Genomic DNA, 67,944 nt, shown 5'->3' with positions numbered 1-67,944 from the left:
ACGATGATGTGGCATCTCAAACTTGGCCACATGTCAGAACAAGGCTTGAAGATTCGCTCTGAGCGAAAATTGCTTCTGGGGCTCAAATCGATAAGTTTACCATTTTGCGAGCATTGTGTTACAAGTAAACAGCATAGATTAAAATTCAGTAGATCTATTGCTAGAAGTAAATGCATTCTAGACTTGATTCATTCTGATGTTTGGGAATCACCGGATATATCCATGGGAGGTGCAAAGTACATGGTGACTTTTATTGATGATTATTCCAGAAGATGTTGGGTGTATCCAATTAAGAAAAAATCAGATGTATTTCCTATGTTTAAAGAATACAAAGCGTGGGTGGAACTTGAATCTGGTAAAAACAAGTGCTTGAGGACAGATAATAGTGGAGAGTATACAGACGGCGAGTTTCTTGCTTTCTGTAAGCAAGAGGGTATTTAGAGGCAGTTCACGGTGGCATACACTCCTCAACAAAACGAAGTGGCAGAGCGGATGAACAGAACTCTTACAGAAAGAATAAGAGTTATGTTGAGGACTGCTGGTCTACCCAATTCATTCTGGGTAGAAGCAGCCAAAACTGCCTGTTATATAGTAAATCGATCACCATCTACAGCGATTAGGTTGAAGACGGCGATGGAGATGTGGACTGGAAAGCCAGCTGATTATTCCTACCTACATGCATTTGGATGTCCTGTGTACGTAATGTACAATGCCCAAGAAAGAACAAAGCTGGATGCAAAATCTAGAAGATGTATCTTCTTGGGGTATGCTGATGGAGTAAAGGGGTATCGTCTGTGGGACCCCACTGCCCACAAGATCGTCATCAGTAGAGATGTTATTTTTGTAGAAGATCAACTGCAAAGAAAAGATGGAGATGATGACACTGGAAAAGAAAAGTCAGAGACTGTGCCGGTATATGTCAAAAATAATCCAGAAGATTCAGATTCTTCTGAAGCAGCACCAGAGCACGAGGAACAAGAACCAGTTGAGTCCGAGGCTCCAGAAGTTCGTCGGTCAACTCGTGAGAGACGACCGCCGGCGTGGCACTCGGAGTATGTCACAGAGATCAACGTTGCATACTGTCTTCTAACAAAGGATGGAGAGCCTTCAACTTTCCATGAAGCTTTAGAAAGCTCAGATATTGCTTTGTGGATGACAGTAATGCAGGAAGAAATTAAAGCTCTACACAAGAACAAGACATGGGAACTTGTACCACTACCACGTGGAAGAAAAGCCATTGGAAACAAATGGGTCTACAAGATCAAGCGTGATGGCAATGACCAAGTGGAACGGTATCGTGCAAGATTGGTGGTGAAAGGATATGCTCAGAAAGAAGGTATTGACTTCAACGAGATATTTTCTCCAGTGGTTCGACTCACAACAGTCAGAATAGTCTTGGCGATGTGTGCTACATTTGATCTACATCTAGAGCAGTTGATGTGAAAACTGCATTTCTTCATGGAGAACTTGAAGAAGAAATATATATGCTCCAACCAGAAGGTTTTGCAGAAACAGGAAAGGAGAACTTGGTTTGCAGGTTGAACAAATCTCTTTACGGTCTCAAACACGCGCCGAGGTGTTGGTATAAGAGATTTGATTCCTTCATAATGAGCCTTGGATACAACAGACTCAGTTCAGACCATTGTGCATATTACAAGAGGTTTGAAGATAATGATTTCATTATTTTGCTGTTGTATGTGGATGACATGTTGGTAGCAGGTCCCAACAAAGATCGAATCCAAGAATTGAAGGCACAGTTGGCTAGGGAGTTTGAAATGAAGGACTTGGGATCAGCAAACAAGATTCTAGGGATGCAAATTCACCGAGACAGAAATAACAGGAAAATTTGGCTTTCACAGAAGAATTACTTGAAGAAAATCTTGCGGCGCTTCAACATGCAAGATTGTAAGTCAATTTCTACCCCACTTCCTGTTAATTTTAAATTATCCTCAAGTATGTGTCCTAGCAATGAAGCAGAGAGGAAGGAGATGTCTCGAGTACCGTATGCATCAGTAGTGGGAAGTTTAATGTTCGCTATGATATGTACAAGACCAGACATTGCACAAGCAGTGGGAGCAGTCAGTCGATACATGGCGAATCCTGGTGGAGAGCATTGGATAGTTGTGAAGAGGATTCTGAGATACATCAGAGGAACCTCAGATGTTGCATTATGTTATGGAGGATTAGAATTTACTGTCAGGGGCTATGTGGATTCAGATTTTGCAGGAGACCTTGATAAAAGGAAATCCATTACTGGTTATGTGTTTGCACTTGCGGGAGCAGCTGTAAGCTGGGTTTCGAAACTGCAGACTGTCGTGGCATTATCTACAACAGAAGCAGAATACATGGCAGCTACACAAGCTTGCAAGGAAGCTATTTGGATACAAAGATTATTGGAGGAGCTCGGGCACAAACAACAGAAAATTCCTGTGTTTTGTGACAGTCAGAGTGCTTTGCACATTGGAAGGAATCCAACCTTTCATTCCAGGACAAAGCACATAGGAGTCCAGTATCACTTCGTTCGTGAAGTAGTGGAAGATGGAAGTGTGGATTTGCAGAAAATTCATACCAAAGAGAACCTAGCAGATGTTTTGACCAAGCCGATAAATACTGATAAGTTTGTCTGGAGTAGATCCTCTTGTGGCCTAACAGAAACGTAGGCAACATAATTATGGCGAAGCAGAAAAGATGGTGTGGAGATTGATTGATTTTCAATCTAATCTCCAAGAGGGAGAATGTGGAAAATAGCATCACCTTTTCTAGAAGGTGGTGCCCATCATTTTGAAGAAGAATGCGGTTGTTGCTGCATTCTTTGAATCAAAGAAAATGGAGGACATAGCCCACAAAATTCATAAAGCTAGATTGACAAATGGAAGCCATGCGGATTGACGAAATTGAAGCCATAATTGGTGGGCTAAAATTGTTGATTTTCTTGGCCACTAATTTGCTATAAATAGAAGTGCAGATGAAGAGCTTAGGCATTCCATTAAGAGAGATCAATTTAGTATTTTGAGAGAGTTCAGAGAGCTTGCAATTATAAGCTCTTGTTATTAGTGTTCTGAGAGTTTGGGTGTATTAGGGTTTTGGGAAGTGAGCTAAAATACTACAATACTTGTAACTCCTTTTCACTAGTAAAATAATTTTTCTTCTGTCTTCGCCCGTGGACGTAGGCTAAAAGCCGAACCACGTAATTTCTAGTGTCCTCTATTGTGCTTGTTCTTTATTTTATTTCCAATTTCATTATAGCTGTGGTCCTGCTTCATCCACCAATTTCCTAACATGTATGTATGTATGTATGTTTGTTTGTTTGTGTGTGTGTGTGTATATATATATATATATATATATTTCCATCAACCAATATCAATAAATTGGCTGAGTCATTGAATACTTGCTGATGAATGAGAGGAAAATAATGCACCAAGATATCAGCAAAGGTTATGTCCCACAAAGATCACATAATATATCAAAGGATAACAAAGAATATGCCTTAACTCTTTTAATTTAAGAATCTCCACTTCTGTTAGTAAATCTCATGTAGAAATTAATCTATACCTTGTACATTTTTAGAAATGGAGCACAAAATCTTCAATCTACAAGAAAAACACATCTTTGTATAAAATCGCAGTAATAGAACTCAAAACCATGACGTAACAGTGTTTGGATGGAGCAAAAATCATGGACCTATATCCATGAAAAGATATACCTTCATATATGAATTGGAAGGAAATAGAAAGATAAAATAAAAAAGGGGAACTGACAAAAAAATTTAACATTTTCACTTTTCAGCGTGCAGAAATAGTTGTGAAAATTGGTGGGTGCGCAGAAAAATATGCCAAAACAATTGGGTGTTCTTCAAAACTAACCCAAAAATCCATTAATTTGACGAAATCTCAATAATTGTGAGTGATAGCATTTGAGATCAGTTCACGAGAGCGCATTTAATGCTTTGGAGATGGAATTGAATAAATCGGCTTAACTTGTTCAGTTGTTTTGAGGGATGATAGGTTATGGTGATTTGAAATGTTTGTGATCGGAATGTTTATTGATAACTGAGTTTCAAAGTCATCAATTTTATTGACAAATGAGCTTCAGATTCGTCAATTTTATTGACAAATGAGCTTCAGATTCGTCAATTTTATTTATCTTTTACAAATATCCTTAGGGTACTCCATAATGTAATTTACAATTAAATAAAATTCATTCGTTGATCTACCTGACTTCATTACACTGTTATTTATTTTTACACTAAAAAACCCTAATTATAAGTTATAATAAATGTATCTTAAGAAAACCATATCTTTATCCCTCAGATTTTATGTTAAAAAAAAAACTATTGCAGAATAGACAAAGATTGAACGTCGACAATTAAAAAATTTAAAGTATTTTGTTATTAGAAAACAGTTTCCTCGTGTCTACCTAAATTATTTGTCCAAGGGAACGTGTATGAATCATGTTACACGTGTACATGAATTGGTTGTGCACAATAAAGAGGCCTGCTATTTAGAGTGAGGGAAGACAAAATGAAGACAGAAACGACTCCTCTCTCTCTTGTCCTCTCCGTGGGCCTAAGGAGAAGCAAATTCTAAGTAACTAAATGACAGCATGTTGCTGCCGTTTCTTTCTTCATTTTGTCGTCCTTTAGTTCAGTTATTATTTTTCATTATTGTGGCATACAGTTCTATTAATTACAATAAATAAATTGGCTAAGTCATTAAATGCTTATTGATAGAAAGAAAAATAATATATTGAGAGAAAATGTATAATACTGTAACTAAATATAAATTTTATAAATTACATATAAACTTAATAAATAAAAGATAAAACAATTAAATTTATACAATATATTTCAAATGCCTCTTTTACCCCTTCCAATCTCCCTGTGCCACTGATTGTCCTCCTAAAATAAATTAGCCACTGATTGTCCTAAAATAAATTATTTATTAAATATATTTTTTGGATAGGATTGGCTCAATAATATTGGGGCTTTAGGCAATTCATTTTTATAAGGCCTCCTTATATTCAGCAGCTCCAACGCTAAAATAAAAAAACTCAAAATTCAATTATTTTTTTTGACTATATCTTGAATGTTAACAATTAATAAGATAATAAGAAATTTTAAAAAGGAAAAGCAAATAAATGTAATAATTTTCTTTATAAAGTGTAGCGTACGAAATTTTATAATATTAAATAATTCATATCTTTTTTTGACAGATAAAGAATTTAATCTTTTTCATAGTAAAATTAATAATGAATTAATGGTTAGAGAATACTATCAATTATAGCTCTTTAAAATTAAGGTTATCAAATATCGAATTTGTATAAAAATTCTTAATTGTAAGATAATTATTAATTAAAGAGAGGCTTAAAAAAAATTTCCTATTATAAGTAACTTAAAAAATCTATTAATTTGAATATATCAAGAAAATACCAAAAAATAAAGAATTTTCTTAACATATAGAACCTAAATAACCACAATAGGTCTTCTTAACATGAAACACTAAGTGACTGTCTATTTCGCCTATCTTTAAAGCAGCGCCCATATTTTGAAAACCTTGGTGTTGATATTAATGAGGAAATAGTATTTTTCTTTTTAAAAGAGGTTTACTGTTACAAAATGTTTTACACGAGTGTCTTAATAGTCTCGGTCCGTGTCCATGATTCCATGTGTCTTGGTACTTGTGCACTATACACATGTGAAATAGGTAAATTTTACTTATTCTAATTTATTTTTTTATTCTTTGTTTAGCCTTTTAAATTTCTTGTCTTTATTTCCAACCGTTGAGGTTTGCCTAAAATAAAATAAAGAAAAACTTCTTGTCTTTATTTTTTTCATTTTGTGCTTTTAAGATTCTTGTATTCAGTAATAACTTATCAAAAGACTTGTTCGTCCTTACAAAAAATTACCCTTTCTATTTGGTTTGTAACTATAAGAGGTGATGAGTATTCCAAACACTTCAGGACTAAGTAGTATATAATAATTTCAATATAGAAAAAAGTGATAATCTCCCAACAAAACAATATGTAATGTAGCACTAAACAAAAAATAAAATGCATATACAAAAAATTTAACAAACCAAAGGCTCGAATAAATACACACAATATCCAAAGGATCTTGATCCCATTGAGACAAATAATAAAAAGGAAAATAAATTTCATTTTCTTTTATAACCAATCTTAAGTTTATACAAATCGATTGAAATTAGAAAAAATTAAAAATACAATAAATATGCATAATTTAGGAATAATGCAATTGATTGACATTGATTTGCTCAACCAATCATTTAGTTAACTAATTAACAAAGAGTTAGCAATGAATTTCAATTTTAGACAAGGAGTCAGTGCTAAACATTAAATCAATGACTATTAAGTAAAAGAAATAAATAAATAAATAAAAATTAAATTATGATCATTAATTTAGTGCTCAACGAAAATTCAGCTTACCATTTAATTATAATCCTTCAATTTTATAGCGATTAATCTTTCTTCATATCTTTGTTTTTGGTTCTTTTTGGCCCACCTAACAAGAAAGTTTGTAGAAGAACCCAAATTCACTAGAATTCTCTGCAAAATTATATGAATTGCGTCATTTTCATTTTCTATCTTTTAAATCACTATATAAATTGGGTCTTTTGGTATGAAGAACTCCTAGAGATGATTAAATGGGTCACAACATGATTGCACAACATAGATGTAATATGATTTTTGTTGTATTTGTATTGACAAATATTGGTATGATTAATAAATGAGTTGACATGATACGACATGATAAATAACTGTATTATATTTGTGTTGGACAATCTCAATACGATTACACATTCATGACACGAATATCAATTAATAAGTACAATATTATTAAAAACTTACTAATATATATGTTTAACAATAAATTTATTGCTTATATTTTATCCATATTCTATTATAAACTTGTTCACGTCATATTTGTGTCATATTAACTTATTTATAACCTATTTTTAAGATTATTGATATATCTTTTTTAATTAATTTTTAATTTTTTGTATTAAATATGTTAAATGGGTCAACAAAATTAATAGACGTGGTCGTGTTCATATTTTGATGTTTCAACATATTTAATAAATGGTGTAAATACTCAAGAAGTCGGATGGCTTTATCTTTTTTGTTGGGGCAATCTTTAGCATAATGACCTTTCTTCTTGCAAATGAAGCATCGGCTTGACTTTTTCCTTTTCTAGTCTCTGAAAGGACTAGATCTTTTCCTGAAAAACCGGTATGATTTTCGCCTGGATTTTGATCTAGGGAACAAGTCTGGATTTTTGAATTTTCGGAAATGCTTCTTCTTTTTGGTGCTGCGATCACAATCTTTCTTTTTCTTGCATTTGATCTGCAAATAAGGCTTTTTACATGCACTTCGGAAAGGCTCTTTGTCTTTTAAGAGTCCTTTGAAGAACTGTTTTTGTTCACATAGTTTTTCCAAGCATCCTTTGGTGATCTGAAAGATCTTTCCCAAGGAAATGGTGTCAATGGTGAGATTGAGACTCGTGAGCTGCCTCTGTATATCTGGTTGCAATTCTTCAGGTAAAGATGCCAGAAATACATGTTTGAGAGTTAGATCATTGAATCCATTAAGCTTATAAAACAGAATTGACATCCGTTTATAATGGAAATCAAGATCTTTAGAGTTGAGTGAGCAGCATTTCATGTTGAGGTACTCTCTTCTTGTAGCTTCAAAGACTGCTGCTGATTCTCCGATGAATTGTTCGTGAATGACAAGAAGAGCAGTTCAGACATTAGGTAGTTGCACAAACTGCAATTGTCTGTACTCTCCTAAAGTATCAAACCAGTCCCTTAAAGATCCCGTAAAACGGGTAGCAAGTTCTCTAAGGACGGATGTTGTAGTAGCATTTGCTCGTAACATTTAGAGATCTGTCCAAGCAGCCATTTCGGATAATCTGTCTCGCCATTTAGCAGCAAGGATATCATCAAAAGTGAACCATGGACCATGTGAAGGTTTATGATCATTTTGGGCAGGCCGGTTTGGAGCTAAGGTTGCTTCTGGGGGATCTTCCTCAATATCTGAGGGTATTTCAAAGAATGGGTCAATTCTTGAGGATTGAGCAGGTTCGGTTTCTTCGGGTTGGGCCATAAGGATTTTGGTGATGTCAACATAGGATTTTTCATAATCACTAAATGAGATGGAAGATTCAAGAAAAGAGTATGTTTTAGATTCAGATGAATCGACTGAAACAGCTAGATTTGAATCAGAAGTTTGGTCTGTATCGGATGGGTCTGGGATTATCTGTGCACTATATTATTGCATTGGTGATTTATCTTTGGCCTGAGTTTGTGTTGGTTGAGGAGGAAGTTGGGTATATATAGGTGGTGGTGGTTCTGTGATAGACAAAGGTAGATGGAACGACTGTTTATTAAAGAACCCCAAAATTTCTTTCACTTTATTTTTTGTTTTAGATCTTTATGGATTTTGGTGGAATAACTCTCTGCATTTATTCATCTTTATATTTTTCAATTTAATTAATCTTCTTACTTAGTTGTGGGTTTATAAAAAAATAAAATTGTATAAATTGAACATGTATGATTGTAAATCCATAACAATGAAATTTCATTTTTTAAATGCGAGAGTGACACTCCCCTAATAAAATTTTGACAATAAACTTAGTTGGGATAGAAACTTATTGACTAAATATGAAAGATACCGTTAACATTAACAATTGTATTATCTTTATTAAATCAAGATTATCTATTCCCTGATTTGGAAGCTCATCCCCTCAATTTTTGAGCAAGTTTAATTTTGAGTATTAGTTTAGTTTATGGGCTTTTATATAATATTAGAATTAAACTTATGTATGAGTAGGCTCACACGTATTCATTTACCATAAAAAAAGGGTTTGTACGTGACAAGAGGTGATAAGAAAAGTATTCTACGTTGATTGATAATATGTATTGATTAGCTAAATAATATAGGCTTAAAATAATTTTTTTAACTCATCTATCTCAACTAAAACGGCACTATTTCCTACCAATAAATTTTCTTCATGATCACATTAGTAATCTTTTCACCGACAACTTAAACTGTTCTTTTACTATAAAATACTTTTTGAGCTATTGAGTTATTAGGTGATAGCGTCTAAACTGTCATTATTAAAGAATCATATACAAACAAAAATAAATTTTAATTTTGAGGCTATAAATCAATGGGAATAAGATAATGTCACGTTTCGTCGTTTCCCTCATATGGGAATCAATGTCTTTGGACAGACACTTTGTCAAAAGAAAAAAATGAAAAAAAAAGTGACAGACAGACGGTTCGTAATGTTCATAATTACTGACTGTAGAATCAACATTGCAGAAAAAGTGATGGGTTGAAATTAAAAAAAGCTGTGGAGTGCGTATAGATCTAGCTAGTAGAGAAAATCAAGGATTTGATTGTGTAGATGAAAAGAAAATAATTAATTAGCAATTCAAATTTAAGGATTGTATCCTTAAATTTCTGACCTAGCCAGTAGATAAAAATCAAGGATTGGATAAGGAAAAGAACAAGATTAATTAAGAATTAAGATTTTCGACCACAAATGGATACCGACATACATTCAAAATGTTTTTGCAATCTAAATTAAAGACAAAATTGTCTTGCCTACTTACCCTATCCTAATTTGGCTTCATTTTTTGTGCGCCATCATGTCTTCAAATTTCTATATAAAGAATAGAATGGTCACTCAAGTCTCTCACTGGCAGCCAAGAAATAGAAAAACTTTTCTCTCAAGCACCTCCTTCTAGTCATTACTGCCAATGTTTAACCCAGTACTATTTCACCAGACTTGATCTATTAGAACCATATTGCCACTTTCGAAGCCATTTCTTCATGGAAATGGCAATGTTTTTCGCCAAATTCAGTCAAGTCCTTCATTAAAAAAGGGTCCCCAAATTCGACTTGGGTCTGTTCCCAGTAACAGTGTCAAAGCTATGGCAGATACAGCTGTATCAAACGGTGTTACGGCTGTTGTCACTGTGCGACCACCTATCAATCCGCTTACGGCTGGTGGTCAAGTCATTGATGACGTAGAAGATTTGTTCGGTAAATCACTACAATTGGAGCTTGTTAGTGCCAAGGATGAAATTAAGTACTGCGAATAGATATGATAATCTAACTTTTATTATCCTTTAATTTCTTCCTCAATTCAAGGATCCTAAATTACATAGTGAAACCAAGTTTACACTTCTAAACTTGGAAAACATGCTTACTAACATTTTTACTCCCCATGTTCTAGTAGGGGTTAGTTTTGATGATGATTTTATGAAAATGGATAGGCAGGTAAATTTTTAAATATATATACAGATTAATTGAGTAATTAATTCAAATATAAGGACTAAATAAATGTTTGCCAAATGTCTAGACAAATTTACGAAAGTTTATTACATGAAAATATGACAATTCATCATTCATTGTAATAAATAGTTAAACAAACCCTTATAATTTAATTGATCGAGCAGATAAAACTAAATCACACAAATTTGTGAGAATATATTTTAATAATTATAAATTGAATAAGAATTTTAGTATTAAGTTGAGTTTTTATTGAGCAATAAATTAATTATTACTAGACAAGAGAAATGAAAAAAATCATACATTTAATTCAATACTTAATAAAAACTCAGCTCAACATTAAATTTTTACTCCTTAATTACCTTCTACCATCAAACTTTATTCTACTAATTAAACTAATGCAATGAGTAGTACTTCTACAATCTCTGAGAGACTTCGAAAATATTAAATCGACAATTTAAGTCACTTATAAACACTTTATATTCATGAAGATTTATGGTAGATCAAGCATCAGTGTCAATGTTGGTCGAAGCTACAAAAATGCTACATTTTACTATGAGAGCTGCTAAACATCGGAACCCTGAGAGAACGGTGAGAGAAATTTCTTTCTCTCACCCCCCCCCCCCCCCCCCCCCCCCCCCCCCCACCCATGACCCACCCACGACCCACCCACGTGAGTAACATATATTTGTCCCCATGTGAAAAAGAAAAAGTACTCCCTTTCAACACAATTTAAATAAAAATAATTTTATGTTCAAACAAAATCTAAATTAAAAAATTCTAAATCAAACATATCATTTAAATAAAAAGATTTCTAAAAAATTTTAAATTAAACACATTATCATTTAATCAGTAAATACATGTACATTTCTATTATTATGATATAATAAAAAATAATAAATAAATAAATAATTATTCTTTCAACTGAGGTAATTATCAACTGGGTGTTGCTTCAAGATCTAAATCAAAAAATAAACAAGCTGAAGTAATAGCTATTGATTCACTGATTGGATGAGCTGAAGTAATAGTTTATGACGAGTAAATAAGTGAACTAAGAAACGAAGTTGTGTTAAGGAGTAAGGAGAGAACTCAAACGCTTGGTCACGAGAAAGGAGATAACCCAAACTTACTCAAACTATCACGTGGGGGCATAATTCACTTGTCAAAAGTGATTGAGTGTGGGGCCAAAAACAGCTTTTGGCAAAAGTAATTTAACTGAAGTAGTGGGGAGCTAGAAAACATGTGGGGACTCGCTTTTTTAGTGGGGAGTTGAGAGAACACGAAACGGCAGCTTGTTCTGTCGTTTCTCTCAATATTCTCTCAGCATCCCCGACCTTTACCATTTCTCTTTTACTATTAGGCCCAAAGTCAAAAAGCATACCGTGCAACATATACTTTTTCAATCAGCCAAAAGCAGACCATATTTGATTAGACAAGTCTACCGAAAAATAAATGAACCAACAAAATTAAACACACAAGTAAAGCATTCCATGTGCTCAAGATTGAGAACTAAATATAGCTTCATTGGTGCAATATTGGATTGTAACTACGGAGCAATGAAGCAATGATCGCTAAAAAAATAAAAATAAAATGTAATAATATGAGTCACTCAAACTATAAATTTATTTTAAGATTATTTGAATTAGATAAAAATTGTAATTTTGAATTTGTTTGTTTTTAACATGGAATGACTTTATTTTAATTGTTAATTAGTCATTTTACAATATTCGTACGTTAATAAGAATAAAATAAAAAAATTCTTTTATCCCAATAATATGACCTATGATGTAACTATATTATAAATTATCATATATCAGGTGTTAATTTATCTTGTCATCTTATTATCACATAATAAATTATATAAGAATCAAACGCGTGATCCTTTTAAAAATACAAATTTTCTTTTAAATATACTATTCCTCTTTTTTACATTATTCTTCAAGAGCTTCTATGAGGGGGGTCGATTATTAACTGAAGACGGAAAAAAAAGGTAAAAGGAAACTATTATTTAAATTAGAGGCCTTCAATAGTCTCGCAGACTACTATAGTTTTGTCCTTGGATTAACTAAAAGGTTCATCCATGTGCCGGCGATGAAAATCCAATGTGAAATAATTGGCCATGCAGCCTAATCCTAATTTTGTCATCATGTACAATGAATGGTTATCCTAACGAAGGACACAATTTAATTTGCCATCCATGTGACTAATTAATAGAGACATCGCCCAAGATTAATTGTAGCCACACACGTCAAATTCAAAAGTAGTGTACGATAAGATAAATATAAATTTTGTTTTTATATTTTAAACGTTTTACTCGTGGGCTTGTTCATCTCAATCATCATCATCCAATTGAATTGAAATGCTTAAATTAAGGACAAAACTACTTTCCAATAGGGGTTTGGTATTTTTATTTTGTCCTTTTTAAGGTTAACTATAATGGAATCTTATAATTTGTTATAAAAAAAAACAAGTTGAAAATTTTTAGATTTTCACATATTAGTCCCACACCTACAAATTTGTAGTTGCATTAATGCTTCTAGAAGCCACAATTTTCAGGACAAAAACTCAACTAAAAATACAAAACTCATTATTCAAACAAATAAAAATGATTTTATAAATTCATAAACTAACACTTTATTATTATTAGTAAATTAAAATATTTTTACTACATAATTAAATAATTTAGTATATTAATTAAATATTATGTTATAAAAAATAATAAGACATTACTTACATAGGATATCAATTAAATTTATTTTCGTATTTTGTGTATTCCATCAACTTGGCATATAAAATCTCTTGTTTGAAAAAAAAGAAAAAGATATGGAGTTTGAACCCTGCTTATATGGGTGAAAGGAAATTGGTTGTCGTGTTAAATTAAAAAGAAATTATATTTATATTTATCATCAATTATGGCTAGTAAATAATATACATAGTTTAACTATATAATAAATTAGTTAATTTATTAATTTATAAGTAAATTTATTAATTTAAATAAATATTAATTTAAGAAGAAATTATTTAATTGAAAACCTAGTTTAATAGCGTAAAAAAATTAAAATATTATAAATTTATATGTCATGATCGTAAAATTTTTAATTTTTCTTATTTTACATGAACAACGACTTTTAACATTAATGACCCAATAATCACATTTAGCCATTATACAACCCTTAAGTTAAATTCAACGGTGGATTTTGAAAATGACAAGAGAATGGGTATCAAACCCATGGATATAGTCGCTGGACCCTAAATTAAATGCTTTGCCAATCAAAACTTTCCTTTCACAATTTACATAGCAAAAAGAAAACAAAACGAAAGTGACAAAGTGAATGATGTGACTTTGACTGGTATGAACAGTTTACCAAAGTGTAATTGCGTGATAATTCTGATAATTTTTAATTACTTCCACTCAATTATTTTTTAATTACTGGACTAATAGGAATTGAATTGAATGAAAGCCCTTCTGTAGGCGTCTGTCTTTTTAAAAATCAAATCCTTCCAAATTAAACAAAGCAAATGTACAATGACATAAAAAAATATTTTATAAAATATACATTTGGTCCTTGGACGCACGTGAAATAGCCAGAACTGTATGGTGTGTGTACCAAGTTTAGTGGTCCGGGGAGATGCATTACGCATGAGGTGGTCCTTCGCAATGACTAGGCAGACAAACAATTTTATGAATTTGTTTCATGGATTGAAAATGAGTAATGCGATTATTATTATTTTTTTAACTAGAAATTGTACAAATTTACAAATTCAGTGGTCCTCAGAGATTAAGAAAGATGGAGAAAAGGGGATGAATGATGGTGGTCTTGATGACCTCATGGTGCTATTTACTGATATTGTGGAGTTGTTTTTTTCCATTCTTTTTTATTTATCTTTTTTTTTGTATTTTATTTATTTATTTATTTTCTGTACTTATACTTTTGGTACATATATTTAATAATTTGAAATTTTAATTCAAAACAAACTGGATTATTTCAAGTTCACAATTAGAATTTTAATTCGATTGAATTCTCCAAATCGAACGAATCGTAACCCAATCACTCATAACTAGAACAACACGAATTAGGAAATTGGAATTGTTCATTTGATTTGATTGAGTTTGGAAGTTTAGAGATGGTTAAATTGTTTGAAAAGGAAAGCTAACGCAAATATAGTAGGTTGACAGATTGGCCGATTGATTCTTTCAATTTATTAGAACAGATGGTAAAAGAGGTAAGAGGTAATTTAAGGGCAAAATTTGTCCATGTAATATATTTTTTTTCAAATTGGAAGGAAGATAATGAAATCTGTTGATCTGCCAATTAGAATTATTCTTTATAAATTGAGAAAATATGACTAACGAAGGGCAAAATCCCCGTACTATGACCTGAGAAATGATGTCGACCATATTGCTAGTTCATTTAATGAGCTAATTGATTAATAAATTTTAATTATTAATTTTAATATCACAATTAAAAAAATTTTAGAATACGTCCCAGCCACTATGTTAGTCAAATAATAAGCGTATAATATTATAATATGTGTATTTTTATTTTAAAAAATCAATACGTAATTAGTGGTTATATTCAATTCAATTACGCACATTATTCATGTATTAATTAATCGTATTACACCTCATGAAACATAAAATTTCTTAAAAAGTGAATTTATGGAAATAGTTCTGATAATAGATTTGTTGAGCATCAAATTTTTTTTAAGAATATGATTTTTTTCTGAGAAGGCGAATGGTAAACCGGAGATTTTCCCTACTTTAATCTATAACCAAAACATCCGTGGAGTATAAATGTTTTTTTTTTTCCTTAAGCAGATCTTTAAAAAATGAAGACAACTTAAATAAGCATGAAATCCAAATTCATATACACACGACATAAACGCTCAAGACTTTAAGATAAATTAATAGATTTTAAATATGGCGGTGTCATTTTTATAGAAGAGAAGAAGAATATTAACACTTTAAATTATGGAGCACGTGAAACTGAAGACAAACTAGTGTAATAGTACGTCGTACGTATCTTTTTCCTCTTCGGCCCCACTTGGCTTCATTTTTTTTTTGAAAAGGGCTTCATTTTTCATGTGCCATAAGTCGAATGGAGCACGTGAAAACCAACGACTTTTTACCAGCGATTAGATGAATTTGTCGGTGATACCCATTCTTACTTTCTTAGTCTTTGCTAGGGTTAGCAAAACCCGGGGCGGGTCCGGGTATCGCAATGATCAGACCCGACTTAAATGCATAGATATCCGGGTTGAATTGTGTCAAAATTTAATTTGGGTACCTAAATTTTATATTTTTTTAATAAGATGAATCTATTTACACTCTAAAAAATACTTTGAACACACTTTTACTTATAACACTCACTTGTTAAATTTTTTTAAAATAATTTTACTCAATACACTCTTAAAAATGCCAAAATAACCCTCAATTTGCTCATCACTACAAACTCGGAAAATTAAATTCCATATCAAGAACTTATTCGACAATACTCTTCCTCGTAACTCTGACACAATGGCATTGACCTCTGTTTAGTTGCTCTAAATGAAGGGACGATGATAAGGGATTAAGTGTGTAAAAAACCGCTTGATAATAATATACTTGAACCTACTGCAGAAAAAGGTGCTACAAAAATTGGCTGGTATGCTCTTGTGACTGTTAGGAACTAACAAATATGAAATATTAACTTTTGATAAATTGGAACCTTGAGATATTACAAGTATGATTTTTATTGTGGTAGAATTCGAGGTAAAAGTTGATTCAACGTATATTATTTGGCCATAAAATTATTAAGTTCGATAGTTTCAAGAACAGCACCAGTAGGGCAACCCATGAAGAAAACCAAACTTCTCATTGTAAAATGTATTTAAGTAGTATAATAGTTTAAAATTGATTATAATGGGGACTTCAAGAAGCATATCAAAGAAATTAGAAACATAAAGTAAGAGTTTATGCTGATTTAACGAAAGGCTAAAGAATAATGTATTTATTTAATCACACAAAATTGTCCTTAATGGTAAATTAAACTATGGGTGTTTTTGTAATATAAAATTTATAAAATAAAAGAGTGTTTAGAGTAATTCTTAAAGTGCAAATAGTCTCACCTTTAGAAAAAATAGAAAATAAAAATAATAATTTTTCTTATTTTTAGTATTTAACATTTTTTATTTTAATTTCAACATATTCGATTTATGTAATTTTTAAGAAATACGAATAAAAGTTTATTTAGAATAAAGTAGTACTGCAAAATTATAACGTCGGAAATTAAATTTCAGTCGAAAAAAAATTGGCAATCTCCCATCGCTATTTTGCAATCGATATATTGTACTCTGTATTTGCATGGCATTTGTAGTGCGGTAGGTAGGTTTACCGCCGCACCAATCTCCACCACAATTGTTGAATGAATTTGGAGAAAATGTTAGGTGAAAGAAAGTGAGTAGGATTGAATGCTTATCTTATGTTGATGTCTGTACGTTGAAACAAATGTACAGGTGACACCAAATCTTCATCAGAACAACACGTGTAACCCATGTGATATTTAAGAACATGAGAACTCGCTTTGTTTTCTTTTTACATTTCTGGTGAATTTGGAAATCGTTTGATTTGATTATTGCCCGCTTCGTTCGATACCCGCGCTTTGATTAAGGTGTCAGAGACATTTAAGTAAGAAATTATTAAATTTGGATGACGGGTTGGATGTTAGCTGGGAACAACCTATTATTATTGGCAGTTGGCTTCCTTCAACTGAACTATTTATGCATTTAATGCAATTTATGATGTAACCGAAAAATTAAAGTTTTTGCCACCGAGAACTTATAGAATCTATATTTGACCAAAACAAAAAACTTTGTGGGAGACAAGACTTATTAGAGTCTGTTCGATACTGTACTCAGCTAGGTGTAGTTTTTAATTTTTAATGGTAAAATTATATTTATTGTATTATTAATTTTTTATTTATAATTACAACTTTTTTTTTAATGATAATAGTAGTTCTTAAGCCACACATCTAATACTGAACAAGACTTTATAAATGTAACTTACAGCCATTTAACAGAAAAATTTACGTGTGATAATTGCATTACACGAACTCTATTCCCTAAAGTTTTCATGCTGGAAAGCCGACTTCTGCCTAGAAGCGATGAGCCATATTGTAACACCCCAATCCCACTAACAAGACACTATGATAGAATTGAAGTAAAACTGCATTTCATTATTCTCATATTTAAGACTTTCAAAGTAGTAACTAACAATAAATGTTCTGAACCTCTAAAGGAAGCTAAATTATTCTTAAATTATCAACGTAACAACAATCCCTAAAATAAACAGAGCTCTTATTCTCCCTCCTAAGACCATGAGCTCACATCATCTAAGTCTATAATAAAAGGTGAGCCGTCAACTCGGTAAGTAAATTTATGCACAATACTAAAAACTATTATAATATAATTTAATAAAACTTCTTAGATATACATAACAATAAGAGAAATAACCTTTGTAAATTATCATTTAGCTAAAATAAATCACATCATCATAAAGCCATTTACATCCTTTTAACAAAACAATAGCATTTGAAACACATAAAACATATTTAGCTTATGTCACATAGTATCACATGTAAACCCAATGACCCCATATAACATCATTTAAGGTACTAAATTATTTAAAGTATTTTGTTATTAGAAAACAATTTTCTCGTCTCTACCTAAATTATTTGTCCTAGTGAACGTCTATAAATTATGTTACACATGTACATGAGTTGGCTGTGCGCAATTATTGTGGCATACAGTTCCATTAATCACAATAAATAAATTGGTTGAGCCATTAAATGGTTATTGATAGAAAGAATATATAATGTCGTGACTAAAATTTGGTATCAATATCGGCATAAATATAAATTTTATAAATTACATAAAAGACAAGTAAATAAAAGATAAAATAATTAAATTCATATAATACATTTCAAATACTTCTTTTATCCCTTTCAGTCTCCATGTGCCATTATTTTTTGGATAGGATTGACTCTATAGTAATGGGCCTTAGACAATTTTTTTTTTATAAGACCTCTTTACTTTCAGTATCTTCAACACTCAAAAGAAATATAAAAAAAAAAACTCAAAAATCAATCAATTTTTGATTATATCTTGAATGTTAACAATTAACAAGATAATAAGAAATTTCAAAAAGAAAAAGTAGTCAAGAAGATATTTTATTTAATTTCTTTAAAATCATTGTTTCAAGAAACTAGTTTTTCCCTTCAAAAGTGAGGCAATAAATGTAATAATTTTTTTTATAGAGCTCAATGTAAGAAATTTTATAATATTAAATAAATAGTATATTTTTAGACAGATAAAGAATTTAATCTTTTTCTTAGAAAAATAATAATTAATTAATGGTTACACAATACTATTAATTCTAGCTTTTTAAAATTAAGGTTATCAAATATAGAATTTGTATAAAAATTCTTAATTGTAAGATAATTATTAATTAAAGAGAGGCTTAAAAAAAATTTCCTATTATAAGTAACTTAAAAAATCTATTAATTTGAATATATCAAGAAAATACCAAAAAATAAAGAATTTTCTTAACATATAGAACCTAAATAACCACAATAGGTCTTCTTAACATGAAACACTAAGTGACTGTCTATTTCGCCTATCTTTAAAGCAGCGCCCATATTTTGAAAACCTTGGTGTTGATATTAATGAGGAAATAGTATTTTTCTTTTTAAAAGAGGTTTACTGTTACAAAATGTTTTACACGAGTGTCTTAATAGTCTCGGTCCGTGTCCATGATTCCATGTGTCTTGGTACTTGTGCACTATACACATGTGAAATAGGTAAATTTTACTTATTCTAATTTATTTTTTTATTCTTTGTTTAGCCTTTTAAATTTCTTGTCTTTATTTCCAACCGTTGAGGTTTGCCTAAAATAAAATAAAGAAAAACTTCTTGTCTTTATTTTTTTCATTTTGTGCTTTTAAGATTCTTGTATTCAGTAATAACTTATCAAAAGACTTGTTCGTCCTTACAAAAAATTACCCTTTCTATTTGGTTTGTAACTATAAGAGGTGATGAGTATTCCAAACACTTCAGGACTAAGTAGTATATAATAATTTCAATATAGAAAAAAGTGATAATCTCCCAACAAAACAATATGTAATGTAGCACTAAACAAAAAATAAAATGCATATACAAAAAATTTAACAAACCAAAGGCTCGAATAAATACACACAATATCCAAAGGATCTTGATCCCATTGAGACAAATAATAAAAAGGAAAATAAATTTCATTTTCTTTTATAACCAATCTTAAGTTTATACAAATCGATTGAAATTAGAAAAAATTAAAAATACAATAAATATGCATAATTTAGGAATAATGCAATTGATTGACATTGATTTGCTCAACCAATCATTTTGTTAACTAATTAACAAAGAGTTAGCAATGAATTTCAATTTTGGACATGGAGTCAGTGTTGAGTATTAAATCAATGGCTTTTAGGTAACAGAAATAAAAAATAAAATAAAATTTAAATTATGACCATTAATTTAGTACTCATCGAAAATTCAGCTTATCATTAAATCATAATCCTTCAATTTTATAGCAATTTATCTTTCTTCCTATCTTTGTTCTTTGTTCTTTTTCACCCACCTAACAAGAAAGTTTGTAGAAGAACCCAAATTCACTAGTCTTCTCTGTAAAATTATATTAATTGCGTCATTTTCATTTTTATCTGGTATGAGAACTCCTAGAGATGATAAAATGGGTCACAATGTGATTGTACAACATAGATAGATAGGATTTTGTTGCATCTATGTTGACAAATGTTGATATGATTAATAAATGGGCTGACATGATACGACAAGATAAATAACTGTGTCATATTCATGTTGGACTGCCTCAACAGGATTACACATTCAGACACGAATATCAATTAATATGTATATTATTATTCAAAAATTACTAATATATATGTTGAACAATAAATTTATTGCTTCTATTTTATACATATTATATTATAAACTTATTACGTCATATTTGTATCATAGTAACTTATTTATAACCTATTTTTAAGAATAATATTGACATATCTGTTAATTTTTTAAATTAATTTTTAATTTTTTGTATTAAATATGTTAAATGGGTCAACAAAATTAATAGACGTGGTCGTATTCATATTTTGATATTTCAACATGATTAATAAATGAGTCGTATCTGTGCTTGCTTAAATTTAACATGACACAATTAGACAAATTAACACTTCAAAGAACCCCAAAATTTCGTTCACTTTATTTTTTGCTTTAGATCTTTATGGGTTTTGGTGGAATAACTCTCTGCATTTATTCATCTTTATATTTTTCAATTTAATTAATCTTCTCACTTAGTTGAGGGTTTATAAAAAAATAATATTGTATAAATTGAACATGTATGATTGTAAATCCATAAGAATGAAATTTCATTTTTTAAATGCGAGAGTGACACTCCCCTAATAAAATTTTGACAATAAACTTAGTTGGGATAGAAACTTATTGACTAAATATGAAAGATACCGTTAACATTAACAATTGTATTATCTTTATTAAATCAAGATTATCTATTCCCTGATTTGGAAGCTCATCCCCTCAATTTTTGGGCAAGCTTAATTTTGAGTATTAGTTTAGTTTATGAGCTTTTATATAATATTAGAATTAAACTTATATATGAGTGGGCTCATATGTATTCCTTTACCACTCGATATAGACAAGACAAAAAAAAGGCCCGTACGTGACAAGAGGTGATAGGAAAAATATTCTACGTTGATTGATAGTATGTATTGATTAGCTAAATAATATAAGCTTAAAATAATTGTTAACTCATCTATCTCGACTAAAACGACACTATTTCCTACCAATAACATTTTATTCATGATCACATTAGTAATCTTTTCATCGACAACTTAAACTGCTCTTTTACTATAAAATACTTTTTGAGTTATCGAGTTATTAGGTGATAGCTAGGGATGACAAAATTCTCCACGGGTTTGGGGTCCCATGGAGCCCCACCCCAAATGGGGAAAATTTTTAATGATTTTTGGGAAATGAGGTGGGGAGTGAGGGAAAATAATTTTCAAATTGTTAACGGAGCGAGGTTTGGTATTGCACTCCCCACCCCACCCCCACCCCAATCCCCGTTTTATATATATATATATATATATATGTTTTTAATTCTTATTTAATAATTTTTATTTTATCAACTACAATGTCAAATAATAAATTTTTTAAATTTTTATGTAATATAAACAGGATATGAATAAAAGAAAATCCTACAATATTTTTCAATTCTAAACACATTATTATGTTTTCTTTTCTCTTTTAAGGTGCTGCTCTCTTTAAATATTTTTCACTTTTAATATCATTTTAAGATATTGTTTCAAATTTTTAGATATTTAAAAAAATTTAAATACTTCATAATATAGTGATGATTTTATTTTAAGTTTCTAATTTTTAATTTACTAAAATCATATATTTATATATACTATAAAGTAGGTAAATGGGGAATGGGGCGGGGATGGAGAAATCATTCCGCACGTGGGGATTCTCCATCCCCAACCCACTAAATTTATTGGGGAATGGGGTGGGGAATGGATAGGGATGGCAATGGGGAGGGGAGGGGAGGGGACCGATCTCTCCGTACCCATCTCCGATATTTTGTGTATGTCCCCGTCCCCTTCCCGTCCCCGTCAGAATTACTTGAGAGAATCCCCATCCCCTCCCCGGATAATAACAGGAGATCCCCGAGGGTCCCCGATCCCCGAATAATTAATACATTTTTTTTTCGATTTTGAGTTAATCATATTAAAATAAAAAATTCAAATAAAAGTAAAGTTCGAAATATATCTTACATTAATATCTATTACAAAAGTCACATACATTAAATTAGTAAGTAACGCAACATGCAAAGGATACAAACTTCTTTTACAAATTATCATGAACAAATTAATAGTCTAATACAAAATTGTTATAAATAAAATCGAATTTAAGTTCAAAATTAACTTTTTCAATGGTGGCGTGGGCACTTTATAAATTTGGATTATTTCCTTTACAACACAATAGTTAAATCGGAGCAAATCAAAAGCAAATATTAGATTAGATTAGATATTAAAATTGTAATTCGCTGTGGGCAATTATAACATCTAAAAATAAATAAAAAATAGATTTAAGTTTAAAATATTTAAAGAATATTAAAATTTTAAAAAATGTTTGGCTATTAGAATCTACTCGGTCTTTTTAATGTCCTAAATAAAAATTTAGGACTTTAATTAGTTAATTAGGCCTAAAAGTTTAATAATATAAATATTTTGATATTTTTTATTTTTACCAATATTTATAATTTTATAATTTAAATTTTATTATTTATTTACTAGTAATTTTAAAAAATTAAAATAAAATTAAAATTTAAAATGAGAAAATGGGTAGGGGATGGGGATTCCACCTAATCTCCGTCCCCTCCCCGAATAAGAAATTGGGTAAAAAAATTTTCCCGTCCTCTCCCCGAATAAAAAATTGGGTATGAAATTATCCTCATAACCTCCCCGAATGGGGAAAATCCCCGAGGGTACCCGTCCCTGTGGGGATTTTTATCATCCCTAAGAATGGAGGCAAAAGAATTTAATGGGGTGGGGAATGGGATAAGCCTCCCCACCTCCACCGCACCCCATTGTCATCCGAGTGACAGCGTCTAAATTGTAATTATTAAAGAATCATATACAAACAAAAATATATATTAATTTTGAGGATATAAATCAATGGGAATAAGATAATGTCACGTTTCGTCGTTTCCCTCATATGGGAATCAATGTCTTTGAAATTATAGTGACAGACAGACACTTTGTGAAAAGAAAAAATGAAAAAAAAAAGTGACAGACAGACGGTTCGTAATGTTGATAATTACCGACTGTAGAATCAACATTGCAGAAAAAGTGATGGGTTGAAATTTAAAAAAGCTGTGGAGTGCGTAGCAGAGAAAATCAAGGATTTGATTGTGTAGATGAAAAGAAAATAATTAATTAGCAATTCAAATTTAAGGACTGTATCCTTAAATTTCTGACCTAGACAGCAGATAAAAATTAAGGATTGGATAAGGAAAAGAACAAGATTAATTAAGAATTAAGATTTTCGACCACAAATGAATACCGACATACATTCAGAATGTTTTTGCAATCTAAATTAAAGACAAAATTGTCTTGCCTACTTACCCTATTCTAATTTGGCTTCATTTTTTGTGCGCCATCATGTCTTCAAATTTCTATATAAAGACAAGAATGGTCACTCAAGTCTCTCACAGGCAGCCAAGAAATAGAAAAGCTTTTCTCTCAAGCGTCTCCTTCTAGTCATTACTAACAATGTTTAACCCAGTACTGGTTCATCAGACTCGATCTATTAGAACCATATTGCCACTTTCGAAGCCATTTCTTCATGGAAATGGCAATGTTTTTCGCCAAATTCAGTCAAGTCCTTCATTTAAAAAGGGGCCCAAAATTCGACTTGGGTCTGTTCCTAGTAACAGTGTCAAAGCTATGGCAGATACAGCTGTATCAAACGGTGTTACGGCTGTTGTCACTGTGCGACCACCTATCAATCCGCTTACGGCTGGTGGTCAAGTCATTGATGACGTAGAAGATTTGTTCAGTAAATCACTACAATTGGAGCTTGTTAGTGCCAAGGATGAAAGTAAGTACTGCGAATAGATATGATAATCAAACTTTTATTATCCTTTAATTTCTTCCTCATTTCAAGGATCCTAAATTACATAGTTCTAAACTTGCTTAATAACATGCTTAATAACATTTTTACACTTCTAAACTTGGAAAACATGCTTAATAACATTTTTACTTCCCATGTTCTAATAGAGGTTGGCATTGGTCGAATTGTGTCAATCCAACCCAACTCGTATATAGTGCGGGTTGAAAAAGTCTAGCCCAACATAACTGGTTATATTTTTTTTAACCCAACCTGCAAAAGTATAAGTTAGGAGGGGTTGGATTGGACTTTTGAAAAAAGTTCACTTTCATAGTCTAATTTAACACTTTATAAAAATAAAACGTTACAAAAATAAATAAATTAATTAAAAAAATATAAAAACACAAATATAAAATTCCTTAAAACCAATCCAATATTCAAAGTCTAACAAATAAATTATTAGTTTATAATTAAGGAAAAAAAAGTCCAAAAATTCAAAGTCTTGTTTAACATAAAATATTAAAGTCTAAATACCAATAGTCAATATAAGTTTAATTAATTGAGAGAGTTTTATTATATTTTCATATTTATATTTTTGTTTTTTGTTCATATATATATATATATATATATATTTATTTATATTTATGATGAATACAATTTGGCAGGTTGAGTTGAAATTGTTCAACCCAACCTGCAAGCAGTATAGGATGGGAATTTAACAATCCACTCCAACCCGTTTCTTTTACCAACTTAACCCAAACCGCCAAAAATCATGCGGGTGGGGTGGGTTTCACAGCTTGGTGCCCACCCCTAGTTTTAAAACATTTTAAACTACATATTTTCTAATATTCTAAGAATAAACTTTTTTAATAGTTCTACTTTCTTTTTCCACATTCTCTTTCAGATAAACCCACAATTAGTGGTAATGCAAAAATAAAGGGGGTAGTAGTGAAGGATTGTGAGGTGCAATATGAAGCAGAATTCCAAGTTCCAGTTGATTTTGGAGAAATTGGTGCAATATTAGTGGTAAATGAGCACGCTCTTGAGATGTATTTAAAAGATATAGTTCTTGATGGTTTACCAAGTGGTCTTGTGACCATAACATGTGAATCGTGGGTTCAGCCAAATACTAGCAAAGACCCGAGAATTTTCTTTACTAACAAGGTCAGTTTCAAATTTGCTCTGACTCTTTTAAATGTACTAAGTTGTTAACTATGTCTCAATCTTTTTTTTAGTTTCCCTTACATAAGTCATGTTACACTTTAGTTAAAATAATTTGACGCCAAGGTCTAATGTGATTTTTCATTTTTAATGTGTTTTTTTTATTGACCAGTCATACCTGCCGTCAAAAACACCGAATGGATTGCAGAAATTAAGATATGCCGAGCTAGTTAATTTACGGGGCAATGGAGAAGGGGAACGCCAAAAAGCTGATAGAATATATGATTATGATGTCTACAATGATCTTGGAGATCCTGACGAAGATGAAGAATTGAAACGGCCAGTACTCGGTGGAAAACAGCATCCTTATCCTAGACGTTGTAGAACTGGACGCCCACATTGTAAAACTGGTAAATTATGATTTAGTGTTAGTGCAACAACTTTTTGTTTATGCAGCATTTTTTTTAAAGGTTTGGTCTGATTCTGACGAATTTTCTTAAGCTAGAAAAACCTTTCACATAAGCTAATATTTAGTTTGTTAGTGCAGACGAAGCGTCGGAGGAAAGAGTGCCAAGCAAAAGTTTGATACCTATTTCGCCTTATGTCCCAAGGGATGAAGAGTTCTCGGCGATAAAGGAAACAACGTTTGTTATAAGGGGATTGTTCGGACAGTTGCGTTCGCTAATACCAAACTTGAAAGCCGAATTTGTCGACACCGATGGGTTCCCAAACTTCACAGAAATAGACAAACTCTTCCGTGAAGGAGTTAAAATTAAAGATGCAGAATTTTGGAAATCGTTACTTCCCGGATTTGTTGAAGAAATTAAAGACATTGGCGATTTTTTTTTGAGGTTTACGAGTCCTGAAACATTTAAGAGTAAGAATCTCTTCTTTAATTGTCACACAAACAAGCTGCATATGCATGCTTTATTGCTTTAATCAATTTGTTGCTGTAGTTTAATTATCTGTGAGTTTTCTCATTTGCAGGAGACAGATTCTTTTGGTTTAGGGATGAGGAATTTGCTCGGGAAACTTTAGCTGGTCTCAACCCTTGCAGCATACGGTTGATTACGGTATTATATATATAATTCTGAACATTTGTCTTCGGCAATATCGTGAGAAGTAATCATTTAGTATAGAAGTTCAGTGCCTAACTCATAGTCAACAGTCTGCTCATGGTATAAACCTGGCCTATTATTTTATTCTCAGTCCTGAGATGTAATTTCTTTAACACCTTGTCGCATGCCGACCGTTGCCTTGTTTGATGTTGTCATATGATAAGGTAGCGTGAGACCCACATGAGTTGGCTTTGATACCATAAAAATCTATCATAACATCGATCTAAAGATAGGAGGGGGTAAAATCTAAATTAATTTTTGCTTTTGATTCCCTAAAATATTTAAATTCGGGTGAATAAGTAAAAAACTGCTTGAAACCTTTTTTAGCATGAGATTAAAATTTTTTTGCAGGAATGGCCGTTGAAAAGCTCACTCGACCCAAAAATCTATGGTCCATCAGAATCAGCAATCACCACAGAAATGATTGAGAGTGAAATTAAAGGCTGTACGACTGTTAAAGAGGTAAAAATAATTATGAAGCGGATGGGAATCTTTAGTTATATCAATAAATAAGATAGACAAGACCAGCAAATTATTTCTTTCGCCCAATTAATTCGTAAGCTAAACTTCTTAAAAATTGGGTTAACGCAGGCTCTAAATCAAAAGAAGCTGTTCATCTTAGATTACCATGACCTATTTCTGCCGTATGTAGAACAAGTGAGAGAGCTCGGAGACAGAACCTTGTATGGATCTCGCACTGTATTCTACTTGAACCCAGATGGCACATTGAGGCCACTAGCCATTGAACTAACTCGGCCTCCAATGGACGGCAAGCCACAATGGAAACAAGCATTTACGCCCTCTAGCGATTCTACTAAAAGCTGGCTTTGGAAGCTAGCCAAAGCTCATGTTCTTGCTCATGATTCTGGCTATCACCAGCTTATCAGTCATTGGTAAGTTTATTTAAAAAAAAAAAAATTAGACAAGCGTACATAATATATACTGGAATCAGCCATTAATTCCTTTGACCTAGCAGTGGGCTGCTTATTCATTTTTCAGGTTGAGAACTCATTGTTCTGTGGAACCTTATGCAATTGCAGCCCATCGGCAACTCAGTGCAATGCATCCTATCAATAGATTGTTGAAGCCACATTTCCGATACACAATGGAGATCAATTCTTTAGCTCGACAATCTCTTATTAATGCAGGTGGAGTCATCGAATCCACATTCTTGCCTGGAAAATACAGTATGTTGCTAAGCTCTATTATCTATGACAAGCAATGGCGATTTGACCATCAAGCACTCCCTCAAGACCTTATTAGTAGGTAAATAAGTCAAAACTATAAACTCTCTGCACGGATATTTCTCTTAACGTGTACTCTTAAGATAACGGTATACACTTAGCCTAAGAATTATTCACCGTTGATATTGAATTATTCCTTAAATATACTTTTGGTGAAGAACAAATTTAAGGTTACTTTTTCTTCCCAATTTTCCAGGGGAATGGCTGCTAAAGATCCAAGTTCTCCACACGGCTTAAAGCTAACAATTGAAGACTACCCTTTTGCTCAGGACGGTCTTGATCTCTGGGATATCATAAAACAATGGGTTACCGACTATGTGAGTCACTACTATCCCGATCCAAGCCTTGTAGAGTCTGATGAAGAGCTCCAAGCTTGGTGGACTGAAATTCGAACTGTCGGACACGGTGACAAGCAGGATGAAACATGGTGGCCTGTCCTCAATAGCCCTAAGGATTTAATTGATACCATCACAAGTATCGTTTGGGTAGCTTCTGGTCTCCATGCAGCTGTGAATTTTGGCCAGTACGAATATGCAGCCTACTTTCCCAATAGGCCAACTATTGCAAGAGCCAACATGCCAAATGAAGATCCATCTGATGATGAATGGCAAATTTTCTTTGAAAGACCTGAAGCTGCACTTTTGACTACCTTCCCCAATCAGAGGCAAGCTACTGCAGTAATCAGTGTTCTCGACGTGCTATCGGCTCATTCGCCTGATGAGGATTATTTGGGGAAATACATGGAACCAGCGTGGGGTGAAGATAAAATTATAAAGGGTGCCTTCGAAAAGTTTCAGGGCAGGTTGATGGAGCTTAAAGGGATTATTAATTTGAGGAATGCAGATAAGAATTTGAAGAATAGACATGGAGCTGGCAGTCTGCCATATGAGCTCTTGATGCCACTTGCGGACAAATCTGGTGTCACAGGAAAAGGAGTTCCGTACAGCATCTCTATCTAGAGTTCAAATTGCACTTTTCCTTTATTTACTTGTAATGAATAAGCTAGTTCTAATAATGCGGAAAACAATGACAAGTGGGTACTCCGAAACTTGAATTGTATGTTAAGAAAATCCTGGTGGGATACTTTGTGCATTCAGTGACACTCTTTCGTTGAATTTTTGTCGATTAATACTATTCGGACAAAAAATATGTAATCCCGCGCTGGTTTAAACATTTAATTTTCAACATTATTAACATTTTTTTTAGCATATATTTAGTTCACTTAATATTTTCCTTTTTTTTCACATATATTTCTTAGAAGAGCGACTAATGCGTGGATCTCCATAAATAGAGAAAAGGCGAAAAACAAATTAAGATGGAAATAATAGTCCACAAATCAACATAAAGTGAGTAACAAGTTGATTAACGCAAAATCAGCATAAGGAGATTTGAACATGAGATCTTAGTTGGCTTTAAAACCATGTTAGAAAAATAATTAATTTTAAACTAAAAATAAAAATCACTAGATTAAAAAACTTAAACTATTAGATTAAAAACTGCAACAGTAAATTTAATGCCAAAGTTTTTATATTTCAGCAAGGAAGTTACATTAATTTTAAGTGATGCTAGTTGATAATTTTTTAAAAAGGACCATTTCATATAAATTATGTCTCCTTTAGATACCAAAGGGTTAGACTGGGTTGTAACTTGGACTTTCCCTTTGAAAAATTATTTTGACTAGGACTGGGCAAAAAAATCGTGGCCTTAAAAAAATGAACCGGACCGACGGTTCGGATTTAATTCGACCGATTTTAATTTTAAAAAATAACCGAAATATATGATTTATAAAAAAAATTGAAATACTGGTTCAGTCTTCAGTTTACTCAGCTAAACTGAAAAACCGAATCGAAAAATCGGGTTATTTTTTGTTTTTATTCAAATCAACATGTGTTAAACTTTAATTGGTTGCGTAAGATAACTAAAATAGACATGCACACACACAATTATGGGTATATATATGTTACAATTTCTGAATTTCACCCAAAACAAACCCTAAAGCTAAAATCAAAATCGAAATCAAATCATCCAACCGAATCCATTGCAATCACGGCCGACACTGCTGTTATATTTGTTTGCAATTTTTTTTTGGTGAAGATGGGAGAATGTTGTTGGCGTAAATTTTCTTTTTATTTTATATTGTAAGTTGTAACTATTGTTATTTTTATTTGTTTTCACAACATTATGTTTATGTAGATGGAGTATTAGAGTTTGGTTATATATTTTGAAATCTTAATATTTCATATTTTGTGAGTACCTTATTAGTAGTTAGTAAGATATTAATGATAAAATGTGTTTTGAATTCTTTGTATTTATTGTTAATAGTTGTAATGAAATTAGGATGAACTAATTGTTGAAAAAAATTATTACATTCATGAGGCCCAATGGGCTAAAAAATTATAAATTCAAAATAGGTCCAGAATCGAAAAAATCGAACCGAATTGAACCGATCCGAAAAGATCCGTATATATTTGGTTTTTTATTCGGTTCTTATTTGATTTTTTATTCGGTTCTTATAAAATAACCGATTTAAATCGGTTTTGCTTAATTTCGATCCGAACCGAACCGTGCCCACCCCTAATTTTGAGACTCAATAAATTTTAGAAAATTTTCAGATAAACCATACGTATGTGTTAGTTCTTAAACCAATCTAAGATCAATTTAGAACCCCTAGGATCTAACTAAACTCTGCAATTAATGATTCTGAAAAATCAAATAGTAACACACACAAAGAATTAACCAGAAACAAGTAATCAAGAGATACAAAGATTAAGTGGTTCGGCCTGGAGATGGCCTATATCCATTGAAGAATTGAGTAACAAATCTTTATTGAATCACCGAGAACAAGTTACAAGCTTTCTCTCTTGATCAATCACAGCCTTTAAGATTATAAACTGATCAAAACGACTCTAAAAAGGTCTCAAGTTGGCCAGTTGTGTTTTGTGTTTGTTATAACAAACCTAGATTGTCCCTGCTTGTGTCACAAGCATTAATGGCCTTGAACTGGGTTCAAAACACGTGCTTAACTCATGAATATTATAAACAATCAAAACGATCCCCTAAATCGTCGTTTTGAGCTGAACAATGATAAGTGATCACATGTGATGGACATATGCTCTACTTAAGTAAATGTCTGACACTGGTATATTGTCATTTGCTCCATTTAATTTCATAAGCCTGACAAGTCATACATGCTTCAAAACAACACTTTTTAGAATCTAGTTTCAAGCTCGCACTTCAATATTCTCCACCTTGAACTTAAAACTCTTTTTAAACTTGCCGCTTCTTTCTTCACTTCCCTGTAATTCATCTTTCACATATACCAGCTAAATCTAAGCAAAGCTTAAATTTAGCACTTGGAATAGCCTTGGTTAACATATCAGCTACACTATTATCTGTATGGATTTTCTTCATTTTCACAGTTGCCTTTGATGTCTCCAACCTAATAGAGTGTAGTTTATATCAATATGCTTGGTCTTTTCAGGGTGAGTTTGGTTTTTGCTTATCACTACAGTCTTTTGATCAACTTCGAGCTCTTTTAACACACTTTTAACCATATTTCTTCTGCAGCAGCTATATACTCAGCTTTGGTAGCTAACAGAGTAATTACAGTTTGTAACTGAACTTTCTCGTTGACTGTGGAGTTATTGTAAATGAATAGATACCCTATAAGAGGCCTTATCCTATCTAGATCCCCTACATAATCTGAATCTACATAACCATCAGACTATCATTTTTCTTTTGGCCCCCATAAATAATGAGCTAATGTTCCCCTTTGATACCTATGTATCCACTTTACTGTTTTCCAATGTTTCTTCCAAGATTGGCCATATTTCTAGTAATAATGCTCATGACATATAAGCTATCGCCTAGTCAATATCATAGAATACATCAAACAACCTATAGCACTTATATTAGGTATCTTTACCATTTTGGACTTATCAGATTCAGTATTGGGACACTGCTGTTCTGATAATATAAAATGAGCTAACAAAGGTGTTTGGATTGGTTTTGAATAAATTATTCATACTTATCAAGCACCTTATCAATGTATTCTTCCTAAGTCAGAAACAAAGTATTAGTGTTCTTATCTCTAATAAATTGCATTCCAAAAATCTTATTGGCTGGTCAGAGGTCTTTCATTTTAAACTTCTCTCTAAGTTGCTGTTTTAGTACTTCATTTGATCCATGCAATTGCTTATAATAATCATATCATTCACATATAAGATTAAATACACCCTTTCACCAGAAACCTCCTTAAAGAAAACACAGTAGTTGAGGTTGCACTTCTGAAAACTAAACTTCATCATAAAGCTATCATTTGATAAATAAGCAAAAAAGCTATCATTTGCCCTCTTCTTGAGTAAAGCCTTTGGCTGCAAGCTTAGCTTAATACCTTTTTTGTTTGACTCTTGGTTTCCCTTGTTTAGTTCTATACAGCCACTTATAGCATACCACTTTCCTTTTTTCTAGTTTTTCTACAAGCTCCTATGTATAATTTTTATATAATAACTCTATTTCCTCCGTCATTGTTTTAATCCACTGATCTCATCTCCACTTGAAGCAGCTTTCTTTTAGGTTCATTTTTTACTTTCTTTTCCCCTAAAAAACCCTTTTTTGAATTTTACCATTTATAGAATTCTTGGATATAAAGGAACGACAATTTTCAACCAAGACATTGTACTTAATGTTGCATGAATTGATACATTTATAGAATCTATTGTTGTTGATCTCGATCGAGGTTTCCAGTACTTCATAGAGTTAAAAGTTTGAATGTTGTTTGGTTAATGAGAAAATGAAAGAAAATTCAAAGAGTTGTGAATTGATTTCAAAATGTATTAAGCTCAACTAATTGTTTATTTGCATGAGAATATATACAATGATCTTGAATCTTCTACATGCCTCTCACGCATGCTACTATTGTAAAGTTAGTATTGTAACAAACTCAACTTTAGCCAGGTCAGCTGCCATGTTGTCATTGATAACAAACTCAACTTAACTAACTAAACCAAAGATAACAAACTTTGCTCATCTAGTTAAGCTATTGATTAATTGATTTACAACTAAATCAATTATCTTAACACACAGGAATAGACACCCTCTTCAATGAAGGAGTTAGATTGTCTTTACTCAAAGAGGAACCATTTTAGAAAAACATACTTACCACATTGATTAAGGAGGCAATCCATAAGGTGAAGCTGTTTTGCGATTTGAGACACTTGAAACAATGGACAGTAAGAATTGGACCCCTCCTTTCTCTTATCAAAAAGAGAAGAAAAATATATGTAATTGTATGCCTGTTCATTTATGTGTTCTTGCATTAGAAGAGAGCAATTTTCTTGGTTTAGGGATGAAAAATGTTCTAGGCAGACTCTTGTTAGTATTAACTCATGTAGCATTCAGTTGGTGACAGTGTGACATATATACAAATAAATCAAAATATATATGACACTTTTGGATACTTTTGGTGTATAAACACCTTAGTGTATTAGATTCTTATCAAGTGTATCTAACAACAAATACATGTATGCATTGTAGGGTTATGTATTCAATAGGAGCACCTAATCTTTTTAAAATAAATAAATAAGTAAATAATAATACGAAGAGTATATAAGTCTTATTATTTGACCGCAACAGAATTATTATTCTCATAATTTGATCTTGTCCTAAGCAAATATTCTTGTGGTGATTGGTCGTTAATAATTTGGAGAGAGAAAAAAGAAGAAGAAGTAATGCATGAATAACTACAAACTCTTGTACAAAGTATTTTTATACAAACTAATGTTGCGTTACATAACTGATTGCATGAAAACATAAAACAATAAAAATAATGTGAGCCAAGTGATATCTTCATCAACCACTCATATGATGACACGTAAGTATATACAAAATAATTTATAGAAAAGAATTTTTACCTACATAATTGCTCTTAAATAAATAGAAAAATTGAATCTTACCCGTACATTATCATAAAAAATACAGGACAAGATCTTTTAAAACTTATGAGAGATCCTATAAAAAGAAAATCCTAATCTATTTCGAAGTTCATTAAATCACTTAAATAAATTTACTAACTTAACCACCTCCACTTTTCAATTTTTTTTTTTTAAAAGGCCATCCTCACAATTTTTTTGTAATGTTAACCGATTACATACCTTTTAGACCAAAATACAAGATTTTACCTCTCCCATCACACATCTCTTACCATCCCTCATCGCCCAGCATCAAATTATCCCTCCATCATAGTGCAATGATCACAACCTTCACAATCTCCGTTTGGCTTTGTAGTTCTTTAATTGACTGTTTGGCTGTAAAAGAAACTGTGAAAAGAGTTTTACGATTGTGTATCCTATTAATTTGATAAATTAATGTAGAAAACCATTATTCTTTTGGTGGATTTGTTCAAGTGTAACTCTTTGTTGAAGTTAATAGCAGTAATGTATGAGTTCAAAAAATGATAATTTTCTCGTGGGGCTGCAAAGAACATACTGCTAAAGGGAAAATGTGGCAAGGATATCAGTTGAACTTAGCCGCAAAGCTCAGCCCCAAGTGGCTCGAATGGGATGGTGAAGTAGCTTTGTTATACGGCAACCAGTTCATTCTTCTCTATATGTTGTTCACCATTCTTTTTGTTGCCTCTGCCAATTTGCATCTTCACCAAGTGTTCGATAAAATGCGCGACCGACCAGGGTGCCCTGCTTCGCTTATAGTCCTCTCCCTCACTCTCATTTACGACCTATTTCTATTTTCCTTCCCTCTCTAATATATGTTCGATAAAATGCTTAATACATGTCCAAACTACCAAAATATTAGAGAACTCAATCGAAAACCTAGAATTCAATCGACAAGCCATTTTGCCAGGCCCATCTCATGGGCGACGGCCCCTGTTGCCTGGGCAACGGGCTGCCAAATCCATTAAATAAAATTTTCAGCTTATGTCGTGAAAGCTGAAAATGGTATCTCTCATCTCCGATTTGATTTCACTTCTCATACCATCAATATAGGATGATGAGACTGTAAATGGGGCCAAGAGCAAGATGGGATTAGGGACGGAATCTTGTGTTTTATGAGTTATGGGCGATCAAGGATATTTTGGTCCAAAAAGCTTGGAATTGGTTAACACTGTAAGAAAAATGGCAGAGTGGTCTTTTCTGAAATTATAAAGTGGAACGTAGTCATTTCCTTAAAATTTCCAAACCCTTTTACTATTAATAAAATAGTGAGCTGATTACTTTTGAATACTTTGAATCTACAAAATTACTGACTAAACCCAATTATTAAATAAAAACTCTCTTAAATTTAAATTTTAAATTTTAGATTATAAACTCATCTAAATATTTGATGTTCACTTTCAAGAAAAATAATATAATAATAATTTTTTTTAACTAAACCCAGTAAATTCAAATATGAACACATTAATAAATGTTTTAAATTATATTAAACTGAAAACAAAAATATTGTGTTGATGCAGAAATCTGGTCGTACGTGTAGAGATGATTAGGTTGTTTTGTCAACACCTAAATTTGTTTTTAATGGGGAGTAAAGCTGCTTGCAATTACTCCAATCGAGCAGAATTTAACGATCTCATCAACCTTCATACTCTTTACACCTACAATCACAAAAAAAGAGTCAGAAAGTGCCGATGGTTTTCCGGCGAAAACCCTCCAATGCTTAAGTCAGTTTTCAGGTTTTCTAAAAAAAAAAAACTTGAGCCACTTTTCAATGTAACTTAGTAATTTGTTTACAGAATAAAAATAGTCAGAATATGCAAAAGAAATGAATTCTAGATTCAAAATGGCAGAGTTTCCCCTTAACTTCTTATGTCTTTCCTCCATCTGCAATTTTCAGGGGCTTTATAGGCAGTCAAGTGTGTAGCAAAACGTGCAACATCATCCTTGATTCGTGAGCCTTAGTGGGTTAGTTGATTATGCAAATTAGGTAATGGTCCAACGTGCTTATCTCCGGGCGGTTAGAGGTTGATGCAATAACCATTTGGGTGTGGGCATCGTGCCCGGTTTTTCTAGAACAACTCTCTGGTCAACCTTTGGTCACTCTCTGGAGAGGGTCTTGGTATCTCCTCGTAACTTTATGTTAATTCTCACATTCGTGAGCACTACAACATCTGCTCCTACACCCCCTTAACCACGAGGAGATTGCACTTTCGACCATACATGTGCACGTGTAGATGGTGGCCCTTTTACCACCCAAACATATTGTTTGGTTAATTTTTATTGTGCAAATTGATATTTTTCCGAATAAAATTTGATCTCGAAAATAACTAATAATCTAATTGTTTGGTGTCTCGTAAATTTTTCAATTGAACATAAATTTAATGCCTAAAATAGTTGAAACCTTCAAATTTTAAATAAAAGAAATACATAATTTTTTTATATTAGAGTTCTCCCAAACGCTAATTTTCTACACCATAAAATCAATATGTATCACTTTTTATGTATTATGATATAGTAAGAGTAATGTTAAGAAGAAGCAATAAGTTTCAGTGTCCGCTGTTTAATTGAGAATTCATAAGTTATTAGATTAGTATTTGTATTTAGGAAATTGTCAGTTTTTTCCTATTCAAATCACTACCTACTGCTTACTTTTATTATTTTTATAATACCAAGTACTCTCCACGCACCAAATTTTAAAAGAAAAGATAAGTAAATAGATCATTTGCTTGATATTTGCTCTTGAGAACATAAAATATATTTTTATTATGAGAAAAAATAGTTAAAAAATGTATATGTTGCAATGTATGTGAAAAACAAATATCTTGAAATATCTTTTTAAATTGTATGTATTATTTTATTAATATCTCGTCAGTCTATAAATAATTAAAAAAATTAGAATAAATATTAAAAAAGATATGAAATAGATTAGATAAAATAGAAAATAAGAATAAGAATTTTTCTTACTTTTAGTATTAAACATTTTTTATTTTTATTTCAACATATTCGATTTATGTAATTTTTAAGAAATGTGAATAAAAGTTTATTTAGAATAAAGTAGTACTGAAAAGTTTATCACCGCACCAATCTCCACCACAATTGCTGAATGAATTTGGAGAAAATGTTAGGTGAAAGAAAGGGAGCAGGATTGAATGCCCATATTATGTCGTCGTACGTACGTGGGAACAAATGCACAGGTAACGTCAAATCTTCATCAGAACAACACACGTGATATTTAAGATTATGAGAACTCGCTTTGTTTTCTTTTTACCTTTTGGTGAATTTGGAAATCGTTTGATTTGCTTATTGCCCGCTTCCTTCTACTCCCTCGCTTTAATTAATATGTTTGGGGGCTCTCTAAATTATATTCAATGTAACTTAACATTTTTCAAATGTATGAGACATTTAAGCAACTCAAGAATTTATTAAATTTGAATGACGTGTTGGATGTTAGCTGGGAACAACCTATTGTCATTGTCAGCTGGCATTCCTTCAACTGAACTATTTATGCATTTAATGCAATTTATGATGTAACCGAATAATTACAGTTTTTGCCGCCGAGAACTTACGGAATCTATAATTGACCAATACAAAAGCTTTGTGGGAGACAGACTTATTAGAGTCTGTTCGATACTGTAGTCAGCTAAGTGTAGTTTTTAAACTTTCATGGTAAAATTATATTTATCATATTATTAATTTTTAATTTTTAATTACAACCTTTTTTATGATAATACTAGCTCTCAAGCCACACATCGCAATACTTAAAAGGACTTTATAACTGTAACTTACAGTTATTTAATAGAAAAATTTATGTGCGATAATCGCATTACATGAGCATTATCCCCTAAAGTTTTCATGTTGGGAAGTCGACTTCTGCCTAGAAGCGGTGAGCTATATCTTCCAAGCCCAAAAAAAAAAAAAAAAACATTTAACTCTAAATAGAAGGAGAGTTGCATCATGGCTGACTTTAGAGTATCTGTGGTCTTAAGTGAATTTATTTTATGATGCCTCTTTTTATTTAGCATCTTTAATACTAAACAAAAATATAAAAAATTTTAAAATTCATTTCATTTTTAATTCTTGAATTTCAACAAATAATTAAGAAGATCCTAAACAATGTTGAAAACAAAACCTAAAGTTTAATTCCTTTATAACTTTTACAAAATAAACAAATAAATGAATGAGAATAGTACTATTTTCAAATAAAATATTTAAAATAGTAGTATATAGAAAGTTGACATGATGAATTGATGATCAGATAATGTATATGGACTTTACATTTGAAGAAACTAACTTTTTTACTTTTTTGAATGCACAAATGCATGTAATAATTTTCTTTATAGAGAATAAAATATAATTTTTTTCATCTATGATTTTTTAGATTATAAGATTTTTAATAGAAATTAAAAAGAATTCTCAAAATCAAAGATTCTAATGTAAAATAATTAATTCTTTTAAGAAACTGAAAAGGTCAAAAATTTATTTATTTTTCTTAGAAAAACAATAATGAATGAATTAATGGTTAGACAATATTATTGATTGTATCTCTTTAACAATAAGATTACCAAATATATTATTTTACAAAAAAAATAATTGTTAGTTATAGGATAATTATTAATTAGAGAGATGTGTGATGCGCTTTACTACCATGCATATTTTTTTAAAAAAAACTTTATTAATGAGCAAATTATTAATATAATTTTTTTTTAAAAAAATTCTTCTTAAAATTTAAAGTTTTAAGCAATCGTCTTATTTACCAATACTGAAAGCCTTATTGCAAATAGACTTTGAGCAAAATTATGATGAAATATTCAGTGGCGGACTCAGAAACTAAAATGAGGGGGGGCTTAGTTTAAAAAAAAATTATTTAACTTAGATTTTTTTTAATGTTCACTTGAATACATTTTAAGTCTTATAAATTCAAATTTTATTATTTTTTTTTAAATTCTAAATAATAATAAATTATTTTTTTAAATGCGTGAAAATATCATTGTTTCGAAGTAGTTTCCACAAAATATTTAAAAAAATAAAATAATGTGGCTAATGGGATTTGAACCAAGGTTTTAAAACCATTAAATAACACTCTTACCATTAAACTACAAGTCTTTTGATATATAAAAAATGTGTCCAAATTTATTTATCTAACTTTTTCAGAAGGGACTTGGGGTACATTTAAAAGAAAATTTAACGGCCCAGGGAGGGCTGAAGCCCCTCTTGGGCCTTCATTGGGTCCGTCCATGGAAATATTTGTATGTAGCTCTATCCAAATACTACTGAGTAGGAAGAGATTAACTGAGGAGAATTCAACTTGTACCCCATCTCCGACGAAATGGAGGGCTTGTGTTGCTAACCATGGCGTAGGTCCAAGGCCACGGCACATGTTATTATTGCAGAATGGAAAAAAGTAGATTAACTTTCATTCAACTTCAGACATGTCCTTGGCTAGATTAACTTTCTATGTACGAAATACTATTGCAGAATGGACAAAAGTTCAAAGACAACAATGCAACAATAAATGCGGACTTTTACAAAGACAACAATGCAACAATAAATGCGGACTTTTACAAAATAATTTCCTCTGGTGTACCAAAATTATTTGTTTCAATGAACGTGGGCCACGTGTCGTGTTACACGTGAACGTGTGAAAACAGTAAGACTGTCAATATAGTGATGCGTGTTACACGTGATGGACTTGTCCTTTTCATAGACTTATCGCAGTCTTTGCCCCCTTTGCAACTCCCCCTTTAAACTCACCACTTTTTTAATTAAGAATTTTACTATTTGAATTATTTTTTTAAAAAAAATACTTAATTAATCTTTTAATTTCTTTCTCTTCTTAATTTTATAAATTCTCATTAATTTACTTAAATATATTTTTTTTACCTGCTAATAAATGATATTACTAATTAAGAAAAATAAATCTCACCATGTATTTTCAAACATAAACAAATTTTTATCAGTTATAAAAGTTAATGGATATTAAGAAATTAAATTTTACTAGACACAAAAATAACTAATAAATACCAAGAAAAAAGTTCTTATATATGGAAAGTATGATTTGCATATCATAATATACTAAGAAAAACCAAAGTGACAAACTCAAGAGAGAGTGAAATTGAGTGTTTAGAGCATCACTAAAAAGACTCTTCAAATATAATTTTTCAAATGAGATTATCATTTTCTCTCGTCATTATCTCTTAATTTCACTATTCAAATAAGTGTTTAGAGCATCATTAAAAAGTTCTTCAAAAATAATTCTTCAAATGAGATTGCCTTTCTCTCTTTAATATTGAAAAAAAATCTCATTGGAAGAGTTTTTTAGAGCCTTTAATTTAGTATTATATTATTTTTTATTTTCTCATTCTTGAACGGAAGATGTGTTATATTTGTTATTATTTTGATGGAGAAAAAAATTTGAAAAGTCTTTTGGGAGATAACTAAGTTTCTTACTCTTCTATTTGCCACATAGATAATTAAGCAAATAATATTTAAAGAGTCAAATTAGAAGAATCATTTATTAATGCTCTTGCAAAATGTGAGAGTATAGAGAGAATATACAATTATAAGGTAGAGAGATAAAGTAATTGGTAAAGAGTAATTTTGAGATTTTAAATTTTTAATAATGACTTTATTTTTAAAATGAGTATAGAGAGAAATTTAGAGGGTTCAAAAAGCATAACCTATTATGAAATTACTCATTCTATGGTAATTACAATTAAGAACTTTAACACCCCCTCAAAATTCACATAGCTCAACCAAAATGGTCGGCTAATAAATAAGCAAACTACTTCTTTGACAGATTTTAAATGAAGGCATTATTTGGTAAACAATAGTTGTTATGGTGTGAAAGCTAAGTTCTTGTATAATAAAAAAATGTGTAATATCTTTTTTTTTTTTTACAACAATTGTAATTTAAAAATTACAGCATTCTAATATCAAACTGGATCTAAATAACTTTATGCTTTCTCACGAGGTCATTCTATACACGGAGAGAAATTTTTTTTTTACTTGAAATAACATTTCCTATTTTTTTTTATAAAGAAAATAACTTTTTTATTTTGTTGCATGGCAACTCACATATGGAATAATGTGTATCGATCGCATCCCAAAATTCATAAAATTATTATTATTTCTTTTATCAGTCATTTTCCCGTACAAATTCAGTCTTATTAGCTGTGTAAAATTTATCTCATACAGTTTTTTTCCTTCTCCAGTACCCTTTTAACGTGGGCGTAATATTGTATATATTACAAGAACGATGTTTCTATAGAGTTATTGTACTTCCCAAATACAAATCAACACAATTTTTTTTTAAATCTTTGTTAATTGGAAAGAAAAATAATTATCCAAGTCAAATATAATAATCATTTATTCCCAATTTATATTTATCGTACACTTATTTATTTATTTTCTAATCATTTTGTATAAATTGAGTCTTTGAGCTACCTTTGTTACCAATATGAATGAAGTCTATATAAAGAGCATGACTATTTGCACTTTAAAAAGAAAATTTGAAAACTCCTTATTTGTAAAAATATTTTTATTAAAAAATATCATTTTGTAAATTTGTTAAAAAGGACACAATTGTTAACATATATGTTTCCATAATATTGATTTTGATGATAACAAACAAAGTTAAGAATGATTAATCTTTTAAGCTCAAATTATTTAATATTCTTTTAAATAAATCATTATTTTCACATTATAAATGTTTTGTATTTAATGGAAAAATGATTTTATGAAATTGATTGTTTTTATTCTTTTTAAATAATAAATCATTATTTTCACATTATAAATGTTTCATATTTAATGGAAAAATGATTTTATGAAATTGGTTTTTTTCAAAGTTTATGATTTAATTGAAAGCATTTTGAAAACTTTGAAACAAACAAGTATTGCTTGAAATTTTGGTGAAGGACTTATTTGAAAAGTGTCATAGCATTTTGGGCTATAACATAATTTCAGAAAGTTTTGGGATTAACAAAGCATTATTTAGAAATTCTGAAATTGGACCTATTTGTAAAGTTTCATAACGTTTTGGGCTATAGTACAGTTTTGTAAAGTTTTAGGGTCAAACTGTAATTTTGGAAAATAGTGCACTGTGCAGGTTACTGTAGCAATCACTGTAGCAAACGGCTAACCGTTTATTTAAAAACGGCTAACCGATAATTTCCAGAAAGCATGTTCTGCAAAGTATTGTTAAAATGATGATTCTGGAAACTAACGTGAACCGTTTACTGAAAACGGTTAACCGATTATTTCCAGATTGCTAACCTTGAACCGTTTAGTAAGAACGGTTAAACCAAATTTGTTTCGCAGGTCTCTGGAAATTAACGGCGAAAGGGTAAGCCTAAACGGCTAACCGTTTATTTGAAAATTGGCCCAACGGTAACTTTGACCAGCCTAAACGGTTAACCGTTAATGGTTAACGGCGAACCGTTTTCGTGCAGACAATCTATAACGGCTAGTTTTTCAGCTCCAACTATAAATAAGCTCAATCCAATTCAAACAAGAAGAATTCCAACGATCATCATTGAGCAAAATATTGAGAATACAACTTTCATTGAGCTTTAAATTCTTGTATTCATCTCATTCATTCACACATTAAGCTTTCACTTGAGATCAAACACATTGTGTGAGAGAGATTCATTTGTAATCTTTTTTGTAAGATCAAGTTAAAAGATTGTAAGTGTTGGGATACACTTGGGTTAAGAGATTGGGGATAATCTCTTGTTGTAAAGGTCCATTGACACCTTGGAAGTCAATTGTAAGCGTTTGAAGCCTTGGGAGGCTAGCTTAGTGAAATCCTCAAGCCTGGTGTGCTTGGAGGCGTGGACGTAGGCGGGGATTGCCGAACCACGTAAAAATCCTTGAGTTTGCTTTCTCTTCCCTTTCTCATTTATTATTGTGCTTTTATTGAATTTATTGTTTTCGAATTTATTAAGGCATTAGATTAAATTGTTGTGTGGTTTGCCTAGGATAATTTTTAAAATTCCAATTCACCCCCCTCTTGGGTTGCCTAGTTAGTATTTCAACAATAACTTTACTAAAAATTAAAAATACTCTACAGACCTATTCATTTACCCTATATCTTTATTTTCTTCATCGAGGGAAAGATCCAGAAACAACATTGTAAATTTTTCGCTGCTGTGCAGATCAACACTCCAATACCAGATGAGTTTTAATTACGTCTCAAAAATTCTATGATTTGAAATAATAATGGATATTTTTAGGTTATGACTCAAAGTTGTTAGGAATATTGAAAATTCAAATATGATGATCTATAAAGAAACAAAAATTAGGCATTTATTAAAGGATTAAATACTAGTAACTCTTGAGAAGGAAATTGGAAATTTTCAAATATATAACAGCTATCCATCAAAACACCTACGGGACACAAATATATCTTTGAAAAATTTCAAATTTTGAAAGAGTCGTGAGTTGGCAAAGGCCAAGACATTCTCTTTCTTCCCATTTTATCTTGTAGGTCGTAATTATTAGACTGTAATAGTTCTTTCACATGAATCACATCTAGGAGTGTGAAATCAAGAATTTCATAGAAGAAAATAACAACATTAATTATTTTGACGGTGTGTTTACTAATTGAGAATAAGAATAGGTGAATGTGATTTCTTAACTTATTTATCATACTAATTAGGCAATAAATTATGGAGTACTAATTCCCAAGGGAGAATGGAAATTAAAATCTCATTCCCGAGATTAACCACTTAATCCCTACTAAATTTATAAAATGGTCAAATTATTTTTAAAATACCCAAATTGTCCTCAATTACAAAATTTAAAATTTAAAAATTGAAACTCACAAAACACTCAAATTGATCAACCACCAACAACACTCGATTTCGTGCAGTGGTTTCGCTCAACTCTAACAAAAGTAGCCAATCGTCAGCCACTTGTCGATCTCACTGGAAATATCGAACCACAACTAGTAGCAATTTTGATGATGATGATGATAAACTATGTGTATTTTAATAACTTGTCATAATTCATTACAACATCACAAAAAAAAAAAAAACACACACATCAAGGGTAATATTGGTCATTCAAATTATGATTATTACAGTTTGAGTAAACATCTTATTTTGATTCTCATTTTGGTTCGAGTTCATTTCGATAAACAATTGGTAAACACACCGTAAAACTAATCACCTTGTAAAATAAAATTGATAATATGTGGTGAATAATGTGACTTTCATAGTAAAGATATGATAAATATTTTATCATACAAGCTTTGAATAAAATCAACTTAACTTTCAAGCCACTAGGAGTACGTATTTACAGAACACTTTAGGTGTTGCTGTCCAACCACAACCATACAGAAAAATTGTATTTTTTCCTTTCATATAACGAAATGGAGCAAAAATCATACTATCAACCTATCTCTCAAATTTCTATATAAAGAGTGGATTGGTCACTCTTGTTTCCATAGCAAGCCTAGAATTAAATTAATCTTTCTATTCAGCATCTCCTTTTGAGTACAACAACCCCCCACCTCCGCGGGAAAAAAAGGAAAAAAAATGCTGAAATCAGCACTGGTTTCTCAGTCTACACCTATCACAGCCCTATTTTCATTCTCTAAGCCTTTTCTCCATGGAAATAATCATGGTTTTCGCCAAATTGAGTCAAGTTCTTCACATAAAAAGGGACCCAACGAGCGAGCTGGTTCTGCAGCTGCCGTTAACAATATCAAAGCTATAGCAACTTCTAAAAGAACTTTAATAGACAATGTTACGGCTGTTATTACTGTGAAGTCAAATTCCTCTTTGAAAGATGAGATCGACGAATCCTTCCTATTTGGTAAAAGTTTCAGCTTGGAGCTAGTTAGTACTAAGCTTGATCACAGTAAGTACTCCAAATAAAACAGATATTTGAACATTTTTCTTTCATTTCCATTTATTTAGGGTTAAGCTTTTATGAAGCCATTTTTTTTTTTAAAAAAAAAAAACTCCCCCATGGTTTGAAAAATTTCAAAACTGTAAAAGAATGAAAACTGATTTTGATAGTTTTTTGGTGTTCATTCAGAGACGGGATCAGAGAAAACAACCAAGCCTAGTCATGCAATCAGAGTAGGCAACGATAAGGAGGGAAATTATCTATATGAATCAAAATTCAATGTTCCATTTGATTTTGGAGAAGTTGGTGCAATATATGTAGAAAATGAGCACCGGATTAGATGTATTTGAAGGATATTGTACTTAAATCTGAGTCCCGAAATGATGATCATGGTGTGAAGATAACATGTAATTCATGGCTTCAACCAAAGGAAGAAAACACACCGACGAGAATTTTCTTTGCTAATAAGGTTAGTGGGTCAGTGGCATATATGTAATTTAATTATATGATTTGGTAATGAGAAAGTATTAAGTAACCGTATACATTATTACATTACTTTTGTTTAATGAGAACTATGTTTCTTCTGAAATCAGTCATACTTGCCATCAGCAACACCAGATGGATTAAAGAGGTTAAGACGTCAAGAGCTTCGACATTTGCAAGGCGATGGACGTGGAGTACGTCAGCTCTCTGATAGAATATACGATTATGATGTCTACAATGATCTCGGAAATCCTGAAAAAGACCCGAAATTGAAACGACCGGTGCTTGGTGGCAAAGAATATCCTTATCCCAGACGTTGCAGAACTGGACGTCCACGTTCTGAATTAGGTAGTGTCTAATTATAGATGAATTCTTTCATATAAAATATAAACTTTCTTTACAATAGAGGTTTAAAATATTGCATTGGGGTAATTTTTACTCCAGAAAATATTTAACGTCCGTTAAGAATAGTTCATGGAACGAGAATATAAAGTTAAGCTAACCATAACCCATAAATTAGACTTTGACCATGAGTATATATTAGACCCACGAGCTTCTATATTTTTACTTTGTATTTTTTTTTTGATGAATGAAAATTTCATTAAACAAGAGGATCAGTCAACAAAGGACATAAGCATAGAGGTGGAACAACCCTCCACTCTCTAGGACCTGACATAGAACCCCCCACCCTAGCTACACTGTGGGCAGCGGCGTTCGCAGATCGACGCACAAAAGAGAATCTCACTTCTCCAATTACTTGAGCTATAGCTCTACAATCCGCAATAAGTAAACCAAAACCATTAGAACTAGCTGATGGAGAAAGTAAAGCAGAATACACATTTAAGCAATCTGTCTCAATAATAATTTTAGATAACTGCATAAGCTTTATCCAACTAAGCGCTTCTCGGACAGCCAACGCTTCAGCCTCGCGAGGGTGAAAAGAACCAGGAAAACTCTGACACTTTGCTGCAATAAAATCACCACCAGAGTCTCTAATCACCCCTCCAAAGCTGACTCTCCCCTGAGATCTAGATACCCCTGCATCCACATTACACTTCAGCCAACCTACATGAGGCTTGCCCCAACACACCGAGCCGTGACCCAACGGAATATCCTCTGCAATAGTGAAAGTTCTCCTTTTAGCCTCTTGCCATTGGAAAAGACAATGACTAGCAGCATTTACTAGACTTTGAGCTCGGCTACCATGATTATTCCACACCTTATCATTCCGATTAAACCAAAGCCTCCAACACAACATCACAGCTAAATTACAATCGTCTTTACAGCAGCGGGTAAATACTTGCTCAAACCAATCAAACAAAGAAGAACAGCTCCCAAAAGTGCCAATAGAAGACAACACCCAGCAAGATTGAGCAAACAAACACTCCACTAAACAATGTAACACATACTCATTTTCAGCATTACAGATGGGGCAAATTGGGGATACCTCAACCTTTCGAGGCCGCAAGTTATCCACTGTTGGTAATACATTCATCAATGCACGCCAAAAGAAATGTTTAACCTTACCTGGAACCTCCAGCCCCCATAAGCGTTTCCACACCCTACTGCTTGTCACATTAGCTTCAGAATTCAGCAGATTATAGCAACTTCTAACTGTAAATTGTCCTTTAGGATCTGCAAGCCAATACCAGCAATCGTCATCTTGTCTAACACTGAGAGGCACCTGCAAAATGAGGGCAGCGTCCCTTGAATTGAAGACATCCGCAATCAAATCATAATCCCACCTCCGTTGCCCTGGCACCATAAGACTATCCACAGTCGCTATTGCAAGACTCTCATCCAGCTCCGATGTGATAAAGCCATTGTTTGCATCAGGAAGCCAGGGGTCCTTAGAAAGCTGAACCTGCTGCCCATTCCCAATTCGTATGCGACTACCATTCACTACTACATCCTTGGCAGCCATAATTGACCTCCATGTATAACTGGGGTTAAAACCAACAGAAGCATCAACAAAAGAAACCTTAGGATAATATCGGGCCTTGAGGATCCTTGCTACAAGAGAAAGCGGATTAGTCATAAGTCTCCAACATTGTTTCCCAAGCATGGCTATATTAAAGTCATGTATTCTTTTGAAACCAATACCCCCAACAGACTTTGGCTTACACATTTTGTCCCATCGAAGCCAATGAATACCTTTACCTCCAGTCCTCGTAGATCCCCACCAATATGAATTCATCATAATCTCCAGATCGTTACACAAGTCCAGAGGCAGTAAGTATATGTTCATAGCATAATTTGGAACAGCCTGGGCTACTGTTTTCAGCATGATTTCCTTTCCCGCCCTACTCAAAAATTTCTGACTCCACCCTTAAAGCCGCTGCCAGACTTTCTCTTTAATAAAATTAAATACCACGCTCTTCTTCCTGCCGATCTGTGAAGGCAGCCCCAAATAAGTTCCGTGATTGTCTGTGGCAGGAACTTCCAGAATGCCACACACCTGGCGTATAGACTCCTCGCCCATATTTGCACTGAAAGAGATTGAAGATTTATTCAAATTCACCTTCTGTCCCGAAGCAGCACCATAAACAGCCAATATACTTTTCATAATTCTGGCTTCATTGTGTTGAGCTTTAAAGAAAAGGAAGTAGTCATCAGCAAAAAATAAGTGGGATACCGCAGGGGCCCTCCTGGCGACTTTGACTCCATGAATTAATCCTGCCCTTTCACGATTACGAATTAAAGAGCTTAGCCCCTCAGCACAAATGATGAATAAGTAGGGCGATAATGGATCCCCTTGGCGGAGACCTCTACTTGGAACAATTGGACCCACTTCTACCCCATTTCTAAGCACCTTGTATCTCACAGTAGAAACACACATCATAACAAGCTCGACCCAACCCTCATCAAAACCCATCCGCAACATCATGAGCTTTAAGAAACTCCACTCAACTCGATCATACGCTTTAGACATGTCAATCTTAAGCGCAGCTGTCCCAGCCTTTCCTTGTTTTTTCCTCTTTAAGTAATGAATAATTTCAGTTGATATAAGAATGTTGTCGGTGATTGCTCTGCCCGGAACAAATGCACTCTGGGAATCTGAAATAACTTCACCAAGAACTAGCTTCATTTTGTTTGCAAGCATTTTGGCAACAATTTTATATAATACATTACATAATGCAATGGGACGCATATCTGTCAGTTGCTCAGGCTGCGTATGCTTAGGAATCAATACAATCAAAGTGTCATTAAATTTTTCTGGGAAAGCTCGATTCGTGATATAACTAAGACAAGCTTCAGTAACATCCTTCCCCACTACATGCCAAAATTTCTGATAAAATACTGGGTTCATGCCATCCGGTCCCGGGGATTTGTCTGGATGCATTCTAAATAAGGCCTCTTTAACATCTAGAGTCGTGAAAGGTTCTAACAATAATTGGTTATGTAGTGCAGTGATACTAGCCTCAACACAAGCTAATACTGGTTCACATATACAACTCTCCGAAGAAAATAAAGTTTGAAAATATTCAACAATCAAAGCATCAATCTCAGAAGGGAGTGAATACCACATACCCTGTTGATTCCGTAACTTATCAATCATGTTTTTCTTCTTTTTCTTGGAGGCTGTAGTATGGAAAAACCGAGAGTTCATATCCCCCTCTTTAAGCCAAAAAGACTTGGCTCTCTGTTTCCAATATACTTCATGGCTGTGAAGTAATTCATTGTACTGCTTCTTGACTTCTGTAAAAGCTTCCAGCCCTTCTTGATCTCTCCTTCCACGCAGAATTGCCATCTATTGTTTGCAGTCCACAATACGCTTGCGGAAATCCCGAATAACTTTCCCCCCCAGATCCATAAATCCCCTCCACATACAGCTAATTTATGCTGAATTGGAAAACCAGCAGAAGAGCTCCAACTTCTTTGAACAACAGCCTCACAATCTGATTCTCGAAGCCACACATTTTCAAACCTAAACCGTGTGTGACGATGAATGAAGTCCGAGGGATTCTGGTCCACGAAAATGGGTAAGTGATCAGAACAAGTTGCCTCCAAACTCCAGACCTTTGCTTGCGGGAATAAATTACACCAGGCCGTATTTGCAAGAGCCCTATTTAACCGCTCCTCAACCCACTCCTCTGCACCACGTGACCTCTCCCAAGTGAATGGGTAACCCGCCATCCCCAAATCCACCAAACCAGCATCAGCCACAGCCTCACGAAAGCCACGCAACTTCCAATTGGGCTGAGCTCGACGCCCTCTTTTCTCATAATTAAAAAGTAGGTCGTTGAAATCCCTAAGCAAATCCATGGCAGAGATGAAATGGTAGCAAGGTAACGAAGAAGATCCCAAGACTCATGTCTTCGAGCTGACTCTGGATACCCATAGTAACCTGTCAAACGCCAGTGACTCATACCCGCTCCTCTTATTTCGATATCCACAAAATTCTTTGCATATTTGATTAGGTGAGCTTCGTATTTGCCATCCCATAGTAAGGCCAATCCTCCACTACGGCCCACCCGATCCACCACAAACATATTTTCGAAATCCAATTTATTTTTAAGAAACTCCAACTGATTTCTATAGCAGAGAGTTTCCATAAGAAAGACAAAAGAAGGTTTTTTGTGCTTGACCAAATTTGTGAGAACCTGAACTGTCCGTGGTTAGCCCAGCCCACGGCAGTTCCAGCTAAGGATACTCATTGGGTTCGGTGGGCCCGATTGACAGAGCCCACCGCTAATCCGTTTTTTTGAAACAAACCTATCTCCATCATATGCGAGGTACCACTTTGAAGTACCAGATTCTCTTCCAGTTCTAGCTTAGATCTTCTTCTCTTATTCTCAACAACTACAAGGCCCAACTCAAATCCTCCTCACCCTCCTTTGTTGGCCCAGTACCAATTACTTCTTTTCCTTTGCTAGTAAGTTGACTCTTGGCTGGCACCAATAAATTGGATGCCTTGTTAAGCAGCACTGACCTATCCTTCTCACCTCCCTCAGTGCTACGTAAGTTGGCAATTCCTGATTTTATGGGATGCACGGAATCAATCGACATATCATCCGCGAATTCCATGCAATTTCCATATTTTCCTTCTCCCATCTCCGGGGGAACCGAACGCAACCATTTCTCACCGGAATTCATGTTATTCCTTCTTGTGGGAGCCTTCATCCATTGCCCATATGGCTTTGTAATGGTGCTTGCATGACAGTCATAAAGAGATGGACATTGTTTCTCAGTGTGGCCAAGCAACCCACAAATAAAACAAAATACATGAAGACGCTCGTACTTGAAATCTATCCATATCCACTCACTCCCAGTTTTCTTCAGCTTCATACGGCGTTTAAGCGGCTTCGAACATCAAGAGATACCCTTATCCTCATATAATTCCTCCAAACCCCCATTAAGTTATTTTCATCCGAGGCCTGGAATTCCCCAATATAGTTTCCGATGTTCTGCAACACCTTCTCAGAAAGAAAGCCAATTGGTAAGTTATAGACTTGAATCCAAAACGATGTATGATATAATGGTACCATTTGGGGTTGTTCTGATTCACCAAGCCTCTTAACAATAAGGATGTGTTGATCAAAGGTCCACGGCCCGGAGTCAAGCACTCTCTGAATATCAATCTCATGGAAGAATTGAAATAGGAATAACGTTGGAGTCAAATCTTTGATACAAATCCCTTTCCCTGGGCGCCAGAGTGCTGCCATTGTATTTTTCATAGCCGGAAAATTAATGACCTTGTCCGTCAGGAATCTTCCTACCAAACAAAATCGGAAGTCAATCTTGCCATCCTTCCCATCTTCAACATCGTCTCCCTCTATTATGAGACCCCCCTCATCTTCTTCTTCAATAGACAAAGAAGCATAAATCTCATCCATGGCCGATTGCGAACTTGTGTTTGTGGACGTCATTGATGCTTCAAAGGATTCAAAATGATAAACAACTCTTGAATAAAGAAAAGACCCTACTTGTCATAGAAAACAAGACAAAACCTACTTGTCATAGAAAACAAGACAACTTTAATGTTAGACTTTTGCACGTTAGCGCCATGGGGTTATTTGCTTTCACCCAGTGTGAGAGAGAGAAGATTAAGAAGATAAATACTAATAACAAATGTTACGTTTTTTTTAATTTCATTTTTAATATTGCACCGCAATCCACCCCCCCCCCACTCTCAAATTAAATGTATCCTTTTAGACTTTAATTAGTAATCTATTGCTTTAACAACAAGAGTTAATTAAATCAAGTGAACTATATATTCTTTGGAATCCTATTAAGCAGATTTTATTTTGAGGATATGAATGTAGAGATACGACGCTTTCCTCAAGTAGATCAGATGAATATTTCTTTCGTTAGCCAGGTTATTATTTTTCCTGAATTTTGACGATTTTGTAATATTGCATATCCTTTAGGTGATGAGAATAGAGCAGATGACATATATGTGCCAAGAGATGAAGCGTTTTCGGACATAAAGCTGGCCGCATTTGATTCAAAGAAAACGTACTCATTTGTTAGTACATTGCCAACATTGATCGAAACAAAATTCGATGGTGATAAAAAATTTGAATACTTCACAGAGATTGACGAACTCTTTGACGAAGATGGTTTTAGCATTCCTCCAAATCTTAATGAATCAATTTGGAACATAATTCCCAGATGGATTAGGAAAATTAAAGAAACCGGAGAACAATACTTGCAGTTCGAGACGCCTGAGGCGTTGCATAGTAAGAATCTCTTCTTAATTTCTCACAGAAGAATTTAATGTGGAGCACATAGTTATTCGCGTGTTTTTCACATTTGCAGGAGACAAATTCTTTGGTTTAGGGACGAGGAATTTGCTAGGCAAACGCTAGCTCGTCTCAACCCATGCAGCATACAATTGATTACCGTACTACTAGGACTTACCTTAAATAAAAATCACTTATCTACAATCTTCAAACTTTTGGGTCCAACAATTTAACTAATATAGTATCGTATCAGAAAAGTGATTTGATAGAATACATGATAGACTATTAAAAAACTGCATATATTCGTGCAGGAATTGCCACGAGACTCATCAATCACCGAAGAAATCATTGAAAAGAAATTGGAGGAAATATTACTGTTGCACAGGTATAAACATTATGTAAACAAAATTTTTAAGAAAAATGGATCGCGTCCAACAGATAATTTTTCCACTTTGATCAATTAATTTGTAAATTGAACTTAATCTTTGACTTTATACAGGCTATTCAGCAAAAGAAACTATTCATCTTAGATTACCACGACCTATTTCTACCCTATGTAGAAAAGGTAAGACACATCGAAGACGAAGACGAAGCCTTGAAGACGACGCTGTATGGATCCCGCACAATATTCTTCTTAAACCCAGATGACACATTGAGACCAGTAGCCATTGAGCTAACTCGGCCCCCAATGGACGGCAAGCCATTTTGGAGAAAAGTGTATACACCCTCTTGGAATTCTACTGATTCCTGGCTTTGGAGGCTAGCCAAAGCTCATGTTCTTGCTCATGATGCTGGCTATCATCAGCTTGTCAGCCATTGGTAAGTGTATTTCTCCCACTTTCAATAAAAATCTTTGTAAAGCAAGTTATTTTTTAACGCGATGGAGCATTGGCTACTTAGGTTCGGTTTAGTACTGCTATTGAGGAGCCATGGGTTTTAAACTATAACTCTATGTACTGTTTGGTAAATGTTAGTAGTAGCTGTGGTTTGAATGCTATAATGATTTAAATCTCAGTTATTTGATTAAAAATTTATAGTATATTTATAATTTTTATTAAAATTATTTTTTATCTTATTTTACCAAATAATACTAACGTTTGTTTGATAATTAAAGCTTTTATTTCACACTCAGTTATGCACTATAATACCAGACTCGGCTCTCATACTCTTTGCAGGTTGAGCACCCATTGCGTTGTAGAACCTTATGTAATTGCAACCAATCGACAACTCAGTGTGATCCATCCTATCTATAGATTGTTGCATCCTCATTTCCGATACACAGTGGAGATCAATGCTTTCGCTCGAAAAGATCTTGTTAATGCTGGTGGAATCATTGAATCCACATTCTCACCTGGAAAATACAGTATGGAGCTAAGCTCGGTTGCGTATGACAAGCAGTGGCGCTTTGACCATGAAGCACTCCCCAAAAACCTTATTAGCAGGAGAATGGCAGCTGAAGATCCATGTTCTCCACACGGCTTAAAGCTAACAATTGAAGACTACCCTTATGCCAAGGATGGTCTCGATCTCTGGGATATCTTAAAAAAATGGGTTACCGATTATGTGAATCACTACTACCCAAATCAGAGCCTTGTGGAGTCTGATGAAGAGCTCCAAGCTTGGTGGACCGAAATTCGAACGGTCGGACACGGCGACAAAGAGGATGAACCATGGTGGCCTGTCCTGAAAACCCCTCAGGATCTAATTGAAACCATAACAACTATCATTTGGGTAACATCTGGTCAGCATGCAGCTGTAAACTTTGGCCAATACACATATGCAGGCTATTTCCCCAACAGGCCAGCTATTACAAGATTGAACATGCCAGATGAAGATAAATCGAATGAAATTTGGAAGATATTCAATGAAAAACCTGATAATGCACTTTTGCATACCTTCCCCAATCCGACACAAGCTACTAAAGTTATGCTAATTTTAAGCTTGCTATCATGTCATTCTCCTGATGAGGAGTTTTTAGGGAAAGATATGGAGCCAGCGTGGGGTGAAGATCCAGAAATAAAGGTTGCTTTCGAAGAATTTAGAGGCAGGTTGATGGAGCTTGAAGGTACTATCAATGAGAGGAATGGAGACATCAATTTGAAGAATAGAAATGGAGCTGGGGTTGTTCCATATAACCTCTTGAAGCCATTTTGGAAAGATGGCGACAAGGAGAAAGGAGTTCCATACAGCATCTCTATCTAGATTCGCAATCGTCTAGATCTTGCGTCAATGAAATTATTTTGAGAAATTGGACGTTCTGCTAAAGCCTTCGAATGCATGCAGTGGTGTTCGATCGTCAACTTTAGTATATGTATTCTATCATTTTATCTTCTGTTTTTTCTTTAAATAAAGTTGCCTCGCTCACCGAGCGAGGTTCAAGGTGAGCGAGGTTCAATAAAAAAGTTAAAAAAAAAAAATCTCTCTTAATATTTTTAATTTTCTTAATATTTTGAACATCTTATTAGATATTACATTTATTTTAATTTTATAACAAAGTTTTTTTTTTACTGATCGATTTCGAATCTTAAAAACAGCACAAATTAAAAATTAATTTATGCCTTACCTACTACCATATTCTAAAAAGTTTTAAAATGAATAAACAAAAACAATTTTACATTTCAAAAGGATCACAAAAATCCAAAAATTCAAAATTAAAGTGCTCTCTAAAGACAACACTACAAGAAGGGATTAATCCTACAAGAAGAATCCTAATCCTACAAGAAGACCTACTTGATTTTTATTTCAAAAGAAAATGAAAAAAAAACTTTGCAGTTTGAAAAGTCTTTTACCAAGTTGGCCATATATAATCAGTATAGCCTGTGCAAACCTCGCAGAAGCTTTACATATGGTCTTTCAAATCAGAGAAGTAATATATTGTACGTCCGAAAGCAGTATCACTTAAACGCTAAATTGTTTGGCTGTACGCAAACGACGTCGTCCTTTTAGCATACCAAAATAGCAAGTGAAATGAAATGACCCGCCCTGAACTTCATTAGCAAGTCTCGCTAATTTCATCTAACAAAACAAAATAGAACTTACCGCACAAAGATCGTACAGAAAACTTGAGAATCCGGCAAATTTTCCACTATATTTTAAAATATTTTCAATCTATAAATCCATAAAATGAATTAAATGGCTTAAAGATGCAGATAGATGTTCGAAAGTTTACCGTGCTTCTGCCAGACTAAAGCTATGAAATCCAACATCCAAGACATGCAGATTAAACATCGTGGGAGGATAATGAGGATGTTATAGTGGATCACGTTACAGAGGACTACAAATCATTATATGGTACAGTTGCACTTTTGCATGATCGGGAGATTTTTTACTTCATTAATATTCCAAGCATTGTTTCAGACGATGACAATAGTGTGCTCACTGGAATTTACGAACCATGATGAAACACTAGACTAGCGCTACAACTCCAGACGACTTTACGGCAATTATGCTATGAATTTTGTCATATTTTATATGGACGATTTATATAAAGTTGATTGGATTTTTAACTAGTTTTTTTTTTTAATTCACATAAATTTACGTGTTTAAATATATAAAAAAAGATGTTTCTAGATAACTTATATATTAAAACTTAATTTAAAAATACAAAACACAAGATGAGTAACTTATGTATATTTTAGTCATTCTACAGTGAAATAACACTTCACTAATAAAATTTATCAAATGCATATACTTTGATTTTAAAAGTCACATCACTTTCAACAACATAATTTTTTAAACCCTTACTATTAGCATAATAATAGCAACTTATTTCATCAACTACAACCATCTTAATTTATAACTCTTTCTTCTTTTTGCACAAGAACATCAAAAACTGCCTCTTTTACTCCTTAATAGAGTCTCTGTGTACCAAGTTTTCTTAAAATAAATGATCGAAATCTCTTTTTTTTTTTGGGAAAAAATTATCTATTCAGTAAAGTCTTCAATCTTATCATGACTATAAATATATAATTATATAGAGTCCTTCCCTGGTGCAGGTACCATTATTTTTTTTTTCCATATAGAAACGCTTTTAAATTATGCGGTTTAAGAGAGTTAGTTTTTAATATTATTAAACTGCATGGCTTTATAGCTCATTCAAAAATAAGCTTATGAAACCCTATGACTTAAGAGCATGTCCGTATTAAAAAAATGAGGGAATCCGTATTTACAACATTGTAGAAGTATATAGCTATTCTGGATTTACAGCGTTGTAAAGTCTATTCACAACATGAACTATGAGGCTGTTGAGATTAACAGTGAAATCTCGACTCCAAGATTTAACCAAACGAATCAAACTAACTCCTCAAGAACAATTATCAAACAATAAAGAAACAGTAACTCAACCAAGAAAACCTAAAGAACTAAGAACAGAGGAAGCAAGAGGAAGAAACACAGAAAAAAGATTATGTGGTTCAGTACCGAAGGTACCTACATCCATGGCTGAAGAACCCTCTTGGGCTTGAAGTTTTATTGAACAGATTGATTAACAAGAGACAATTGATGACAAGGATTAAATCTCTCTTACAAAGTATTTTCTATCTCTCACCCTAAGCCTCTCGAAATCATGAATCAAGTCCCACTGCTGATCAGCCTTGAGCCACCTTTTATAGCTCTGATTTCATCCAGCTGTTAGTAGCAACAAACTTAACTAACCCTGGCCCCACCAATGCTGACTCAGCTCGCCACTTAACCTCTTAACAGAATTAACTAACTGGCTTCACAGAGGCTGAATTCGAACTGTCACCAAATTTTGGAGAAGTTAGTGCTATATTGGTGGAAAATGAGCACCAGATATAGATTTAATTGAAGGATATTGTTCTTGATGGTTTCAGGAATTGTTATGTGAATATAACATGCTGTTCATGGGTTCAGCCAAAGCACATCAACAAACAGAAGAGAATTTTCTTTACCAATAAGGTCAGTTCCTTTGATTAATATTGTTAATAATTCTTAATAAGATTTGTAAGGATAAAAATGATCAAACGTTCATACTCAAGCAATATTAGTCAATTCTCCTATAGAAGTTATATCCCGGATATGATATTCCAAAATTATGAGATATTTCTTGTCCTTCATTCTTTTAACTTCTATATAAATTGAGATTGAGCTTTTGTTTGCTATCGTGGTCCGGTACGAGCGTAAAAACTACAACCGCTATGAAATGAATAACTAATAAATAAAAGTCATCATGTTTGGTAAATATGATTTTTAAAATTAATAATTTTGACAAATTACTGTACTATGGGTTAATTCCCTTGTATACTGCTGATGACGTGTGTGGGAGGGGGGGGGGTAAAAACCTTAACTTTCAAGACAGTTTAAACTATATATGCCGTTATAAAATTACCGAAAATAATAGTAACAATTTTGTGTTACACACATGTAACATTCTAATGTACAATAATACCATCAATGGTTACTTGGTTAATGTTACATTCTTGTACAATACTATCATAGACGACAGAATTAAAAATTTTTCTTAACAAGACTTCTTTTATTTATTTATTTAATTTAACTTTTCTAAAATTCTAAATATGTGCCCTTTGTTCTTTCTTTGTTTCTTTTTTTTTCCTGATTTTCTCTCATCAGTTGTACGTAAATACAAATGTAAATGATAATATAAGTATAAAATAATATTTTTATCCCTTAATGAACATACAAGTTTTAACAACAATCAATGCTCGTTAAATCCATATAGTTTGGGTGAATAACACAAATAATTCCTTTAACATTACTAAAAGGTTCATGTAGTTATTTCTATATTTAAGCATTGAGTTTAACTTTTCAGGAACAAATTAGTATTTTCATCTGACATAACTTAGACTCTAGCAAGTCAAACATGTAATTGTTGAATATAGAGAATAATGAAGAAGATTTTAAAGGAAACAAAATATACAACAAAAGTATTTAATTTTTTTGAAGTACATGGATTAACCAAGTAATTAGCTCAAACTATTTATTATATGACTAAATGAACATCTACCTTTTTCTTAAAATTCATACTTGTATTTCTTTGGATAATAAAAAGATAAAAAAATCTACCCAACTCAATTCTCTTTGATGTAGATCCAACCTCAGAGACAAGGAGTAGCACCAACTATGTACCCAGAGATGAAGCATTCTCGAATATAAAGGAACAACAATTTTCAAAAAAGACACTATACTCAGCATTGCATGGATTGATACCATAATAGAATCTGCTGTTGTCGATCCAGATCAATCTTTCCAGTACTTCACTAGAATAGACACCCTCTTCAACGAAGGAGTTAAATTGCCTTTACTGAAGGAAGAACCATTTTAGAAAAAAATACTTACCAAATTTATTAAGGAAGCAGTCGACATAAGTGAAGATGTTTTGCGATTTAAGACACCTGAAACAATGGACAGTACTAATTGGACCTCTTCTTTCTTTTATCAAATTAAAAAGAAAAATGTTTGTACTTTCATGCCTGTTCATCTGTGCTAGGAGATCAATTTTGTTGGTTTAGGGATGAATTTGCTAGGCAGACACTCGCATTAACCCGTACAGCATACAATCAGTCACGGTAAGACACATATACAAATGAATAGAAACATATGTGAAAGTTTTGGGTACTCTTGGTGTATCAACACCTGAGTTTATTAGATTCTTATCAACTGTATCTAACAACTCATACGTACATCCATTATAGGGTGTATATATTCAGTAGGAGTACTTAATTTTTTAAAATAAATAAATAAAATAGAAGTACATAAGGCTTATTACGTTACCATAAAGACTTGACATACTGGATTTCAAATCACTTTATTTTTTTTAATGGCCACTTGAATTCAAAATAGAAGTACGTACATCCATTGTTGGGTGTATGTATTCAGTAGGAGTACTTAATTTTTTAAAATAAATAAATAAAATAGAAGTACATAAGGCTTATTACGTTACCATAAAGACTTGACATACTGGATTTCAAGTCACTTTATTTTTTTTAATGGCCACTTGAATTCAAATTCTGCAGAGGTAATTGCTAAAAATATCAATTTGGGCCTTGCCCAACTTCCGCCTTTAAAAGTAAGAAAATAAAATTAAAAAAGCATAAGGCTTATTTGCCTCTTAATTACTTAACGCCAAGAAAAAAAATTGTAGGAATTTATGCAGGAATGGCCAATAAAATTATTTTGCTCATTCTACTTTTCTCTCATACTTTACATGGTATCAGAGCAAGGACTCGCTGCACTTTAATCTCTCGTGTAGCATCTCTCTTTCAGCCATCATGGCCCTTGATCATATTCCAAAAACCAGCAGTTCTGATCCACAAAAATCAGAGATTTCTGCAGATTTCTCCAAGGTAAATCTCTCCAATCCCTTCTTCACTCACCATTCGGATAACTTCGGATTGATTCTCGTCTCCAAACGTCTAAATGGAGATAATTATTTTGGTTGGAAAAAGACTATGGTTCGAGCTTTAAACTCCAAGAACAAGCTCGGATTTGTCAATGGTTCTATCAAAGTTCCTTCAGAAGAAACTGATCCTGAAGGCTATGCAATTTGGTCGAGATGCAATGATATGGTTCATTCCTGGATCGTCAATTCTTGCAATCTGGAAATAGCTAACAGTGTGACTTATTATCCTACTGCTCATGAGGTTTGGGAAGATCTCTATGAGCGTTTCTCTCAAGGCAATGCAACTCATATCTTCGAGATACAATGAGATATTGCTTCTCTTCGACAAGAGCAACTCTCTGTCTCAGCTTACTATACTAAGTTGAAAAGTTTATGGGATGAATTGGCAACACATTAGACATAGCACAAGCCGATCGACAGAAATTGATGCAGTTTTTAATGGGTCTAAACGAAATTTATAGTGCAATTCGAGGTTAAATCCTGCTAATGAATCCTTTGCCTTCTATTCGCCAAGCCTACTCTTCAATCTCCCAAGAAGAGAAACAGTGCCTCCTTAGTTCAGCGCATATGAACACCGATTCAAACAGCAGCGCTGCTGCCATGGCTGTACGCAGCAAGTCGACTCATTCGGCAACAAGAAAAACTGAACAAACTCGCTCTCATGGGTTTCCAGATTCTCGCGATCGAACATACTCTCAGGCACCAGAACTTGCAGGACCTCAAGAAGGAGATCGGCGTCGATCTGGCTCTGGGAGAGGTAGGCCTTTGTGTGACCACTGTGGAAATTTCGGCCATTGGATCAAAAAATGTTATAAGCTGCATGGATACCCACCAGGCCATCCTAACGCTAAAATAAACTCAGGCCAAAATCCAAATCGACATAAGGTATTTCTATCGCTAATCAAGTTGGAGAGGGGTCAAACACAAATGAAGGCTCACTTACAATATCTGATGCTCAACTCAAGCAACTTTTGTCACTCCTGAATAATCAAAATGAAGGTTCTCACTCCAAAGAAAATACGGTAACAAAGCCAGGTTTGTCTAAGATTGTTTCCCGAAATTGGATTATTGATAGCGGGGTGACATATCATATTACTTCATCACCTAATTTATTGCATAAAGATAACAATTACTCGTTACCGCCTGTGTTGTTGCCTAGTGGAGAAAGAGCAAATATTGTTGCAAAAGGGTCTTTACCTCTCAATTCTGTCTATTATCTACATAATGTGTTATCTGTGCCTACATTTAAAGTTGATCTGATGTCAGTTAGTCATTTGACAAAAGGTTTGGGTTGTTCAGTGACGTTTTTCCCTTTTTGGTGTATTTTGAAGGGTCTGGCTACGAGGAGGACGATTGGTTTGGGTAAACAACGAGATGAGTATATTTTTTGGTGGCACTAGCGACGACGCAATCTGTGACAAAACATTCCTCACAAAACAATCGACCAGCCTGCAATATCACCATCTCATCCACCGACCTCTGGCATAATCGGTTAGCCATGTATCACCTTCTCGTTTAAGTTTTATTGCCAAGAACTTTTTGAATTTTTTTGTTAAGTCTAATAATGCTTGCCCCATATGTCCGTTGGCTAAGCAAAGTCGTTTTCCTTTCAATAACAGTGTTATTTCTTCTACAAAACCTTTTGAAATAATTCATGGTGATATTTGGGGTCGTTATCAACACCCTTCCTTTACCAAAGCTTATTATTTCCTCACTATTGTTGATGATTATACTCGTCTCACATGGATTTTTTTGATGCGACAAAAAAACGAAACACAATCTCTTTTAAAACGCTTTTTCAGCCATGTTTCCACTCAATTTGACCGTCGCATTAAAACATTTCAAAGTGACAATGGTGGAGAATTTATCTCACTCCGATCTTTCTTTCAAGATCATGGTGTTGTTTTCCAAACTTCATGCGTTTACACGCCTCAACAAAACGGGGTTGTGGAACGCAAACATCGTCATATCCTACAAGTAGCCCGAGCATTAAAATTCCAAGCACACCTACCAACCCAATTTTAGGGCGAACGTGCACTCACTGCTATACACATCATCAATAGGTTACCTTCTCTAGTTATTTCTTTCAAAACTCCTTACGAACTTCTCTATTCAAAACCACCTTCTTTTTTCCATCTTCGTGTTTTTTGGTGTTTGGCCTATGCCACTAATGTTCACACTTCTCACAAATTCGACTCTCGTGCCATACCATCCATATTCATCGGTTATCCCATTGCTTAAAAGGGCTACAAATTATTAATTTATCAACTAAAAAGATTTTTACAAGCCGAGATGTCAAATTCCACGAAATCATTTTTCCTTACTCATTTGTCCAACCCAAAATTTCTCTTCCCTTGACAGCCCATCAATCAAGCCCAATTCCTTTAATTCATTCTTCCCTTGACTCATCATTCAACTCTCACGTCATTCCACTAAGCCCCATTCCCTCATCCCAACTCTCTCCTAATTCTCCCGATCAAATTTCCTATTCTCCTCTCGCGGTAGAACCACTATTTTCCTCTCCCCAAGCTGTCCTTCCCACTTATTCCCGCCGTCCTAAACCTGTTGCCCCACTAGTCTCAACTGGCCCACTTTCTTCGATCCCTGCCACCCTATTACACTTCTTCGATCCATTTTCTCCGGCCCCATAGTCCTCGCCTCCTCCATTTCTTGAACCCGCTGCATCACAAGCACCCGAACCTGAACCCGGACCTGAACTTGGTCGCTCCAGCCGCAACACCGATCCATCGGTCAAGCTCTACGACTATGTTTGATCGCATGTTTACTCCGACCAATCGGCCTCCTTAATTCCAGGTCCAACTAAAGGTACACGATATCCACTGGTTAATTATATTTCATATCACCAATACAAGCCTGCTTATCAGTCCTTTATTGCTCAAATCAGTAATCTCACAAAACCCAAGTCTTATTCAGAAGCTATCGTTCTCCATGAATGGCAAGTAGCAATGCGTTTCGAATTGCAGGCACTGCAAGAAAATGGTACTTGGTCTCTTACCTCTCTTCCGGCCGGTAAAACTCCAATTGGCTGTCGTTGGGTTTACAAGATCAAACATAAATCTTATGGATCTATTGAATGGTATAAGGCGCAACTTGTAGCCAAGGGTTTCACTCAATTGGAGGGAGTTGACTACCAAGATACTTTTTCTGCGACAGCAAAAATAATTTATGTTCGTTGCTTGTTGGCGTTAGCTGCTGCCTGTGGCTGGTCTCTTCATCAACTCGACGTCAATAATGCATTTCTTCATGGTAACCTCCAAGAAGAAATCTACATGTCTCTGCCGCTAGGGCTTTGGCGACAAGGGGAAGAACACTTGGTTTGTTGCCTCCACAAGTCATTATATAGGTTAAAACATGCCTCTTGTCAATGGTTTGCTAAATTCTCCGAGGCCATACGTTCAGCTGGATTTGTACAATCAAAAGCTGACTACTCTCTGTTCACCAGGAAGCAAGGCAAGTCCTCTACTTCCCTTTTGATATATGTTGACGACATTTTAATCACTGGCAATGATCTTGTGAGTATAATCGATATCAAAAAATTCTTGCATAATCAATTTCACCTTAAAGATCTATGAGACTTGAAGGATTTCCTTGCTATTGAGATTTCTGCATTTAGGAAGGGCATTTTTATTTCTCAGAGAAAGTATGCATTGGAAATTATTAAGGATGCAGGGTTATTAGGGGCAGCTCCCATTGATACTCCCATGGAACGTGGCTGGCTTAAAGTTGTTTGATAAATGTGAGCCACTCAAAGACCCATGGCGATATAGGTGATTAGTTGGAAGATTACTATATCTCACAGTTTCGAGGCCCGATATTACGTACGATGTCCATATATTGAGCATATTTATGCACCAACCCCGGAAGGATCATTGGGAGGGAGCCTTACGGGTTGTGCGCTATTTAAAATATATTCCTGACCAAGGCCTCTTCTTCTCATCAATTAGTGATCTTCGGTTGCGAGCATACTATGACTCGGATTGGGCATGATGCCCCATTACAAGAAGATCTACTACGGGGTATTGTGTGTTCTTGGGCCCTTCATTGATTTCGTGGAGATCGAAGCACTAGAAAACTGTCTCTCTTTCCTCAGCCGAAGCAGAGTATAGTGCAATGATTGGAGCTTGTTGTGCATTGACATGACTTCGTTACTTACTTAGAGATTTATGGATTTTACATCAAGAGGCTGCATTGATATATTGTGACAATAAGGCTGCATTACATATAGCAGCTGATCCAGTTTTTCATGAACGTACAAGGCACATAGAGATGGATTGTCATTATATAAGAGACAAGATACAAGAAGGTTGTGTGATAACGAGATTTGTAAGTTTCGCAAATCAGCTCGCTGATGTGTTGACCAAAGCTTTGGGAAAATAAGTTTTCATGCCCATGGTTCGCAAGTTGGGAGTGCTGGACATTCACTCTCCAACTTGAGGGGGAGTATTAGAAAGTAGAATCCATTTATTCATTATATTGAGCTGTAAATATATCTTTCTATATGCATTCCTAAATTACAGTAGACTTTGATTGCATAGCTTAATTATAGGGATCCTACCATGTATAGCAAGTCAGTCATATGTGTATATATACTCAATCAAATATCAATGAAAATTATTTTGTCCATTCTACTTTTCTCTCATACTTTACATGACAAGCAGTGGCGATTTGACTATCAAGCACTTCCCACAGACCTCATTAGCAGGAAGGTCACCAAATTTTCAATGAATAATAAACGAAAACGTATTCTCTTGAAACTAGGAATAATATTTTTTTTGGGGTTCAGATATGCCAGAACTGTTCTACAATGGAGCACTATTGATGACAATACAATCATAGAAATAAATATTAAATCTGCAATTACTATTATGATTTGATGATCATCATTAGTGCCATACGGTGGAGCAGCTCAATCATAGCTGCTGCCTTATTTTTTTTTAATATATTTCTCGGTCACCTAGGGGAATGGTTGTTAAAGATCCAAGTGCTCCACACGGCTTAAGGTTAACAATTGAAGACTACCCTTTCGTAATGACCGTCTCGAACTCTAAGACGCCTTAAATAGTTGGGTAGCTGATTATGTGAATCACTATTATCCTGATGACAACCTTGTAAAGTCTGATGAAGATCTTTAATCATAGTGTGCTGAAATTTGAACTGTCGGACACGTTGACGAAAAGGATGAACCTTGGCGGCCTATCCTAAAAACCCCTCAGGATTTAATTAAAATCATCACATCCATCGTTTGGGTAACATCAGGTCACCACGCAACTATTAAATTTGGCCAGTATACATTTGGAGGCTATTTCCTCAACAGGCCCGCTATTGCGAGAAGAAAACTGCCTAGCGTAAATAGAGGTGAAAACTGGGAATTATTCCTTAAAAAAACCCGAAGTTGCACTTTTACAATGTTTCCCTTTCAAGATTCAAGCTACTAAAGTTATGGTTGTCCTAGACACATTGTCGAGTCATTCGCCTGGTGATAAGTATTTGGGGAATCAAATGGAGGCAGCGTGAGATGATGATCCAATTATAAAGGCTGCATTTGGAAGGTTTAGTGGCTAGTTGAAACTTCTTGGAGGGTTAATCGATAAAAGAAATGCAAATAAGGAATTAAATAATAGAACTGGAGCTGGAATGGTGCCATATGAGCTCTTGAAACCATTTTCGGATCCTGGCTTGCTAGGAAAAGGGGATCTGTACAGCATCTCCATCTGAAGTGAGGAAAGCTTATTGCTGTAAGTCATCGAAAAACTTAAATAAATAAGATTCCATGTATGTGTAATTTTTTAATTTTATTTCGTTGGTTGCGCACTTTGGGAAGTAAGTGCGTAATGTTGCGGACCGCCCAAATTGTTAGCCCAAGTGCTCACAATTTCAGGCCAAGAGCTCAAGATAAAGTCGAGAGTACTAGCTTAGCCCGATTCCAGAAATTTCAAGCAAACTCTAGCACACTCAAGCTTGTATATATATCTAGAATTATCTACACATTTTTAGCACATGTAAATATCTAGATAGGCAACTTGGTAGAATTCTCTAGAACCCTAGAGCTTGGCAAACCTCCCCTATAAATAGGGCATGGCCTTAGACATTTGAGCATCAAGCTTTGAGCAAACAACTCAAACACTCTTGTAAGCTCTCTTGTAATCTTTCTTGCGATTAATACAATTTCTCTCTTTCGGCTCTATTGCTCTCCTCTCTCTAGCTCTTTGAAAACCTATAGGCTTAGCTCGTCGAGAAGCTCAAAGGCTTACTTAGTAACTTTCGGCAAGAGTTGTCTAAGTGTTGCATGGGTTCGTTGCGCAAAACATTCATCCCGTGACAATTGGTATCAGAGCTAAGGTTTGCACCTACGCAAGTTAGCTCACGAGCAATGGCCAACCCTCCAAACCCAACATAAGAGAGTGTTGTTGGTGTGCAAGCCCTATCGGATCTAAACTGCAGTCGCAAGGAAGGACGCGCCCAAGGCAAGACCCGCGACAAGTCCAAGGCCCCATTCGTTGATGCCTTGGAGTCTCGCATGGCTACGCTCGAAACAATTATGTCTGTCGCTTAGGACACCCTTGATGGATTGGAGGAAATGGTGGACGGTCTCAAGGGAGAATACGCCGAATTCACGGTGGCAACGAAGACCTTCATCCAAGACCAAGCAAACACCTTCTGAAGGGAGTTTTGAGCCTTTCGTGAAGAGTTGCTGAAACTCCGCAATTTCATCCAAGAGGAACTGTGGGCTGTCCAAGCGGAAGTTGAGGAATTCCGCTCATATTGGGCATGACATAAGCGCACACTCTCAGTTAGCCTCACTTCCGCAAGTACGAGTAATGCGTGATGCATCGACATGTCAAAACCTGACATCTATGATGGCACACACAATGCCACTGGCATGGACAACTTCCTCTTCAGGCTAGATCAATACTTTGATGTCATTAGTGTACAAGATGAGGCATTACAAGTGGGCACAACACCACCTATCTTCGAGACGTTGCACAATTATGGTGGCTTTGGAAGCATCGTGAGATTGGCAAAGGCATTTACACCATCAATACTTGGGCTAACTTTAAGCAAGAACTCCAAAAGCAATTTGCCCTAAGTAATGCGAAAAAGGATGTACGAGCGCGTTTACATCATCTTAAACAAACTGGTAGTGTTCGTGACTACATCAATGAGTTCACTATCCTTATGCTCGAGATAAGCGACATGTCCGACAAGGACTCCCTCTTTTACTTCCAAGACAACCTCAAGGATTGTGCCAAGATAAAGCTTGATAGGCGGATGTTCAAACACTTGATGACGCCATTGCCATCGCGAAGTTGCTCACCGAATACTCCACCTAATCTAAAGACAAAAAGTCTAACCAAGGCAAAGGTAGGGGAGAGAGTAGTAAAGATAAGGGCAACAACTGCAAAGATTGGGGGCAAAAAAAGCCTCATAGCAACAAGAACGGACAAGGCAAATCGAAGGGCAAAAAAGAGCCACTAAAGCCTCGAAGCCCATATTTCATATTCAATGGCCCTCATTAGGTACATAACTGTTCGGAAAAGAAGTTGCTCAACACTCTTGCGACCCAAATTAAGAGCAACCTCATTATGTCCGCAGAAGAACCCCAACTTAGCATGGATTCTCTCCAACGCCTTGGTGTACTCAATCGCCAAAAACCTGCACTCACCATGAAATGGCTCATGTACGTGAATGCAAAAATAAACGACCAGTTCGTTCGTGCACTGCTAGACACAGGAGCAATGCACAACTTCGTATCCGTAGATGAGGCCAAGTGCTTAGGCTTCGCGATGGCGATGGCGTCATCAAGGAAGGAAGCACGATGAATGTGGTGAACTCACCTGCCAAGCCCATTGCGGGTATTGTACAAGGCATACACACAACCCTCGGTACGTGGAGCGGAAAGCTTGACTTCTCTATCGTGCCCATAGATGACTTCAAGATGGTCTTCGGCATTGAATTTTTCGATCAAGTCTATGCATTCCCGCTACCCGCTACGAACTCCCTAAGCATCCTCGACGGGAGTAAAGCATGCATGGTTCCCACAGAACGTGGCAGGTTCGAGGAGAAGACACTCTCGGCCATGCAATTTAAAAAGGCTTTCAAGAAGGACTCAAGCTTCTTGGTCTCCATTCAGGAACTAAACGAGGAAAGAGATTGCGGAAACTCGCCAAGCCAAGTCCCTCCGCGAATACAAGCCGTCCTCAACGAGTTCAAGGATGTGATGCCTCCCGAACTTCCGAAGAAGCTACTACCTCGACGAGAGGTATATCATGCGATTGAGTTAGAACAAGGCATGAAGCCACCAGCCTTGACGCCCTACCGCATGGCGCCACCCGAACTTGAAGAGTTACGAAGACAACTTAAATACTTACTGGACGTAGGCTATATTTGCCCCTCTAAGGCCCCATTCGGTGCACTGGTCCTTTTCCAAAAGAAAAATGATAAATCGTTGCGGATGTACATCGACTATAAAGTGCTCAACAAGATCACTATCAAGAACAAGTACCAAATTCCCTTGATAGTAGATCTATTCAACCAACTTAACAAAGCGTAGTACTTACCTGCACCCCGGATACTACCAAGTTTGCATTGGCAGGGGAACACAGCATGCACAACAAGGTATGAGTCTTTCGAATTCCTTATTATGCCATTTGGTTTCAACAATGCACCCACTACTTTTTGCACACTGATGAACAAAGTACTCTAACCATTCCTCGACCGTTTTGTAGTCGTGTACTTGGACGACATTATGGCGTATAACACCACGCTCGAGGAGCATGCCCAACATTTGCGACAAGTCCTCCAAGTACTTCGAGACAACAACTCTTCCTCAAAATGGTGAAGTGTTCATTTGCTCAACAAGAGGTAGAGTTCCTTGACCACAAGATTGCGGGCGGAAAACTTATGATGGAAAATGCCAAGGTGAGTGCCATCTTCGAATGAGAGCCTCCCTTGAAAGTGCCCTTGCTCCTCTCACTCCTTGGATTGGTAAACTACTACCGACGCTTCATTAAAGGCTAC

The 67,944-nt window shown here is 34.0% G+C and overlaps 1 protein-coding gene and 2 pseudogenes across 1 annotated transcript; all 3 read left to right on the top strand.

Annotated features, from left to right (window-relative positions):
• The first annotated feature begins 23,628 nt into the window (after positions 1–23,628).
• LOC102629656 (linoleate 13S-lipoxygenase 2-1, chloroplastic-like) lies at positions 23,629–28,764 on the top strand. The gene is made up of 9 exons (XM_052435609.1): positions 23,629–24,027; positions 24,941–25,200; positions 25,370–25,607; positions 25,745–26,074; positions 26,185–26,270; positions 26,667–26,777; positions 26,907–27,208; positions 27,315–27,581; positions 27,756–28,764. Exons 1-9 carry the CDS (start codon positions 23,700–23,702, stop codon positions 28,516–28,518), a joined length of 2,685 nt encoding a protein of 894 aa, XP_052291569.1. The 5' UTR covers positions 23,629–23,699; the 3' UTR covers positions 28,519–28,764.
• A 15,186-nt stretch (positions 28,765–43,950) lies between these two features.
• Positions 43,951–53,940, top strand: LOC102629931 (linoleate 13S-lipoxygenase 2-1, chloroplastic-like; annotated as a pseudogene).
• Positions 53,941–63,530: 9,590 nt separating this feature from the next.
• On the top strand, positions 63,531–64,641 carry LOC102630525 (linoleate 13S-lipoxygenase 2-1, chloroplastic-like; annotated as a pseudogene).
• The last annotated feature ends 3,303 nt before the right edge of the window (positions 64,642–67,944 follow it).

Source organism: Citrus sinensis, chromosome 2 (assembly GCF_022201045.2).
Source record: "Citrus sinensis cultivar Valencia sweet orange chromosome 2, DVS_A1.0, whole genome shotgun sequence".
Taxonomy (NCBI): Eukaryota; Viridiplantae; Streptophyta; class Magnoliopsida; order Sapindales; family Rutaceae; genus Citrus; species Citrus sinensis.
This window is presented reverse-complemented; position numbering and strand designations above follow the sequence as displayed.

Coding starts and splice junctions, on each gene's coding strand:
- LOC102629656 (XM_052435609.1), top strand. CDS start 23,700: ATGTTTAACCCAGTACTGGTTCATCAGACTCGATCTATTAGAACCATA. Junction 24,028..24,940: donor TGTTAGTGCCAAGGATGAAA/GTAAGTACTGCG, acceptor ATTCTCTTTCAG/ATAAACCCACAATTAGTGGT. Junction 26,271..26,666: donor GCAGCATACGGTTGATTACG/GTATTATATATA, acceptor ATTTTTTTGCAG/GAATGGCCGTTGAAAAGCTC.